Source organism: Anguilla anguilla, chromosome 15 (assembly GCF_013347855.1).
Source record: "Anguilla anguilla isolate fAngAng1 chromosome 15, fAngAng1.pri, whole genome shotgun sequence".
Taxonomy (NCBI): domain Eukaryota; kingdom Metazoa; phylum Chordata; class Actinopteri; order Anguilliformes; family Anguillidae; genus Anguilla; species Anguilla anguilla.
Genome location: NC_049215.1, coordinates 15,657,488 through 15,729,576, shown reverse-complemented (window position 1 = coordinate 15,729,576; position 72,089 = coordinate 15,657,488). Strand labels below are relative to the sequence as shown.

The following is a 72,089-nucleotide window of genomic DNA, read 5'->3' as shown; positions in this document are numbered from 1 at the left end:
ACATTGTATAACAGCTCTGTAGGAATAAATGCAGTGTGCCTATTGTGGAACTCCTCATTAACATATCTCACCCACGTCTTTTTCATACATACATACATGCATACATACAATCATACATACATGCATACATACAGACATACATACATGCATACGTACATACACACACGCTGTGAGCTCTATAATGTTTGGGACAAAGACGTATTGTTTCTTAATTTGGCTCTGTACTTGAACATTTCAGATTTGTAATCTAACAATTCACATGTGGTTAAAGTGCATTCTCAGCTTTAATTTAATGGGATTTGTATACACCTTTGTTTCACCTTGTATTAAATAAAATCAGTTTTATTTGTACAGACACATTACAAAGTAGCAGTAAAATGGATGTTACAGAAATATAATAAGGGATCAATCACTGCAAATAAAATGGGTTGATCAGGCTACAGTTGAGGTAATAAACTAACTGGAGTAATAGAAGACCAAATTGCATAGTTCAGCATAGTGGTGTTTGGACGGGCAGGGTGATACATTTGGAGCTCCAGGCTACGTCAAAGAGCCTTGTAGAAATGACAGCGCTTTTTACACATAGCCCCCCATTTCAGGGTAACATAATATTTGAGACAGATGTTATACAAATGACGGTAATCATGTTTAGTACTTTGTTGCACATCCTTTGCATGCAATGACTGTTTGAGGTATGTGACCCATAGACATTACCAGCTGCTGTGTATCTTCTCTGGTGATGCTCTGCCAGGCCTGTACTACAGTTCCTGATTTTTGGGGCTAGCTGGTTTCTCTTCAGCATATGAAACGCAAGTTCAATTGGATTCAGATCGGGTAACTGATTTGGCCAGTCAATTTTCCAGTTTTTGGCTTTGAAAAACTGCTTTGTTACTTAGCAGCATGTTTGGGATCATTGTTTTGCTACAGGATGAAACACTGTCCAATGATGTTGGCAGCCATACATGCCAAAACCATAACACCCGACCACCATGTTTCACAGAAGAGTGTTTCTGATCTGTCGGACAGATGTTTGGAGTTTTTTCTTCTATGGTGAGAGTTTCTTTGTCCTTACCTGTAGAGGCCTTCTTTGGCCTACCAGGCCCTTTACGATTACTGAGCTCACCAGCACTCTCTTTCTTCTTAATGATGTCCCAAACTGTTGATTTTGGTAACCCAAAGGTTTGGCCTATATCTCTGACTGTTTTTTTTTCTTTCTTATTTCTCAGCCTCATAATGGCTTCCTTGACATTTACTGGCACAAGTGGAAAGCCTAGAATCACTACTAGATACAAAAAGCTCTCTTATACATACACTAAGGAAGTATTGGAATCAGAAACACCAATGAACCATTTGTCTCAAACATTATTGTGCCCTGAAATCGGGGGAGGGGGGCTATGTATAAAAAGTTTTGTCATTTTAACTTGGTGAAACCAAAATGTAAAAATACCAATGCAAATGTAAAAATACACTTTAATAATAGCTGAGAATCTGCACTTGCAAATTGTTTCATCACAAATCAAAAATTGTGGAGTACAAAGCCAAATACAGAAAAAAATATGTATGTGTCCCAAATGTTATGAAGCAAACTGTACCTACATACAGAAACACACATACACACACACACATACATACATACACACACACACACACACACTCACAAGGATGGCAAGACTTTCTGTACAAAGCTGGTATTTGTCTCCAGTATGTACGTCTGGGAACATACAGGAATCAGACACTAGGCGTAGAATGAACGGGCATACATACTAGTGGGAAAACAGGATCCCGGACAGAGTTCTTTCCTTTAATAAATTTTAATGAGAAACTTTGCATTCCAAAGCAAAAACAGTCCAACTGTGTCTCGAAGACTGAGCTGCAGTTGTTCTGCTTCACAGTGTTTACCCCAGGAAATAAGGCACTTAAACTGATATTGAGAATGTTTATTTAATCAATAAACACACTTAGTTGATTATTATTGAATATGACTCAGTGCTTAGAACACTGGTTGGAGTTATTAACAAGCTAAATTTGAAAGATTATATGTATGTCTGAAATTCATATAAATATATATGTATATAGATGGGTGACTAAGAAAAAAAACCTAAATAAATGAGTGGGGAAACATAACAAATGCAGATGCTTCTATACAGGTGTATTGCAGGATGCAATTAAGCAATTAACATCCTATCATGCTCTGTGGCATGAATGAAAATTTTGGCCCAGTTGACCTCGATTTTGGCAGGAGCTTCAGTCACATTACATTACATTACATTACAGGCATTTGGCAGACGCTCTTATCCAGAGCGACGTACAACAAAGTGTATAACCATAACCAGGAACAAGTATGACGAAACCCCTAGAGAGAAGTACCGGTCCAAGTACAGGGAACAACCGCATAGTTCAACTTGGACCCTGGTGGTTAAACTGATTAACACTAACAACGAGAACGGCAACAACGCAATCTATGGAAAAATAAAAATAAATAAAAATACAAGTAGTCGTTAAGACTGGCGCATCAACTAAGTCACCTATTAAACAGCTGCCTAGTTACACCCCTAAGTTTAGTCATTTACAGGGGGGGAAGGGAGGGATGGGGAGAGATGCAGCCTGAAGAGGTGGGTCTTCAGTCGTCGTTTGAAAGTCACGGAGACTACTCAACTAGCCAGTGTTTCAATGTCTGTCAATGGAGATTGGATGACTGTATGCTTGATCTAATGCACCTGTCAGCAATGGGTGTGGCTGAAATAACCGAAACCACTAATTAGAAGAGGAGCCCACATACTTTTAGTATATTTGATTTACATGACAGTGTCAGCAAGGTGAAGATTAATTGAAATATGTTTCATTTTCCCAGCCAAGCAGTTTTAACTATTAACACTTTCATTTGACGTTTGGCAATCTGAATACCAAATACAAGTGCATCAACAGTTAAAACACCTTGCTTATCCAACATATAAATATATTTATTGGATTTAATTTGGTAAATATTATAAAAGATATCAATTATCAATTAAATCACCAAATGTGTTGATAGGCAGAACAAACTGTTGGATCAGCCTTCATCAAAATGTACAACAACCAGATGAAAATTTAGAAATTTATTAAGTTACGACTGAGGTTCAACTACCTTAAAACAGTTTAAAAAGATTACAGACATGAACAGTCACACGATAAATGAATGAAAGCAGATAACAAACCACAGCTTTTTTGTCCTAAAGTAATCCAAAATTTGAAAAACAAAAAATAGCAGAATATTCCAGCAGAACATAGATGAAATGTAGAACGCCAAACCTAGATGCAGGACTCAGATAACTACATCCAGCTAATGGTTACAAACTTCTTCTCAGGTTGCCCAAAACTAACTGCCTAACTAAAAGAAAGCCGCATATTTTAAAAATAACGATAAACACCAAAATCTTTTATTTTTAAATACAGATTATCATTAGTGTTCCAATGAACTCTGGTATGCATTTTGTATGTCGCTTTGGATAAAGGAGTCTGCGAAATAAATGTAATGTAATGTGCAAAGTGGGCTAATATTAAGGTTAGGCCTACTGACATTTACCCAGAATGTTAGTGCTAACAGAGTCCTGGTGAGAGGTGTTAAACATACAGGTTTAGGTTATTACCATGTGAGCCAGTGTTTATTGCACAAAACACAAAACAACGTGTTCTGTTGGCTGCCGGTTGTCCCTCCTGATTGCAGCCAACCATTTTCTGCAACGATCAGGGTCTGTGGGAATATAATAAAAATTTCAGTTTTATTTTTACGTTGAATATTTTCACGCCCATCTGCGCTGCACATAGCAAGCATTTAGATTTTCTTGGTCAGGGAGATGGGGCCACTGTTTTACAGTGATGTCACATGACACACATCAATTGCTCGTACTACATTGTATGTGTGCAGCATTTTTTTACAGTGATGCTACTGTAATACAATCATGCTTTACTGAAAAAAAAAAAACTCAAAGCAGTGGTGAGAAACTCCCAGGTGGGAAGAAATATTGAGAGGAACTCTGCTATAGAGAGAAAGTCCATCACTGGCCAGCCCAGTCTCAAAAGTTAAATACAGGCTAAATGGTAAAAGGGAGTTACTGCAAATCTATCAGAGCCAATAATCATGTGGTCCGGCAGATTATAGCTTGATATATTCAACTACCTCATAAAATATACAATCCAAGCATAGAAGTGTATATTAATATCCAGTTCAGATGAGCTAGGCATCATCATTGAACCTGGAGAGTGTTGAGCTGGAGTTTCCAGTTACTACTATTACCACTACCACTACTACTACTACTACTACTACCACTAATGATAATAATTATTATAATTATAATAAAAATAATTATAAAAAATAATACATTGGATATGTTGGTTATTTTGGAATTCAGTTTGGTTGAGTTTTGGTGGAAAGTTCCTCCAGCTAGAAAAATGCACTGTATGTGGAAATTTACAGAAGCTTAATTAGAGAGCATATCTTTTCTTCTGTGGTCTCTGCACCCTCCAAGTGAGCTTCTCAAGCGCACAACATGTTTTTCCCAGCGGGTCTCCCCATGTGCAGAGGAACTGAAAACTGGCTGCGTTAAATAAATGATCCCACTGTGGATCAAGGTCCAACTAAGCAAATAAAAGTCAACGGTATATGCAGACAGAGACAAATTGATGTATTTTCAAATGTACATCCTTTAAAGTACACATTTATTTCATAATGAAAAAATATGTCCTGGGCGACATAGCTCAGGAGGTAAGAGTGGTTGTCTGGCAGTCGGAGGGTTGCCGGTTCGATCCCCTCCCTGGGCGTGTCGAAGTGTCCCTGAGCAAGACACCTAACCCCTAACTGCTCTGGTGAATGAGAGGCATCAAGTGTAAAGCGCTTTGGATAAAAGCGCTATCTAAATGCAGTCCATTTACCATTTATATTAAGCATGTACAGTACATAAACATTTATCATCCTCAACAGTGAAATCTGTGTTTTCAATGAAATAATAATAAAACAGTACGCACACACACACATATGTATGTATATGTATATGTACAACCCAATTAATAAAAAAAATAAAATAAATGAAAGCATGGCTTTGATACTGATTGAAAATGTTTTTTTATTCATCACTGGAGCTCTATTGACAGTGTAAGGGAATGTGGGTGTTCATTAGCTGAGGCTCTAAATGCATTCCTCATGGTGAGGCTCACTCTCTCTTCCAGCCTGGGCCGCAAAGCGGAAGACAAACAGCTGTTGCTTGTATGGAGCAGGAAGCAGGGCTGAAATATGGCTCTGGGGGTATTTTTGTTTGGAGGGGCCCAGTGTCAGAGAGGGGGGACCAGGCACAAGCCAGCGAAGCCTGCCTGTGTGCTGTGTGTGTGTGTATGTGTGTGCGTGTGTGTGTGTGTATGTGCATATGTGTGCATGGGTGTGTGTGTCTGTGTGTGTGTTTGTATGGTTTAATATTTTACAGGATAGCAGTGCATTCATGGCAGCATCAATACTGAGTTTTTTTGTACAAATGACACAAAATAAAAATAGTTTTAAAAAAATGTTAATAGCAATAGTTGAACTAAGAGAAAAGCTAATATAGAAATCAGATATATAAATAGTACGGTGGTATACACAGTTTAAAAAACTGTGAAAAGACTTGAAACTTTGATTGAAAATAAATTCAAACCATATTTAAAACCCACACCAGTAAGAAAACACACTTAACAACAAATTAAGATTAAAGTGTATGCATGTGTGTGTGTCCATGCATGTTTGTGTGAATGGTGTTTGCAACTGTGCACATGAGAATGTTGTGTATGCCGTGTTAGTGCTTGTGCATATGTGCATGTGTGTGTCTGTATATGCTCCGTGCTTGTGAGCATGTGTGTTTTAATGCATGCTTGTGTGTGTGTGTCTGTCTGTGTGTGTGTGTGTGTACACATGCATCAATGTTTGTCTTGCGGGGGCTTGTCTGTTTCCTGAAAAGTGCTTCTGCATCTGTTATCTCTTACAGCGAACACTGACGTTGCGTGACCAGAGTATCTAAACTCCTCAAGCTTTAGGAGTGTCCTGCAAAGAATCAGTTAAGTTTTTTTTTGGGCTCCATGTTGTATAACAAAACAAAAGAAACGGAACTGTGACAGCGAACCTTTCCACATGGGTCACATTAGTGTCCTGGACTGGAAATCCAGACTGTAAAGGGGTCAACAATGTGAACCCAGAGCAAGTTCCGCTTCCTCTTCTCCAATTTCATACAGTTAAAGGTTAGGGCATCTGTACATGCCATCTGTATTAGCACAAAATAATTATCTTATGTTAGTTTCATGCATTTCAGCATTTGTCATATCAACATATCACCAAAATAAAAATGTAATACTATATATATATATATGAGATATTTAGTAATTTGGAGATGAGTTTACTAGTACATACTCTTTTAAGAAGTAGCATTCCGTGCTGAGGAAGCCTGTTTTATTTACATGGAACAGAAGAGCTTTTCATTCATAACCCTGCACGGGGGAGTAGGGCACTAATGGCTACTCTGCAGAGCAGCAGGCAAGGAGGTGGCATTTACCTGAGTAGTCCAGGGTCGCTAATAGTCTGTGTGTGGGATGAGGGACAGCCAGAACTGTGGGAAGATTTTTTTTTTCTTCATAGCTATTTTATAGAGTGATGGAGAGAAGGAGACCACATAAGAGAGAAAGAAGGAGTGTGTGTGTGTGTGTGTGTGTGTGTGCTTCCATGTTTCATCTGCCATGCTTTCACATTACAAATGTAATGCTGCCATGCCAATGAAGCAGACTTTATTGAATTTGGAACTGAGTGAAAGAGAGGTAGGGAGGGGGAGAGACAGCAAAGAAACTGACTGAGAGGAAGCTGTCTTCTTTGTGTGATATTTCTCAGAATAATGGTAAAAAATACTGAGGAATACACTCAAAGCATTGCCATCTGTGCATTATCATTGTGTCTAGGGCCACTAGTTTGTCTCCTCCATGTGACCTGCAGGGATTTAAACTTGTATTTCAATGGTTATCCTCCAGGGGTCCCCATAGGCACTCCAATCGCACTGTTAAGTGACTAATTGTACAATTGAGTTTCTGAGGTTTATAAAAACAACTTTGTTCTAATATAATATATTTTGTTTTAATATATATAATATAGGGACAGTCAGAAAGGAAAGTGAACAAGGATGGAAGTTTAAATGCTACAAAAAGCATGTCTTCGAGCCAGTGGTATTCACTCTTGGCCACAGTGTGTGCAGGCCTTCGTTGTTACTCAGAACTAGAGTAGCACAGCAATTGATCAATTAAAGCAGTTGACTACACAGTTAACTCAGGTCACCTGGTGCTAGGGTCTGAATTGTTGTCTGATCTTAGGGGGGGGGGGAAACAGTAGACTTTGTGATTCTCCTGGACCAGGGTTGTTAAGTTAATTGTTATATAACCACTCTCATTGTTATTTTTAACAAAACATATCATGCCACTGTACAACATTTAAAAACACTGTGCAGTAGTAAGTAATCTAACTGGCTTTAACACATGAATGTTGATTGTAAACATTGCTGTCAATCAACACGTGTGCTTAATTAGTGGAAATTACTTTATAAACATAGATTATTGAGGTGGCGCAGATGGGATAATTCAGATGCGGCTTCACAAAGAGGCTATCACAACCTCTAGCAGGCGAAGGACTGAAGTAGAGTACAATGTGAGAAAACAAGGGCCGACAATCTGTTGGCTCTTATGTCAGAATTGATATGAGCTGATATAGGAGTTGTCCTCTGCCAACATAGTGCATGTAAATAAGAGCGCAAAAACTGTTTTGTATTTTGTCACCTGCGTATGATGCGTTTCAGGTGTTCCAATGCCACAGGATCGCACCAAAAAACGATACCAAGTTTGAGTAACTGAAGCTGAGATGAGGAAAATTACTCACCGATGTAGAAATTACATTACATTACATTATAGGCATTTAGCTGACGCTCTTATCCAGAGCGACTTACAACAGTGTAACCAAACTCAGGATCAAGTCCACTTAAGTCCATTGAATAAAATGTAGATAAAAAGCCTTTACTATAGTAGCATACAGTAAGGAGAAACGAGAGTCTGAACCAAAAAATTTTTTTTTTTTTTTTTTTTTTTTTAATAGTTATGGGAGAGGGTTTAGGGAAGAGGAGAGAGGTATACAGAGAAGAGGTGCGTCTTGAGTTTCCGTTTGAAGGTGCTCAGACACTCTGCTGTTCTGACCTCCACTGGAAGATCGTTCCACCATCGTGGGGCCAGAACTGCAAAGAGTCGAGACCTTGTTGCTGCTCGTGTAGGGGGAGGAATCAGCCGCCCTGTAGTAGCCAAACTGACAAACTGACAAACTGAATTTGAAAGAGTTAATTATGCTACCCCACACTCTTACTCCCTTTTCAGCTTTTATCTGTAACAAAATCATTGAACCACTGATGAGGTACAACTATCTGGGGAAATCTTTACTAAGTATATAATCGTCCATCAAGTGTAATCTGTTCAACCTATTTCAACAGTAATTGAAACTATGTTACTATGATCCAATCAATATGTGGTGTTGCATGTTGCTTGTGATGTGTGAATATTCTCAAATACTCCTTAGAGCTATGAGCATGGGATTATGGGTGCATTAATTGTGTTATACATCTCCAAATAAATCTAGAAAGTGCACCATTAAAAACCATGTGTGACCAATGTCCTAATTGTAATATTTCTACATAAAGAAATAAAGAACCATAGTTGACATTTTTTAATGTATTGAAAGCAGAGGTTATACTGCCCATTATAGGGGGATATGGAATTGGTTATTTGGAGACCATATTTAATGTTTAATCTAATATGACATTTTACATTTATACCAATCAGTAGTGAAACCATCTATTGAGCTGCCGATCTGAGGCTAAATTCTGAAGTGAATATCCACTTCAGAACAGACATTCTGCAGGATCTAGTGTTTAGAAATCACATACTTTGCATCAAAAGGAAACTATTAGTTTCCCATTCATAAATCAGATAAACCTAAACATACATCTTAATCTTGTGTCTTAATTCATACTTTAAGTACATGAAAACAGTGATTGCACAGGGTCTTTACCAAAAATTAACATAATGCGATAGCCTCACGAGGTACAGTAGGACATGGACGGACTTGGTATGAGTAAAAACAATGACATGCACAAATTATTTCTGCCCTTTCTTTCTGCTTCTGAACACTTTTCTGTGATTAACAAAAATCTAAATCTTGAGACAATCAAAGTAGGCATAGTCTTCAGGACCAAAATGACATGACTTAATTGACAAAATGTGATGAATCCAGTTGCTGTAAAGCCCCGTTTGTCTGTACAGTGTGTGGGGTTATGTAGTGATATTTTGCTTCATGTGTCTCACTCCTGGATAGTGAATGGAGCATGAAACTGTCCCTTCACAGTCTTCTCCTAAAAGAGCAACCGATTCAAACTGGTTTCCAGTGCCATTATAATAGACTGAGGATAGAGAGTAAGTCTTGTAATGCATACCTGTCATTTGTCCTTCTCTAGCTGGAGAAGGGAGAAAGACAGGCTTTGATGGCTGTATAATGAAGCGAAATGTTACTGTCTCAGGGAAAAGGGGAAACAATGGATTTATCACATGAAAACTAATTGTATTTCAATCTGTTTTTTCTCCTGATGCTTGCAATGACAATCAATCACTTATAAACATGCTTAATCGCTGTTCAGAAGAACTACTTTTCAAAACAGCTATAATACAATACTCTGGTCAGGTACATTATTTGCAGTACGTAAACCAGCCTTTGCTATTTCCAGCCTTGGCACAGATAGCAAGGAATATGAGTCTCCCGGAGCCAATAAGATGTGACCGGATACGATATATCCTCTTAGACAACAACATGTTTCCATTCACTTCCACATGACGCCATTTACTGCATGAACCCCTGCTCCCCCGGAAAGAAGGAAAATAAGACCAGAAACTCTGGGAAGCGCTTGAGTTTGTGAAGCAACAAAACACACGCTAACTTCAGCAGCGTTTTATGAAAAGTATCCAGCTGACACAAGTATGGTTCTGCAGTCTTCAAACTGCCAGCAATACCGAGGGGAATTTTAATGGAGATTTACAATCGAGTTTCGGTTAATTATGAGCGGTTTTATCTTACTTTTTTGCATAAAGTAGCCAAGCAGCTAGTTGATTCGAAAAGGACTTTAGGATAGCATACTTAGTTGGATTTGTTGTTAAACTGGAACCAATTATTCACCATTCTGCGGTATTCTGGATGAGTAGACTACTGAAGGTTTTCATGAATAAAGTTTCCGAACAGGATTTCCTACTGACGAAAAGCAACAACGAGGGTGACAGTGGTGCGAACCAGGTGAGGTTTTCGCTGTGGAAATCTGCGGTAAATATTTTCGAGAAAAACGCATAAAAGGTGCCACTTCCTTAATTAACTATCGGTTTTGGGGAAACTGCACAGTTTTATGCGTCCAGTCCCAGAGCTCGAATTTATCTGTGGCCTATATATCTTTTATTATCGTGCAATCTGAGCTATTTGTTTATAACGTTCCCCTATTGTTAAGAGTGGCTTGTTTCTGTACGTAAAGTCTGGCTTGTTTCTGTAGTCTTCCACGTTGTTATTATTATTGTTGTTGTTATCATTAGTATTATTGATGATTATAATATATTAAATATTTGCCAATCTGTTGCAAAGACTATGGACATTCCCATTGTATTGTGTTTATTATTTTTTTAATTTTGTCATAACGCAAGTACTTTTTTTTTTTTTTTGCTTGTCATTTGGTTAACGTGAGGTGAGGATTAGTTAGTATACTTGCAAGTGCAAACGTGTAAGTGGCAGTAATGGCCCATGTTATGACAATGGTCTTCATACGATGACAGTGGGCTTCATTTCCAAATTGCGTTATCTGTTAGTTTTGTTTAGTTTTAGCGATATATGATATATGCTAAGTTTTTGTGGTAGTATCAAAAACCGCACCCTAATGACAACTCAAATGTGTACTCGCTGTTCGGTAGCGTTGGTAGCTACGCATTGACCAATGCGTGCATGGTGAAGCCAGGGGTGAAAGTCTCTCTCTCTCTCCATCTGTCTCCCTCAGTATGTTTGTCTCTGTCTCTGTATGTGTGTGTATTTATAGTGTGTATGTATATAAAATACATGTGTGTATATATAAAATATGCATACATACACACACGTGTGGTCTTGGGAAGCAAAGCTAATCTTATTGCACTCCATGTTTATAATTTCCAACATAAACCAGCCAGATGAACACACAGCTGTGTTCTCAACACTTTTAGTTGGTCAACCAGCTGTTCACTAGCTGACCCAGCCTACATAGTCATCTAGTCCACCAGTCGACGTTGACAGCCAGCTACCGCTTAACCAGCTTTGACCAGCTTTCTCCAGTTAGAGAAGAGCTTTCACCAGCCACAGACCTCTTATGACCAGTTAGAAGTGTCAAAACACATCTTAACCAGCTTAGAATCTCTGCTGGTCTTGGGTAGAATTTTTAGTAGGGCTGCCACCTTGTCCGTGTGACATTTGTCCTAACGTTGCACCCATTTTAATATCAACAACCATGTTTTATAGAGGTCAAGAATTACCCATGGACAAAGGTATCAGGCAAATTTGGTCATAAGTTTGTATGTGTTTCTGGAATTAAAAAACACAATTTTATGGTTGTTAAAATCAGTGTCCTCAGATCCTCTTGGAGAATCCCCCATAAATCCTCAGCTTACATATTAGCATGGAAGAAATTTACAAAAAGGAAATGCAAATGCATCATTGCCTACTTGTCCTGGGAAATCTTGCTTTCCAGAAATATCCTGTTTTTATTCCTGGAAGCATAGTGTATACTTCCACTTACATGAAATGGAAGTATATACTGTACACACAATTTATTAACTTAATACACCACCATGACTTCATATTCAGATCAGCTGTTAAAGAGCTAACAGGCCAGAGAGACAGGTGAAAAGGATCTGCATTGTATTAAGCTTTTCTGTTTAGTAAATCATTTGGCTAGATTGCCATTACCACTGGCTACATGCAGAGAACTGTAAGCTACAATGCTACACTACAAATGGCATATAATCACAAGCACTATGCAACCCCTGGCAGACCACTGCTGCACCTATTAACAGAAAGCCAGTTCGGCCAATTGAAGCCCCTGTGGAATGAATTCAGCTGAAGCCATAATTGCATCGTTTAGCTTTTCACTGGTAAATTGGCACTTGAAATAATTTGGCTTGTTTCTTAAAGAGCTCTCCCAAGCTCAAACCCCCAGTTTGCACAGATGCACTGTAGAAATGAATCACATTTCAGCACAAAGTTTTGTCTAACAAATTCAAAAAGGATAATCATAAACTATGATTAACAGAAAACATAATTTTTCTGTTTTGTATTTTTTTAATTCTGTGTGCATGTGGCATTATAACCTCTAATTGTGTTGTTTACTTAACACACAAAGTAGTGTATTTTATCATTTACAGTGTGAGTTAATGATCTTCAATGAACACACACTTAATCCTTTCCAGCCCTTTTTTACACAAATGCAAACTTTAATGGCTATGCTTTGCTTATGTTTTGTAAGGCAGCAAAACAAAATATGGAACAGCTGTGACATTGCTCTTTACAAAAGCATTGCAAACCACTCGTTTCATTGAACAGAGTTTGGAAATGCTTAAGTTGACAAAATATAAGAAAACAATTTAAACTGATATTTTGTAGATTTACATTAATTTTAAAGCACCATCTTTCAGAGTGGCAATGCATGCTGAGTTGGTAAAATGTCTAATTTTAAGCAAGTTCTGGGTGGCTCATCCTGTTAAAACTGGTTTCCTGTGTATGGTTGGTCTTCAATGGTATTAAATCTTTTGTTTGAGGCTGGCAGCCTTGAAAGGCTGTAGTATTACCCTGGTGGGATCATCCTGATGAATGGTAGATTTGTCATGAATTGCTCTCAATTTTTCAATATCACAGCGGCAATGGGCTTTTTTAATTTAGCCATTTCCCTCAAGGCTGACTAATTAGCTTATGTCTTGCAGGACTTCAGATGAGTTCAATACCTGCAAGAGGGGTCCATCTTCAGTGCAAAGATGGAGGTGGGAACTCAGAGCAGCAGTGGGTCTCTGGCTGTGCCTGACAGTAGGGGGCAGCATGCTGGGGAGCCTGGTGCCAGAGAGCCAGGGTGCCAGCAGGTACTCGTGCTGTCCCTGGACCAGATCCACGCTGTGGGGAGCGCCAATGAGTACACCGAGGGGCCTACGGTGGCATCGGCCAGGCCTGGGAGTCACCAGGCCGTTCTACAGCCACCTCCGCCTCTGCAGAAGCCTGAGCCGGAGCGAGACTTAGCGCCTGAGCTGCACCAGCAGAGGTCTGCCACTAGGGAGCAGCACCAACATCGCCGCCTGTCCTCACCGTCGGCCGTTCCCACACAGTCGCCAATCGGCGGGTCCCACGGTAGCGCCTCAGTTGAGCGGAGGGTCCCGGGCGACCCCGCTTCTGGCCAGGTTGCTACGGCATCCCCCAAACCGTCAAAACCAAAGCAGGGGGAGCAGAAGCTCTTCGAGGAAGAAGAACAGGGCGAAACAGGGAGCGGCACTCCGGGCAGTGGACACGCCCCCCTGTGCGAGGTCTGCGGCCTGTGTACGTGCGAGGAGTGCGCGTTTCCGCGGGCGCTGCCCTCCTGCTGGGCCTGCCAGCACCGCTGCGTCTGCTCGGCCCAGAACCTTCTGGAATACGCCACCTGCGTCTGCTGTGTGAAGGGCCTGTTCTACCACTGCTCCACCGACGACGAGGACGTGTGCGCCGACAGGCCCTTCTCGTGCGGCCCGTCGCGCCGGGGCCTGCGCTGGGCCGCCGTCGCCGTGGCGGCCCTCTTCCTGCCCTGCCTTCTCTGCTACCCGCCCGCCAAGGGCTGCCTGCGAATGGTGCAGGGCTGCTACCGCCGTCTCAAAGGCCCGGGGGGCTGCAGGTGCGGACGCTCAAACGCCGTACGCAGAAGCAATGCCGCCAGACAGTCCACGTAGAATTGACAGCTTCTGTTTGTATTGGTATGTCATCTTGATTGTCATCATCAGTGGAAATGACACGTTTAGCTGCTCCCACACTGAATCCATACTTAGAATACTTTGCGATCCATAGTTTTCTGGATTCCATCAAAATTATTTTATTAATCCAAAATGGATCATCTGTGTTCCGCTCTGCAGCTGTCTGAGGAAGGAATAGTTTTGGTAACCCAGTAACCTCTTCAATTGGGAAATGTTTCTCAGCTCCAGCCAATAGGAAGCAACCAAGTGTGCAGCTGTGTGATTGGAAGGGATGGAGCAAGTCATCATGTGAGTCTAGAAAAGGTGCTGTCCTGTTGGAAGAGGAGGGAACTTTTAAAATGTATTTTCCATGGGAAAATTTGCACTTACAATGCACAGAATTATACAAAAAACGAAGCATGTTCTTGAAGTACACAAGGTCTTCCAATCCTACATCATTGGGTTGGGATTATGAAAATGTTTTTTTTTTTTTTTTAAGGTGCAATGTTTCAAATAAGGGACCTTTGAAGATAAGACACATTTATGTTAATGTTGAAACTGAAGTCATTTATGTAACTCCTGATAACATGTAGTATGTCAGATAAGCTTTCACCTATAAATTTACATGACCAATTTTCTGTGAAATGGATTTTGAAAATACACAAAGTAGTTTTCTACCGTTTTTTTGTATGTCAATTGTATAATTCAAATTATGTAAAGTAATGAAAAGATATTATGAAAGTAAAACGTGTATCTTGCATATATGATTATTCCCCTCCTTATAAATGTAATTTTTTAATTGGCCTTTAATCTTTTTTCTAATGTTTCAATATATTGTTTAGTGTAAAGAATATTTATTTTTGAGTATATTTTATAAAAAAATATATTTATTTTTTGGGGCATTTTAATACCTTTGCTCTATTTTCAAGAATAACTTGTATACTTTGAGTGTTGCGGGGATTGACGCATGTGTTCAGTAAAAAATATAAAATATATTAACATTGACATTAAAATGAATTGTTGGTGTCATTTTCTGAGTGATGGGTTTTAAAGCTTTTATTACAAGTTGTGACTCTGATACAATACAGTGGTACTAAAATTATTTCACTTGGAATTTGGGACACTCATTATTTGAAAGTGTGTTGGTATAATCCATAACAATTGTATAAATCAGACATAAGCAATGAAATGAAACCACAGAGCATTTTATTTCTTTTAATGTATGAATGTCCTTAGATCACAATGCACTTGAGCGAGAGGTAGGATTTAATGTTTATTTCAACATGGGTGCACATCAGTTGGCTTATGGCTCAGGCTTTGCTGCCAGAAGGAATCATTGAACAAGTGTAGGCTGCTCATGGGTCCTTTGAGTCATTTGCAAACAAAAGGCTTGCCAGAATTTCAAGTGAATGAATCTGTGTACAAATCTTCATTGTGAACTGAATCCAACTACTTGTCTCACTAGACGTAATTCATACGCCCACCACTACTGTGAACTAGTCATACAACTCTTATACAAAAAGATTCTGATAATTTATGGTCACCTCTGCATCTCTACCTTAGAACCAAAATGTCCGGTGTTCATTGGGGGATTGCTGTCCTGTTTTTGGACCATAACCACAACACGTTCCTCACAGACTTGGCAGATTTAGCAAATGTAGGTAAAAAATTCCCATTCACAGTGATGTGCAATATGAATCCTTCATAAACACTTTTTGTGTGTAGGTCTCAGCACCCTTTTAACAAGCTTGTGTTGAAATGTATTTTTTAAATATGTGGAAATCGAGGGAGACAATTTTGAAATAAGAAAATCATGAATTCTATTAGTATCTTTACAGAGAGGAAGAGAGGAACATGACTTGGCAGTCTGCCCCACTCAGTACTCTCAATGGCCCAAATCTAAACCATGTTCTGTCCAAGTGTGCATCTGGAAGTTATTAAGAAGCTGAATGACTTTGCAGGCATCTTTCTTTTTTCTTTTTTTTAGGGGGGGTGGACTAACTTCACAAAAAACTCTCCCTGCCTAAGCTCTCAGACCTGACCAAAACGTATGTGTACCACATGTGTAGTCATACGTTTAGTATGGCTGCTATGGAATTGTCCATAGTTTTGAGTGACACATTTTATTTGGATCGGGGGGGGGGGCGGGGGTTGGAGGAGCAGAACACAGGTGCTGTTCCCTTAAATTATGAGTGTAAATTGGCAGGACCAAGGCTTTTTTTATACTGCATTTCAAGCATACAGCATCTTCTTTTTGCCAAGAATGATGGCGATAGATCAGTCTGTAAAAAGTAAATGGGTTTCATTTATTCCAGACATCTAAATCTTGGGTGATATGCATAGCTTACATGTTTGTGCATTGTGCATTTTCTGCTGTTGGATACTTTGATTGAAACAAGTCAGTTGTGAATTAAAGATTGTGATTTGGATATAGCTTGTTTAGAGAATACTACTAGGCAGATTATAAATATATTTTTCCCCTCGTCCCATCCATTCATGTCTGCCATCCAGTGAAACCGACCAGAGGCCTTGCTCACAGATTTTACATTAACATCTTTTTCTTTTTTAGTATGTGAGAATTCCATATTGTTTCGAAGAATATATGCAAAAAGCATATATTTTGATGAATGACAGTCATTTTGTGTCAGAGCACTTTCCAGTGCATTAGCAGAGGTAGAAAGAGGTATTTATCCTGTGAATATTGAGAGCAATTACTGGCCATATTGATAATTTGGCCAGCATGACTTGGAACACCCTTCCCCCTTTTCAATAACTGCCATGAGATATTTGACATTTCATGCAGAAAAAAAAGAATTGGGACTCCTGCAACACAGTGTCCCCATCACTGCTCTGCAGATACCACTGCACCACTCCAAGCAGAGACTAGCTTTTCCAAGGACTCCTATCCAAGCAATAACCAAGCCTTTTCCTCCTCCACTTAGTAAGGCAAAAGGCCGATCATTATCCATTTCTGTATTTATGTTTCAAAGGTATGTGAGCTGAATTATTATTTTTTTTTATTTTATTTGATTTAGCTCTGCAAATCTGCATGCATATTCATTGGTGTATCATGGACTGTAGAGTTGATGCAGATACAGTGCGCAGTGGCTTGGCAGAGTGGCTGCTGGACAAGCCGCAGAACGGCGCTCTCTGTTGAATTGTTTTGCTGGCGCTGCAGCGGCGGCAGAGCTCCATTGAGCGTGTTCACCAGGCAGAACACTCAACAGGAAGGGAGGAAGCAACGGTTCTTTATGGCCCTATTGTCTGGCCGCCAGAGCTTAAGCAACCAAACAGCGGTTCTGATGGCACCGGGGTACGAGCCCGTGCGCACGCGCACTCATGCACTCACACTGTCCTCAGAGGGGGGGGGGGGGTAGAGGCTGTGGGGCAACGGGACAGCCGGGATGTTGGGCGAGGTTGCTGCAGGGGCTCGGCGGGACAGCTGTCTGCTACAGAACATGCCCGAGGATTTCTACACACACACACACACACACAGACACACACACACGCAGGCCTGTCCACGCACACATACACGCACGTGCACACACACACATCAAGCCCCACAAGGGTGCATAACGATCAAAAGGGGTGTGTGAGACTCTTTAGATTACATTAAATTGAATAATTTGTATTGAATCCTTGTGTCATAAAAAGAATAAATGAATAAATAAATAAATAAATAAATAAATAAATAAATAAAAACGATTAAATCAGGGGTTGCCAGCCCTGGTCCTGAACAGCCATAGGGTGTGCTGTCTTTCATTGTTACAGAGCAGTAAATCAATTAATTCAAGTGGATGAATCAGTTGCAGGTTTTAAGGTGACAAAGGAAAAAAACACAGTTCATTTAGATAGGAGCTGAGAATAAATAATTATTATTTAAATCCCTGGTCTGAGCTTCTGGCATTAACAAACACTAAAATATGCTGGGTATAGTGGATGAATTTTGAAGTCAACCGGCATTAGTCGCCCCTTTTCAGCCAGAGTGCATTAAACGGCGAGTGCAAGCTGGACTCCTCGCTAACGCACGGTGTGAGTGATAAAAAGATGACTGCAGCCTTGAAACAGCCAGCTCCCAGTCATGCACAAAGGGAACTGCCAAAGTAAGACTAATAATAGGATTTAAAATAAATCCAACAAAGGAAGGGAACAGTTGCTGTGGCGAATAATTTAACGAGTGTGCATTTTTATGGCAACATTGGCTCTCTCGATTTGCTTTATGGCCCTAAGTCCGTTATTACTCTGAAAGCCACAGTCATCTCATTCCCCATGCCTAGGACACAAAAACTATAAAAAGGAAGTCAGTTTAGCTTTGTGGGGTTTTATTCACAAACAACTGCTGGCTGTCCTTCAGCATGATTCTTGAAGTCCTCTTTGACTTTTAATAGCTGTTTGGTAAAACACCATGAAGAAGGCATTCATTCATTTGTTTTGTGACAATAACATAAGAAAAAATATTTAACCAGGCATTTTTTAGAGGAGGATATGCAGTTTTTTTCTTTGTACTGTGTACATGTTTATGAGTCTGCAGTTGTGTATGAGTTTGGATAAAGGGCAAAATGCCTTAAAACCAAAACATCCATGTGCGCACACTCACGCGTGCACAAACACACACACGTGCACATGTTTCGCGCGCACGCACGCACACGCACACACATAAGTTAATTCAAAGGACAAGCAACCTTAGCAGTTAGATTGAATTAATCATTCAGCTTGTACCATTGAGTTAACTCCCAGTCTGTAACCCCTGCATGCATGACCTTCAGGTGGAGATCTTCCTCAAGACTTAATAGGAGTTCATTGGAGTATCAAATCAATATTTACTGCCAATTTATTCTTTTTATCAGAGAGCATAACCAATATTTGTTATTATAATGAAGATAATGCCATGACATTTATTTAAAGTGCCATGAACTAATGATGTGTCTTGGGAAATATGTACTCGACTTAAGAATAAATGATCATCTTGTCTATTCCTCTCCCAGTGAGTCAATCATTCACTCCACACAGTAATGCATCAGGCATTAGCAAGCCCTTCTCTCGAATAATTGTAAATTGAACATACCTGCAGAGATCAAATGCATTATGGTTTGAACGGCTCAGTTTGTGACATTGTTGTGACACATTTGTGGTAAAGTGTAGTGCAGTGATTACTACACTGTATGTCAGTTTGAGGATTGCCCCATTTATGCCTTGTGGAAGGAACATGCATCACCTCTGTAAAAATATGTTGTTAAAAGATGTATTATTGGGTGAAAGCAGGGGTCCCCAACCGTGGTCCTGGAGATCTGTAGGGTCTGCCGGTTTCCACTGTTTCTCAGCAATTCATTGATCAATCAAAAGCCATTGATTACACAGTTAACACAGCTCACCTGGCTTCCCAAGTCTGAATCGTTTGTTGATTTAAAGTGAAAATGAAAACTAGCAGAGCTGTTGGCTTTCCAGGACATACAGGGCTAAAGTAATATATCAGATGTAAAACCTTAAGGTCATAAGTAAGCACTTTGGCTTGCAAATACATCAGATGAAAAAGGCCAGGAGTGAAGAGTGGCCAAAAATCTGTCTCTTCAAGGTGGGTTCTGTAAAGCTGATTTTAGTGGTTTGTATCTTAATGCAAAGCAACTGCCCATGTTAGGAACTGTAAGCGTGAAATGTAAAATTTCCATTTCGCTGTTAGGAGAGGTGTAATGAGGCAAGGCGTAATTAAACCTGAGGGCTTCCAAAGCTCAATGTGATATTTCATCTGTGAGCTCTGATTATACGCATTAGACCAGAGGTAGGCAATCCGGCCTGTGGAGTGTCAGAGGTGTTCCTGCCCATTGCTACAACCCAACTACTGCCTACATAATTGGAATCGTTAGGCTTAATGAATGCAGGTGACCATGGGCCAGAGGTGCTCTTAAAAATCGACTGAAGTGTGCAATTCTGATGACACAATAACCAGAAGCATCTCCTCTACTTCAGCTCCGCGGTTGCCTACCCTTTCATCGAACGATTTAATAACTGTGTATGGTTCTTTTATACATCAGGTTAATACAACAATTTTCATACACTCCGTGCTTTCCGTACAACAAAACCATTTAACAATATCTTAACATAACAATAACATTTTCAAAAGCCAATTGAATATTTGTATTTCTCACACATCACCAAATATTATTTATTGGAATGGAAGTGTATACAGACAGTTAAAAATGTCCATTTCTGGTCAATGCACAACATTTGGAGCGCATTTAATTTCTCAAATGGTATTCAAAAACGATTTTCAGTTCTTGACCCCATTAAAGTGAATTTCATACCTGGCAAACATACGGACTACTATAATAACAAAGCTGCTATTTATTTCTTTATTTGGGGAGGGGTGGGGGATTCTACATATTTTACAGGGGAATATTGCAGTGAAAAACAGCACATTAATTTTATTTGCGAAGGAAACGTACTGGACCTGTGCAAAATTGAAAGCAATGCTCAGCTTTTGCTTTGGGCAATAAAACAAGCCAGCTTTATCAGCTGCATAGGCCTACGGGTATGTGACCTCTATGAATCCACAACCTGGAAAACTCTAATCCGTCAAGCCTCCTTTCAGCTTTTCTCAGTCAGGCGGTTTGTCTTGCCTATTTTCTCTCAGTTTGTGGTCACCAAGAAGCCATTACCAAATTTTATTCTCGGTATCTATTTTTATTCTTCGTCCGTCTTTTTGCAATCTCCACAAAAGAAGGTCGTTTCGTACAGTTTGTGGTGATGAGATTTATGATAATGCCTAGAGGCTATCTTACAAGAAACCAAAACGCTAATGAGCTGTCTTAGTTCTCTGATAGAATGTATGAGAGGAAAAATGCGGAGTCATTGAGTACTCATTCGTTCTTGAGTATTTCTATAAGACAACGCTTTATCTTTCAGCCATAGCAATTAAATCATAAGTAAATCAATTTTCTTTAAAAATATCAAAACAAGTGGTGTTAATGTATGGACTTGGACTTGCCTGTCTGTCCCGGTCTAGTTACTAAAAGGCTGAATGCTACTTTCCACGCTAGGCTAAGCCTTTGTTCCCTTAGACAAGGTATTAAATCTGAATCAATTCAGCAAATATGCCATTCTCAAAGGCATCTAAGAAACTCTGGATGAAACTGAATAAATATCACAGTGGTAGTGCAATCATAACAATAGGCTATATAGCAGTGGTAAAAAAAAAAAAAAAACCCATTCCTGGAGATCTACCATACTCCAGGTTTTCATTTCAACCCAAATTTTGCACACCTGACTCCACTGATTAGCAGCTCAGCAAGATCTTTAGCTGTTGAATGAAGTGTGCTTTGCTTTGTTAGGGTTGGAATGAAAATCGACAGGATGGTAGATATCCAGAAACAGGGTTTGTTACCACTTATATCTAGGAACCACCCAAAATGTAGCCCAGACCTGACTTTTTCAGAAATCAATACACATTTTTTATTTTTAATCCATAAAAGTGTATGTGTGACTAATGCATTTACAAACAGTGCTAATCTAAGTAAAAGTAAAGTTAGATTATCAATTACTGAATGCATGGAGACTGCAGCGACTGTATTTTCTGTACTGACATCTCTTTAAGGCAAGGATCTCAAACTCAGATCCTGGAGGCCTGCTGTGTCTGCTGGTTTTTGATGTGTTCCTGGACATAAGTGCTTAATTTAAATAATCTATTATCTGAATAGCCTGCAAACCTTGTTTCTAAGGCCAAAATTGGCTGCTGGTTGAAAGGAAATTACAAGGACCAGCTGATATTGCAGCCCTTCAGGACAGGAGTCTGACACCGCTGCTTTAAGGCAGCGTCAGGCACTTTTTAAACGTCTATAGGTGCCCTTGGCCCTGGGGGGATTTGCGTATTCTGTGTAAGAATCAGGCCTTCGTATCTCACGCAAAGGGAAATCGATCTCTCGAGTCTGCCACACAAATATGAGGAAACGAGCGGCGTGGTGTTGCGTTACGATGTGCAGGTGCAAGCATCTGACAGGATGTTGACGGTGAGCAAGGTGAGGTCTCCTTCACTTAAAGCACAAGATAGAATTTTTTTCCTGGGGCATGAAAGATGTGTGACATGTTTGGGATTCTTGGGGCTTCAAAATACCTAACGAAAAAAAGGAAAAATGAATTCTGCCAAGGGTATCAAACACGTTACCACAGGTGCAATATTTTAGCACACTAAAACACTCTTTTGTAAACAATGCTAATAAATTCCATATAGGACAATGGAGGATTTAGACTGTGGTCTGACGTGCATTTTCAACATTGTATTGGCTACTCTGATGCTCAAACCTGGGTTATAAGTACGACCAAGCAAAACTATTCCCTTCTCTGTGTGCTCCAGGCCGATTAATAATAAAGCAGAAATTAATAAAACTAAATGTTTTTTTCTTTATGTCTGATAAACAAACACTTTTCAGCTTAAACTAAAATTTTGACCACAATATAGTATTTGCCTAACTTTTATTGAAATGGCATTGTAATACTGTCCAAATTTTGTAAAATTTGGACAGTAAAAAAAAAAGTGTAATATAAAAATGTCATGCTTTTGAAATACAAAAAAATGATAATAACGATGGCAGCCCTCAGTGGGCTCAGTGGTCACTGAAGACTGTATTGATGGGGTATTATGCAATCAAATTAATTTTGCAAAAGTGAATTGAAGCAAAGTGCTGTAATGGTTAGGCTGAATTCCCTGCTGCCCACCCACTGTCAAGGACCTTGGAGTGTTGGCATGGCAATGTCTGCATGGCAACAGTTGAAGCAGGAAGTTAAGACGGTTGATAAACAGACTGGAAATGCCCCTTTCTGACTAACACAGATCACCTGAGGCTCATGTCTTAGAGGAAAGTGTTTTCTATACAGTATTTTGGCTGAAAATAGACATGATTTTTCTGTGAAAACACTAGTAACACTACAAGAGACTGCTGGTATTTGCCAGACAGGAATGCATAAGAAATGAGTGAGAAATCAACCAGTACTGTCACTAGACAGGAATGCATAAACAGTGTCCATTTAAAAAAGGCATATATAAAGACGATTCTTTTATTGGCTGAAAGACAATATCAGTACAGCCACATAGCTATCTCATCATTAGTGCCAGGGCTGTTGTGATGTTAAAATGTAATAGCATAAAAATTAGCTGTAGATCGATATGGATATCTGAAGCAGACAATCCTCGATTAAGCCTGCGTTTCCCTATCTCAATGGAGATTTTTCATTACATTATTTAACAGCCTTGCAGACTGCCTTATCTCAAAGCACCACCAAATGGTCACTGTGAAATGCATGCATGCTGAAATGTAGGACTAAAATAGCCTATACAATGCAAATATGTATTTATTTCATGTAATGTTTTAAATGTATTAATGTAATGTTATCATTTCAGCATGTATGATTTATTTCCAGTATAGGGTATATGTAGCATTTATAATATTTATTCAAAGTTATTTACTTGTATTTGTGCAAGGAAACATTTTTATTTTACAATGTTAATTTATTTATGCAGTGCTGGCCATAGTCAAGTTCCATATGAATGCAGGATTAATTACAAATGACATTTGAAAATATATATTATCCATCCCTGTAGCAATTGAAAGTAAATTGAAGGTAAATCTGAAATGCTTTGTAAATGTTTATACTTGCAACCCTTTAGGATCTGCTGGCATTTGTTCTCACCATAAAATCAGAAACAAATTCAGGTCCAGGAAGCAACTGTGTAATCAACTTCTTCAATTTATCAATGAAGTGCTGAGGAGCAACAGAGACCCTGTGGCTTTCTGAGGAACCAGAGGAAATATCACAGATTTTCTATTCCTTATACGTATCCCCTAAATTACACTGAAGCCCACTTGTGCTGTTCTGAAACTGGAATGAATCATAAATACGCATTTGAGGTGTGATATGATTTACTCTTCATCATGGTCAAGGCACTCTGCAATATTGTTGTATTTTGGAACTGGCAGTTATAATTACATTTTACCATCTATACCCATACCAGAAGCCCTGCAGCTGAAATGCAGGCATTTCCCTGATGAATATTCCAGCCAAAAAAAATAGGGACCACATAGTACTACAGGAGAGAGCTGTGTGTGGGTGTGTTTGTGAGCGTGGGTGTGTGTGGGAGTGTGCTTCCTGTGTGTGTGTGTGTGTCACTGAGTAATAGGTAAATTCTTCAACTGGTGAAAAAGCCTTTCAGCATTTCCCTGGTTTGGCAGCAGAAATATTTCTCTCCTCATAGTTAGCATGGCTCTAGGTTCTGTTCCTCTCTCCCCATTTCTCTATCCTCACACCACCCCTCACTGCTACCATCTACAATGAACTTCCAGGCTACTCTTAAAGACAAAACGTAAGTTAACATGAATGATGGCATCCTTTTACTTATCCTTCAGACTATATATCATCAAAGCCATGTGACTGACCTTAAGAGGCTTGGCTCACTGCCCATGAAAGCATCCCGATGAATATGCCACCCCCTCTAGCGTGGAACACTTCAGCTCGTTCCGAGCAACAAGAGATAATGATGGTCATCATTCAGTCTCACAAATTCATAGTTATAGTCATAACTTACCATCTATTTTGACCTCACTCAGACTGTCATCACGGTCTTAACTTGGATGACTAGTTCTGAAAACAGAATGGTGGTGGTGGACCCTAAGGTTGCTAGGAGTACCGCACTGACCCTGTAAGATGTGGGAAAGGTACAAGGATGAAACGCATCCACTCTTGAGACAATGCATCTAAAGCTAAGGGTCCTCCTTGACCATTCAGGGAGAACCACATCCTGCAAATGGGTTGTCTCTGCTGATGTGAATAGGTTAGCCTGAGCCATGGTGAACAAGCCCGGAAGAGAGCTCCCACTTCTGGATGTAGTCTTCATGCTCAGGGAGAGGACCGGTCCTGGAAAGAAGGTTCGCTGCCTGAATCGCAACCCGAAACATAAATTGCCCTGAGAGAGGTCAGTTGCACAAAAGCCCAAAACAGCAGTTTCTGTGCTACCTGGGGGCAACACAGGCACCCTGGTGATACACAGTGGTGCAGCTGTTTGACTGCAAAGATTTGAGTTCTGAGTCAGCAGTGCCACCCGAGTGCTCGCTGCCCTCAGAAAGGGAATTGTGAGCATAAAGAGAAATTATGGTCCACTTTCGTTGCCTGAAAAGAAGGTAACTCATCAAGGGAGGGCCCATCTGAGCTTCCTGGTTCCTGTGTTGTAGCAGAACATTGGGCCTCAACTTTACCCAGTTTCTCTGATAGATTGTGTGTGGCAGCTAAAATTTGCCGTTGAGTGTTATCCTAGTGCCCCTGGTCTCCTGGAACATGCAGTGGCCCATATGTAAGCTGGGGATCATGTCCTTGGCCCCACCCCTTGTTATGATCAGGGGTGGCCCACAGGGAGACAAACAGAACCCCATCCACTGCGAACAGGGACTAAGGGCAATACAATCAGTATTTAACAAAAAATAAATAAAAGACAGCTCACCACTGTGTGAAGAAAGAAAAGGTTCACACCCTACTATTTTATATTAAGGGAAGAAGAGAGTAAAACAGTCCCCCCTGCTGCGCACAGAGGTAATGGGAAGTCGGCAAGTAAATCAACTCATGCTTAAATCCTGAATTGAATATAAAGGAATAATTTAACAAATCTAAACTCCCCGACTCATTGCGCACAACGCACGGGGGCGGGGGGGGGGGGGGGGGGGGATCTTGTAATCAAGATCCCCATCCTCTGCGAACCGTAGGTTAATGGGGAGGGACAATGATTACGTGGAATTGCAAGCTATAGTAAAGCGCTTAGCCCCAGGTGAGACAAATAAAGATGCCTGAAACGAAAATAAGAGGTTAAGGCAAACAACATAACTCTCGCTATAAAATGAAAGTGAAACCCACAAAACGATCACTGACAAGCTGCAATCAAACAAAAGAAAGGAAAAACCACTTACAGTCCTCAGGGACACAAGACACCCGCAGCAATGTGATAGATTGTTGATAGTGGAGTTTCAAAGAAACGCTTTCTGACCAACAGGTCTCAGATGAGTCGAGCAAGGCAAAGAGAAGGAGGTGTGTTCACCCTCATGCTTTTATGGGTGGTGAGCCAGTCCGCCTAAGGTCAGGCACATGACTGATATATGGTCTCGAGGATAGGTACAAGGATGGCATCATTCAAGTTAAGACCATGGGGGTGGTCTGAGTGAGGTTGGAATAAATCGATAAATACACAGTAAGTAACTAAGGGCTCCGCTTTTTAAAGTTCTCACATTTGTGCAGCACAATAGCATTTACCAGCAGTATCCCTAAGAAAGAGTAACTTTTCAACAAAACTGGGATATATTATAGCAGCAAATGGAATTACTATTGGTTTTCCATTTTCCACTGGTTCTCCATGGAATCTCAATGATGAGTCCCCCAAATGCCGTTATGTATGTATTTGTGTGTGTGTGTGTGTGTAGCCATTTCGTAAATATAAATGAATATATAAAAATATATCTGTCAATATCAACTCTTTCATACATTGTTAGGAATCAAATAATGCGCTGGTGAGCTGAGTAAGACCAAACAACTTGATAGACTATGGAAGACCTCTGTAGTGGATGACTGAAAAATAAACCCCATTTACAAATGTTGAATAGATCAGGAACACTCTCCAGGATATTGGCATAAATGTGTCAAGGACTACCATAAAGAGAAGACTACACCAGCATAACTTTCAGAGGGTTCACCACAAACCACTCTAGCCTCGCGGAGGTTGTAGTTTGCTAACAAAAAAGTTCTAGAAAGAGAGAAGTGTAGAGAAAGAAAGGAACTGCTCATGAACTAAAGCCCCCCCCCCCCCAATCTGTGAAATAATATGATGGAGGCAGTGTTATGACTTAGGGATGTATGGCTGCCACTGGGACTGGCTCACTTGTCTTCATTGATGATGTGACTGCTGACGGCAGTGGCAGGATGAATTCTGAACACTGAATTTATCCGCTTAGATCAAACGAAATTTCTCAAAACTCATCGGACAGCGCTTCACCTTGCAGAAGGACAATGACCCCAAACATACTGCTAAAGCAACCAAAGAGTTATTCAGGGGCAAAAAGTAGAATGTTCTTCACTGGTCGAGTCATTCACCCATCCCAAATCCAATGAAACATGCATTTCACTTGCTGAAGACACGGCTGCAGGCAAAACACCTCAGAAACAAACAGGAACTGAAAACGGTTGCATCACCAGGAAGATAACCAGCTTTGTGTCGGTGATGTGTATGGGTTGTTAAATTTGGGCAGTCATCCAATGCAAAGGATTTGCAACAAAGTACTAAATATGTTGACTTTATTTCAGATTGTGTTAATTTGTCCAATTTTCTTTTCTCCCATAAATTAGGGGGAGCGGGGGCTATGTGTAAAAAGCGCTGTAGTTTCCACATGGATCACCCGGTATGGATGTAGATACCCTCAAATTACAGCTGACAGTCTGCACTTTAACCTCATACCCATTGTTTAATTTCAAATCCAGTATGATGTAGTACAGAGCCAAAAAAACAAACAATGTATCACTGTCCAAATACTTACAGATTGCACTGTATAATGGCATAAGACATGCATCCTCAGCACATGTCAGGTTTACACATTTCAAAAGTGTCAGAGTGGCTAGATCCTGCAGACAGAGGTGTGATAACTGGCCTTCTGTGGACTCTCTGTCCTAAAATAAGTGTTGACTGAAAAGTTCTGGCTGAGTGACGCGCTGGGTCGGGATCTGAGCAAAAAACCAATAAACATCGCACGAGATCCAGAACCATTTCACAATATTTTATTAAATTAGTCGCAAGAGACTGCACAGAAGGCACGTTTCAGCTTTAGGAAGTTACTTATTAAAGATCAACAGCAGTGCTGCCAAGCTAAGCTTGGCTTTTGGCCTTTGGCTCCCGGTATTTGTCTCTTGGCTCTCCACTTGCAGCTGAGTATTCAGGGCCTGCTTTTTTTTTTTTTTTTTTACTCTTTCTCACCCTTATGCTGAAGGAAATACATGGCTGGAATGCCAGGGAGCTTTTTTTCTGCAGAGGAGTGGGAGGGGAAGGTTCCTGCAACAGAGTCAATGCTGATCCCATTAATGAATCAGAGAGGATTCTGGGTACAGATGAGTTCTAGTTGGGCCATTGACAAAGCGGCCTCTGTTCTCCGAATCTGATGGCCTTTTTTTCCTGTTTTGGGTTTTTTTTTTTTTTTGGAAGGGGATGTGGTGAAGGGAGAGAGAAAAGAGCCAAGCTCTGTCGAATGGTCACTAATGCGGGGGCCAGACCCCAATTTCTTACCACTGATGTGTGAAAAATGCCCCTTGGCTGAAGTGGGGGAGAGGGGAGGTGGAGGTCAGGCTGGAGAGCTGTAGCAAAAGCGAGGCTGATGTACAGAATTCTGCTCACAATTGTGATCAGGCGAGACCGAACAAGCAAGACCAAATCTGCCTAGCTTTACTAACCAAGGCATCTTTGTCACTGATGCCCACTGGTTTTTTCACTAATCTTACCTTGCGGGACTTTACCACCTTGACTTAGTGCCAGTAAGTCCACAGGTATCACGGTGGTGAGCACCACAAGGTGACTGAGCTGTGCACCTGTCCGTGCAGACTAATGCAGCCCTGACCCAGGAGGAGGTAAACCCAGCAGGGAATGCTGTTTGGTTCTAGAGGGAAACAGGCCCTGTTGAATGCTGCAGATGTAGCATGGGGAGAGAACATCAACATTACATCCGCTGGTTAATTCGCAAGGCTCCTAAACCCACTGTGAACAGTGCTGTTTGTAGCTGCAAAACACTTTCAGAACAAAAAATAAAAGACACTAACAGGATCTCAAAAAAAAAATCAACACACATCTGCTGAGCTGGAGAGAGACAGGGCAAGAGGAGGCGTGAGAATGAGGAAGGGGGAGAGGGAGAGAGAGGGAAGAAAAGTGAGAGATTGGTTTTATTAAGCTTCAGATATCAGGCAGGAGGAAGCTACAGAGCAGTATGGCAAACAACCAAGCGGGGGAAATTTACTAAAGATGCTGCAAATTACCAGGAGTGCTGAGAAAGAAAGGCGCAATCTGTCACATTTCCTGTACACAAAAGTGCAGGTGTGCCAATATGTACAGGCAGGGACTATGTCACAAGTGATTGCGTTTTCAGTGTATTTTACCTCCAACAAATTCAGTCCCCGAGCTGGTTACATAACTCCAATTCAAGAAGTTGTATCAATGCCTCGGTCGTCGCGCAAAACTTTCTTACGATCTTTCTTGCAGTCAAATCTGCAGTTTTACGTGTTGAAAACATGTACGAAATATCACTTTGATGCCTGGGAGCTATGGCCTCACAGCGCTTTATGACTTGATCCAGCGCTCTTCCGCTTGCAGCTGATGAGGCCATGGATCTAAAGCAGCTCTAATCCCCTGCTCTAAGTATGAGGGAGGAAGTGGAAATTAATCAGCAGTCAATCATCTTTATCCATGTGTAGCTTTGTAATCACCAAAAGAAACACCGCAGTGTGCAGATATGCTGCATATTAGTGAATAGATGAGCAGTGAATAGCTTTGAAAATGGTAAATAGAGTCTTCTGCAATAATTCCCTCTGTCAATAACCCCCCCCCCCCCCCCACAACATACACTCACACAAGCATACACACTTCTTACCACTTACCTGCAAGACCAGCCATTGTATTACATCATGGGTATCTTATCAGGTTCCTGTATGACCTGATCAAGACTATCCATTTTGGCACAAATAACAAACACTTTTCCCTTAGAAGATCTTGTATTATTTGTGTTGTTGTATATGCTGACAAGTAGTGTGTGTGAAAATTCAAAGATGTACAGTCACTGAAGTAGTGGTCGCATACAATAACTTCATAAAAATAATAAAAATGTTCACAAAAATGAAAACAGCAGCATTAGAAGTTTACACTATGAAATAAACTCCTGTCTGTTTAGTCACTAGCTCAATTTCAATACTATACAAAAACAGGTATGCTTCAATCTTCAGATGAGATGAAGTGAAGATGAAGATTCAGATGACCCCCAAACATTGTGCTTCTGTGAAGTAATATTCAGCTTCCATCTCCTGTCTAGTTTTATTTGCTACTGCCAAACAGATAATTGCAAACATGTGTCTACTTTGCATTTGCAATCAACAGAAGGAAAACAAAGATCCTGCAGTGTGTACAGACATTAAATTCACGGACACATCAGTGTTCTTCTGACAGTCACTCGGTCTGATATCTGCTTATGAGATTACGCTGTGTGTGTGCACGTGTGTGTGCATGTGCATACATATGTGCATGTGCTTGTGCACGCGTATGCGCGTGCATGTGTGTGTGTGTGTTCCTGCAGTAAGAGTTGACAGCTGGCCAGCACCTGCCAGAACCTTTCAAGTGTGAGCTGTGGGACGTCTGCTCCAGTGGTTAAATGGCAGCTAATGAGACGCAGCAGCTGGGAGGGAGGAAGCTGCTCTGAATCTGCTCACCCCTGGAAATGCTCCCTGCCAAGGTCACACAGTCATAAAGCTCAAACTCACTGGCTACTGACAGCTACGTCACCTGTAAAGCCACAGACCTGCTGTCTCCCTTTCATCTGCAGCATCTTTACTATATGAAAATAATACTTCCAAGACTACTATACTAATACTAATATGACTATAACTACTATGACTCCTATTAATAATATAACAGTATTTAATACATAGAATCTGTCTTAAATAGAACTATTAGGTTTACAATGTATTCATACATTTAAAAATTTACACACTAATGAAAATCAAGTCAAGCTATAATCATTATTTCTACAATACTGTACTAGAAAAAGAAGACAATGTTGGGCATATTTAAAATGGGGAAATTTTTATTTTTTAGGATTATGATAATGAAGATACAATCAACAATTCCTTTGTTGAAAGTTTCACTATGGAAGGGGGTACACATATACATACAATTACACCCAACACCCACAAATTTGGAGTATATTACGATGAGACTCAGGCAGCTCCTGGAAAAAGTACTATAAATTAGGTCCAGTAATTCAGTAGACTCCAATATGTATGCCAAAGTTATTTCAATAACTGTGAAATTTTAGATAGAACTGCTAACAAGCATTTTTTTTTTGCAATCACATTAACTTTATAAATACCTGAAGGCAGGACATAAATTTACTTGTGTCACCTTTAACGTTCGCTGCACAGAATTTAATGCAAGCAGAGACTGTCTCCTCCTTGGCCGACACCGTTCTCACCTAATTAAAATCACCACCCTTTCAAACGATGCTCTGAACAGATTTTTAATGGCCCCATTTTGGTCTTTTTTAACACAATCAACCCTGAGCACCTGGGTGTTTATTGATTTTATTTTTATTAAGTTGTGCAACTTATGACCAGTATGTTTTATGCCAGCTGAGAAATACTGGATCTGGAGTGTCAGAGGTGATTCTTGTTTTTCACTCCATTCAATCCCATAAGAATATCGCTGCACTACTGATTAGGTTAAGTGTGCACAGGTGATTGTGCACTGGAGGCACTCACTGTTTCACCATTCAGATCTTAAATATTCAGACTCGGGCTCTAAATAATGATCAAATCAAAATCTCTAGTACAGGACAGATCACTAGTACAGGATCAAGGTTACCTAACAAATCTATAATCTAGTCATTGATTTACATGACTCAGTGCACAGGTGCAACACAGAAATCCTGGAGGGGCAAAATGTCAGCAGGTATTTGTCATTTCCAATCAGCAGCCAGAAACCAAGGCCTGGAGGTGTGTGGATTCTTCAGCCAATCAATGCATTGATCGACTCACTGATGCTGAAACATACCAAAGGCTAGCAGACACTCCAGGACTTCAGTCTGACGCCTTTGACTCAGGGTACAGTGGTGTTGCTGGTTGAATTCTTTTTGAAATAACTTTCGCTTCTGGAATCTTGGCAGTGAGCCAGTGTGTGTTGAATTTTTGGAAGTGTTGGGATCTAAATGACCTCCAGCTACCGCTTCCCCCATGACAGGCATATTGGCTGCAGTGTTCAGAGTACTTGTGGAATTTCTTTAAACGTAAGTGGAAAATTAAGAGGAACTACAGCTTAAGTGTGTTTATAAGTGGGTCACATCAAATTTGGCTAATCATACCTGAACTTAAAGAAAGAGGAAAAAAAGCTTTTAAATTATACTTTTTAAACCTGTTTATTCTGTAAATACTCTTCCCCGGCTCGGTAACTTGCAGTTTATGCAACAAAACGCACAAGAGTTAAAAGGAGGGATGTTCTCTACTCCATTGGCTGCTCGGGAAGCAAGGACCTGGTTGAAATATTTCCTGCCAAGTTACACTGCCAAGCTCTGCGCGGCTCGGACGGAATATTAAACACTCGGGTGCCTGTTTGCCAGCGATTGCTCAGTGCTAACATGCACAAGGAAGCGCTCTCATTTTCTGCTGAAAGGACTCTGATCCTCTGCATTTCGGAATGACCTTGATGTCCGCGTTGATTATGTTACAGTATTTATTGGCGTAGGAGATGCCAGAAAAAATACACTGTGCATAGCTTAGTCAACTTTTCTTGCGCGTGGATCATCCTTCATGAACGCCTGGATGCATTTACCGAGTAAATTTGAGTGATATATAGCACTCATCAATAGGGATGCCACAAATGTATCCCAGCCAGAGTAAATGCAGCTGCCAAAGCTTTTATGAATTTATATTGACATCCCACCGGTGCTACAGAAAGGGCAAGACCTTCACCAGGCATTTGTCAGAGCGCTATGGTTACAGTCTCCTGCCACCGGTGATGATGCCAGATTAGGCCTATACTCTTAAAAGAGCGTAGAAAATAAATGAAAATTTTTGATTTAAACCTATTTTCTGTGATTCATTTCTGTGAGTTCTTCCTGTCAAATCCTATTAAGATATGTATTTATTTAAAACATGTTTTTATTTTATTTCATCATATACTGCACATCTATTTGCCTGCTTCAGCTATTTCATAGCTAACCATCAATGACAGTCAACTTTTGCACCACATTGGCATTAAGCCATGACAATTTCAAAAAAAAAAAACTTTTAATAAACTATAGAAACAAAAGTATCTTCAAACAGTGTTTGATTACAGATACACACATTGCGGGCATTTGTTTTGGAGAACAAATCACTCTTAAAACAATATTTCAACATACAGTGTATGTGAAATTGATCTCGGTTCTTCAAATAAATAAATAAATCAGCAAATAAAATGAATATAAGATGACGCAGCTTTTTAGAATTAGATATTTAGCCAGTCGATGCTTCTTTTCCACACCAGAGTGTAAAACAGAGCCTTATATCTGTGCGCAGTTTGATGTACACATTTTCCAGTCTAACCAGCAGGTAGCAGTAATGAGTTTGCGTGTATCTGAGTTTTCATCCCCCAGCACTATGTCATCACTGTGAAATAGGTAGCAGGTGCTTCTTATTAAATAAATAAATAAATAAATAAAAGTACTCCACTTTGGCCTGCTGTGAATACAAACTACTTCACTGAAATGAACAGCAGAAAAAGATATACATGGTAAAATATCCTGCTCAACCATTCATTCCATTTTAATTCAGTCATTGCAGGCAATGAGGTTAAATTTAATTTATGATGCTCATAATATGTTGGGATTTTTCTGAATTGATGGAATTGACCCCAGTTGACAATGCCTCCCCACCCCACCCACAAAAACTGAAATATAAAGCAGGAGTTAAAAGACAGAAACAGGGTTTAACATTGTCTCAGTGTAAATACAGGCTTTATTACTGTACCTCGTACCTCTGTAGTTACAGTGCCAGTACACATTATAGTGGTTTAATGTAATATGTGACCTGTGGCACTATGTAGGAAAAACATGCCACCTTATTTTATGTTAATAATATGTGTATTAAATATTAAAGGAGTACCATGGTGATTTTCACACTTTCTCGGTTTTATGTGCTATTTGCACAAGAGGCATTGAAGAAACACAATGAGCAAAGTATTAAATATGTCCGTTCTGTATTTTTGGAGAAATATGCGTTTTAAATTCATCGTCCCATTTTCAACCGGTTGAGAAAGTTGTCATTTTTCTACGTCACGAATACAGTAACCACTCCTATTTCCACGCCCCGTAAAGAAATCTGACAGGACACACCGTCCTGCTGTTCAGACAATGCAAATATTTGACTAACGTTAGGTTCACTTAAATTAGAGTTCCTTTAGATTATTTCTGGTTATATTCATTTAGCTAGCTAGCTAACGTTAGCTTGCTAGGAGGTTTGCTTTCATAAGGCAATGTTATCGATAACGTTAGCTTGCTAGTTCGCTTTTATGGGGACGTTATAGTTGTGCTTTTATCTTAACTTGGCTAGCTAGATAGCAAAAATTGTAACTGGATACAAGTCAACGTCCTTACCTTAGCTATCTATCGATACTTGATATACTACTAAGCTAGCTAGCTTGTGAAAATTCAGTCTCCCAAAGAGAGCGCGTATCATGGGGGTAGCTATGGTAACGGGGAACGGTCTGTCAATCATAGCTAACTGACAGTTCTCATTACAACGCCCAGACGGTTCGGGTGAATTTTTATAGTGGGAAATTTAGGCTTAGAAAAATACGTTTTAAAGTACATTGAAATGACTGAAGAATAAAAAAATTATGCACATTTGTTTTGTTGTTGCCTGAAGACAACTGGGAAGTGTCACGTTCAACCACCATGGTACTCCTTTAAGTATATAAATGGGGTCTGTTTTGCAGAGCTGCACTCTGGTGCATAATGACAGGGGATTGACAGAGGCGATACATGTTTAATACACAAGTCATGTGTTAATTCGTGCAGATTTGGAATTATTCTTCCCTTCTCCATGGCCTGGATAATACAACGGTTACCATGTTAACACTGTAGCAGAGCTACTGTGCTGTACACACTGAAGAAAAACTACCCTTCAGGGATTCCTCATTGCCTCGGTTGAACCGTATTGGTTATTAAACAATTCATTTTTTCTTTTTTTTGTAAGAAATTTTTGCTTGCTTTCAGTTTCAGGCTGAATCATTAAATCGGCCTCATCATAAAACTCTCTGATTCACAAGAGACACCATTAAATGCAGCAACTGGGAGCTACATCGTGATTAACTGCCGCCTTGAGGTACTCTCACGTCCAGGTATAGAAACTAGAAGGTTTTTGGTTCAAATCCACTTTGTAGTGCTGAGGTGGGGGGAGGGGGTCATGGAGCAGGGCTTTTCATTAAAAAGTCTGAAATAAATCTGTGTACACGTGGCAAATGTAAAAATAGATCATTCCCCCCCAAAGAGATGTGACGCAAGGAACAGGGAGAGGTAGCCTAAAGCAGAGGTTCTCAAACTCGGTCCCCCTGCTCAAACTGGTTTTCGTTCCAACCACAATTCCAATCCCAGAATGAACAAGCTGTTAATTCTTTCTTAATTAGGTGCTTTTCATGTTTTAGAGGTACTGTTTACCCCCTTCAGCCATATTATGTCAGAAATAGCCATGCGTGCCATGAATAAGAAAATTCTCGTGTTCATACTGTGCTATATTGCAAACAACTGCATACAAAAGAGGTTAATTATTTTTAACTGATCAAATTAAGAATGAAATTAAGGTCAATCAATAGGCTCCTAATTGGTGAAAGTGCAGACATCTAACCACTAAAACTAACCATGTGGATGATAGTGAAGAATTTGAAGACCTAGTAAATGATAACGCACCAAACCTGCACTGTGTTAGTAGGAAATGTAATGGAAATGGAAATGTAATGCAATGTAAGAAATGAGATACGTGTTCAACATCCTAACAGGTTCAGGAACCTATTAACCTCAGGCTTTCTTGTGATAAAAAAAAAATATCCAGCTTTTATGTAATTGTTCAATATAGCTCAATATAGCACAGTATGAACATGGGAATTGTATTCTTCATGGCATGCATCGCTATTTCCAGCATTATTTGACTGAAGAGGGTAAACAATATCTCTAAAACATGAAAAGTACCTGATCAAGAAAAATTAACAGTCTGTTAATTCTGCAATTTCAGTTGTGGTTGGAAAGAAAAACCAGCAACCAGGACTGAATTTGAAAGCAACTGGCCTAAAGTAATAACTGTGCTCCCTCTGTTGGCCAGACCTGGGATTAGCCTTCACACATACCTACAGTATGCTGTCAAAAAGATAGGAAATTGTATAGAGCATGGATGTGATGATACCAGATTACATTTTCAGAATACACATTAGCATATATGATATAAACATACATGCATATTAAAGAATCACACATACGCACATGCATACATGCAGTTGCATATTTACTGAAGGAATTCAGAGCATTTGCTCAAGGCTATGATTGTCCCCACCTGGGAATGGCCCCTGAAGTCTTTTGGCAAGCAGCTCTGATCATCGTGATCTAAACACTCTACACATCCGCTGTGCAGGACACGCCCGGATCTGTGAGGGACGTTGCACAAGGGAAAACACCATTCCTCTGGCTATAAATATAACAAGTGTGACATGATGATCATATTAACAATGTAAATTTCACGTAATGCCTCATAGGCTCTGTGAACCTGTCCCAAAACTTTTGTCCCAGGCCCGATAATTTTATCCAGCTGCCCTGCCCACCTGAGTGTAGGACAGCAGCATTCTGTGCGAGGACACTGGCTTATGACAAGGAGTTTATCTAATCAAACATGGAGGATGGTTAGACAGCTAGGTTAGGGCAGGACAGTGGGGAACCCCCTGCCCTTTGCAATGAGCATCATGGGGTCTTTAATCACCCTGGTGGATGAAGATTGTGGTTCAAATTCTTACCCAAAATATTAAAAAAGGGGGGGGGGGATCCTTTACACTGGTAGATATAATCAGCCAGAGCTCAGTTCATTTCAGACTGAAAAGGGCTGAAATGACGCTAGGACAAAACCAGCTAGCAGCCAAGCCTGCTTCAGGAACAAACCACAATGCTCCTAGTTTACTGCCAGCAGATGCTGACCTCCATAATGCCTCCGACAGCCCATGTCAGCATTATCGGCCATTTTATTGTGCATGGCACCGAGTTTGCTTAGCGCATTGTGTCCTCCACAGCTCAGCCTAGGTTCTAATGGCAGCTGTGAGCTACGGCCCGTTATAAAACTCCCGTAGCGCTAGAAACTCACCGACTGGAAAGGAGTGATAAAATAGGTCAGCGGTTAAGAATTTATAAAGATGGGATTTGGGACAGGCGCAGAGACGATACAGCAGTTTTCAGTGACACACACGGTGTGAATGAGGGCTGAACAGTCACAGGAGCTACTTCTCACTGTCCAGCTTGGTTTGGCTATTGCAGTTTTTTTTTTTGTGATACATATTTATATTCAAAATAATAATTTAACTCTGCAAAAAATGTGGCATAATTCGCCTTCTCAATATTTTTTCTTTAGTTGAGAAAGATGAGCCAAGATTTAACATACTCCTCCCAAATCCTTAGTATTTATTTTAACTTTTCACTGTTGAAGAGGAAAGCATGAAAAATAAACCTGAATTTTATGGGCTAAAACTTGTTTATGAAATCCCAATATACAAAAACAAAAAGTTTAAAAACAACAAAAGAAAATCTATCCTCTAAAGTCCTTCTACAATACCATTTATTTCTCATTTAAATAAAACATTTCTTTTGAATTCAACAGGATGCATGTTAATCTTTATTGACATTTGGCAAGATACAGTAGAATTCAATGAAGCATACTCAATCACCTTAAATTGAGAAATGACAAAATTATTAAAAACAAAAAAAAAACAAAAAAAAAATGCTTGTTTACAAACGTACATTAGAGAATATATTGTTGCATTGATTTAAAGCAGCATAGTAAACCATGCATTTGCTGTAGCTGCTGGAATGGCTTTTATAGAAAGAAAAAAAAAACTGAAGCATTAAGGAAACTTTACAATCAAGACAAAAAAAAACATCACAGTTTAAACTAATTACAGTAATTTCAAAATGGAAAAGCTAAGTCTGATATCGGGATAACTATGGATTCCAGTTGAAAAGATATTGACAAAGCGGTGTTATTTTATGCCAGTCACAACCTAAATGTAAATGTATATTCACGTATTGTGCACACAATATTTTTAAAAAATATAAATTAAAAAAGAAAAAAAAAAAACTGGCCCAAGCTTATGACAGTTCCAGTTTAATATGAAATCAAGGAAACTCCCTACCAAAGCAAATACTGTACCAGGAATACCAATAAATATTTGCAATTACCAAGGAAATACTTACAAAATTGTGTAAATGCTGAAATATAATCATTCCTACAGATTTTTAATTTTTGTTTGTTTTAAGCTATGGTTTTGAAAATACTTTGAGAAGAGGATTATTGCATAGAGCTCCTTGGTTGCATATTATTAGGCATCTTTTGCTGAATGTTAATGCGATATAAATGAACAGCAGAAATATTCCCATTAGAGTGCGATATGAAAGTGGATGAGCAATTAGTGTTGTTCCAATGACAGAGTTCCCTTAAAATGTGCGTGTGTGTGTGGGGGGGAGGGGGGGGGGGCGGCTGGGAGATGTAAAATTTGTTCGCTATGTCCAAGTGTGTATGACCTTGGTCGTACATACTCATTTACCAAAGGGTGAAGGTACATTTGTTCGTTTCATCAGGTTTCAGAGCACCAGTGTGGGGTCATTTTTCCCCTTCCTGTGGTCACGTGATCGGTTTGCAGGGCTTGCAGAGTTCAAATCCACAAGAAATCTGATGTTAGGCGGAATTTCTACCACAAACCTGGAGATTTGCTTTAAAAAATAAAAAATAAAAAAGATCAGAAGAAGACGGGGAATCTTGAAACAGTTTCTTCAACATAACCGCTTTAAAAATGACAAGTGAGCACAAAATGCTGGACACTACCTCTAGTACAGGAAGAAGAAGCGCGTTCTATGAGATGCAGCCAAGTTTTCTGACACGTTCCGCACTTTCAGGTAGTTCACGAACCCTCGGAAAAAGAGCAGGAGGCCTTGGAGGGAGAGAGAGGGAGAGAATGAAAAGAATCAGTAACGTCGCCGTCACCTCATTGCCTCTGCCCTGCTGTATGTGTGCCACATTAAGGTCTCTATTTCAACAGTCACACCTGCAGCTCAGGTACTGCCCCAAAAGAGCAACAGAGTTTAATGAAATCTGCCCAACTACAAACCCACTCTGCGTCGAACTAAAAGCACACTACTACAACGCAGACAAACTCCAGAATACTGCGCAATGTCGACTGCTGGCCACTTGGTGGAAGCAAAGTTCAATGTTTCAGGAGCGATTCACGCCATAGCCAAGTAAAACAAATTAAATTAATATGTTTAAACACCTACAATGTCCAAAAATTCGCTAAACAAACAACCATGTATATGATCTGCTTCAAACACATTTTCTCAATAAAGTATTTTTGGGTAACTCACCAAGAACAAGGAATATCCACCAGAGCCAGTACTGGCCATTGAAGTATCCAGTAAAATAATCAGAAAACTGAAATACAAAAAAAACAAAAAAACAATATAGAATTAGTGAGTATCAACTAGGAAATACTGTTATTCAAGCGTATGCTGCCAGTGTTAACACACTGCAGCTAAACTGTTTTTATGCTGTACGCTTATGCACAGACTACTGCAATCGACTCTGACACTAAAGACTTGGCATCAGCTCTACTTGTTTCCTTTATGTTCGCACTTATGTAAGACAATGGTGTCTTTCAGATGCCTAATTGTAAATGTCAATGTAAATTGAGACTAGAGACATTCTGAGAAATCCAGTCAACGGAGAATTAACTGTGTAAGTGTAGTCTTTTTTCAGTCTCTCTAAACGTCAGCACTACTAATGAACCGCAAATTGATGTTTTCACAAAATGTTTCCTCAGCGATTCTTCATACTGACAGGAGTAGTAGGTTTCATAAAATCAAAAATGGGTGGAGAAATATCTTCTATCGGTCACTGATTTGATCCAATCGATGCATTTTGCAGTGGATTTTGACCGGTTAAAACAAGCCAGTGACTGACAGCTCATTTTAGCTCCATCTATTATAAAACTTCACCCTTCTGAACATAATCAGTGATGCGTTGGCGAGACGAGAAACAGCGCCCCCTTCGGGCCGGGCTGTGTACCCTGACGATGAGGATCCACTTGATGAGGGACAGTCCGAACCCGCAGATGGCTCCGTATCGGCCTGCGATGGTGTTGGTCAGCAGGCAGAAAGAGAGGCAGAAGCCGATCCAGTTGAACAGGAAGGCCACTGTTCGGAGACAGGAAACGGGCCAAAATCTGGATTTACCGCATTAAAACTAAACAGAAGCGCGCCACAAAAGACAGAGCAATAAACCACGGTCGGCAGATCCATCATAAGGGAAGTATTCAGGATTTGCCCCAGAAAGGCAGAGCCAGCCCTTTCACTGCGGTGGACGAAACGCCTCAGGGCTCGAATTACACGGCGGCCGCGATCGCGGCCACTGGCGTGCAAGCTTGGCATTTCGGCCTTAGTGCACTTTTAAAAGTAAATGATTCTCAAGTCTTTCCCCCCCACCCACTGCTCATCAGAGTAATGAGGTTCTGCAGGGTTTTTCCATTGCGTTTCCATCGCCCCCAATGCCAGCCCAGTGGTAGCTTGGTAGCTATAAGTAGCTTGTGGTCTTGGTAGCTTGGTTTTAAGGCTATAGTGATTACTGTGACATGCTGCTACACCAGGCCGTTTCTCTGAAAGCTAATGTTTAACCTCCCGCTCGACTTTGGCACGGCACACAGATACCATTTAAAAGATATCAGCCGCAGATACTGGCCTTTTTTTCCATCGTCCAAAGGATGTAGAAATATTGCGATACAATTTTCATTCATACGACCCTGCTAGCATCAGCGCTAATGCAGCAGTGACTTGGCTAGCGAGGACTTACTGAAGAAGGCCAGCAGGAATATTCCATCATTCCCCACCCTCAGCTGATCGGCATCACTGAAATCACCGCGGGCGGGAAAATCCTCCTCCAGCTGCAGGAGATCCAGAGAAATCATTAGGAAAAATCACTGGTAAATTCAGTCAAGAAGGGGAAATGATAAAGGACCTTGAATCAATGAGAAAAATCTAACTGTTGACGAATAAATAGGCTACATAAAATCAATCGGGGGTGGAAAATCCATGTTCAGAAAATACTCCCCAGTAGTTTGTTCCAATCTCCTGAATTTGCCAATTAGCACCATTCTTCAGCCAGGAGGTAGAACTAATTAGTGAAATCAGCAGTTCATGTTTGGAAAAAACACATGGCAGAACATTCACTTTCTGACCCCTGGACTTTCCACCTCTGCAATCAATTTGACTGCTACTGCTACCACCACTTCTACCATTACTAACAGTGCCACTACAGTGAAGAAGTACAAAAAAATGAAGGAAGGAGATATAAAAGAAAAAATAATATTTGATAAGAGAAGAAAAACATGGAGGAGAAGTGATGAGGAAGGATATACCCTGGGCACCACGTCCACAGCAGCGGCGGCGATGGCAGCCGCTTTGGCTGTCTCCGCTTCGTCGTAGGTGGGCAGCGAGGTGGCCACGCTGTACGGAGGGGGCACGGGCAGGTCACCCTGGAAACAGCACTCTGCGGGACGCCACGGCGGAAAAACACAGGACTGAAGGACGCGAAAGGGCACAGCATTTACTGGGAACGATTACTCCCCGGAAAAGCTACGCGAAAGAGCCGCGAGAAGCACGCGTGGGCGCTAGCCCTTAAGCCTGTGTGAGGTCATGCAGCCTAAACCGCTCCAGAGACAATCCAGGTTCAGAAAGTAAAAGTCCTCCCCAGTATTTTCTTCTGATCACCTGGATTTGTTCATTAGCATAATTCCTCAGCCAGGAGGTAGAACTAATGAGTGGTTAGAAGAAACACATGGCAGGACTTTCACTTTCTGACCCTCGATTTTCCACCTCTGATCGGTTCGAACAAAGTAAATACCTAAACTGCAGATGGCAGACCTATTCTCTTTTAATGTAACTTAATGAGCATGATTTACATGTCTTTTTCTGTACAGGTATCAGTATATAGTGACTTTTGAAGACAACAGTCTCTAAAAGTAACCTGGGAGCTCTGTAATGTTGAAAGACTTAAATTTTTGCTAAAATGGTGCCACACCTGGAGCCGCAGTCGCTCCCAAAGCGATACTGGCGTATGAAGGGGGTGGGGCCTCTGCTTCCGCTGCCGCTGATTGGGCGGGAGGGGGCTCCGCTGCCGGGACAGAAGTAGAGGCCTCTGTGCTGTTGGCCACTTCAGAGGGATCATCCTCATTGTGCAACTGATTGCAAACCAAAAACAAAATGTTATGAGAACAATTTATCACTAAATATAAAATCCCACACCCACACCAGCCCTTCTCAGATAAGATTAGACACCACTGATCAACACGGTCTCCGCCTAATCAAGGGATACTCTTATTCGGTGCAGCTGTACAGCCGTTTTTCTTTTCTACCTGATAGATGATTGATTCCACTCACCTGGGGTCACAGATGAAAATGTCAGTGGCACTGCTACACTCAAGGTTCAGATTTTAGTACTCTGCTCTGTTCTGCTACTTCCAAACACCCTTGCTATTTGCACTTGGCACCGCTTGTCCTAGTCAGTTACTCTGGGCAAAAGCATGTGCCATATGACAAAGTGTAAATGTGAGGACTACACAGAATGATAAAACAACCTACAAAGAGCTGTGCCTTCAATCGAATACATTCCTTTCAGAAAATGTAGCTTTTGTGGGACAATTGGCAGCATGACTTCATGCATTTTAAGACTTACTGAAATGTAGGCTACATCTTAAAAGAGGAATTTAAAAATATGAATATAATGACGACATTATGTGAACAACTTATGAACACAACAGTGAATTTGTTTTTTTTCTCCCCCAATCAGGTTACAGTATTTTATTTCCTTCAGCACAGTTGAAACTAAAGCACAAGCTGAAAATGGCATCTGGCTGGCTTTGCACAAGCAGTCTTGATTGGTAAAATGTTCATTTATTATGCATGGATTGGCGCAATTTGTCTGCACACAGATGCGCCAAGCTAAACAGCCAGATTACAAACGACCAGAGAGGAAAGCAGTTGCTCTGGCATTCTTGAATTGAATGACCCCATTCCCTGCACCATCTCCTCTCCTCATATTTTCTACCTCGAGAGTTATCACACAGACCCTTGTACGAATTGTACAAACAGCCCTATGGGAGGAAAGAAGATAAAGAACAATACGGTATACATTTAGGCCTATATTTCCTTTTTCCTGTTGTTTTTGAGAATATTGCAGTAGGCTTTTAAAATGTTGGATGGATTAAAGATTTCACCATAAATAGGCACATATAAACTTTCCCCAAGCCCATTAAGTGTTTCATGTAGAGTCCTGGGAAAAGTAGCTTGAGCTAGCAGCATGTTCTTCCTAGGAGAGCGTGTGCTTGTACAATATTTGGGTCATTAGCATTACTCCAGAAACCATACGTATGGAGTATCAGCTTTGAACACACCATCTTAGGCCAAATTTCTATCCACACCATCTTCAACAGTCATACCAAACTCATTTTAAAAACCCAAAATGGTTGTGAAACAGCGATCCAATGATTTATTTACAAACTCAAACCGCTTCATACTATGTGGTCTTCATCCAGTAAATCACTGTAAATGAATCCCCGGGGGCATTTAAACAGTGTGCTAGAACATTCTCTCCTTACCGCCTCTACACAGAGCTGGATGTGTGGACGTGTGAGTTTTCTTTCTGCAATGTTATTTTAGCCCAAAGAAATAAAATAAACCGCAAGGTGAATGATAAGGAGGCTTCTGTCATCTGTAGCCTAGAAACACTGCCAGAAAGTTCTTTTCCGGCTTAAAAGCCCAAAAAAGGCTGTCAGAATCGGTTACGCTCTGCGAGACCCGGCTTACTCAGCATAGCCTCAGGCACGCGCTCTCTGATGCCGAGCAGAAAATAAACGCGCTGCCGGTGTGGTATGTGGCAGCCAGCGACAGGCTATCTGATCCGAAGAACCGCACAACCGTACAATATATAACTTCTGCAACCAATCTTTGTTTACGGGAGTGAAGATCAAGGTCCATCAGATTGGTAAGGGATTACTCCAGTCCTTATCGCAGACTGCAGGGTTGCCCAACAGACAAGTTGCACAAGGGCAAAATTAGCCATTTACCATACATCTAGAGGATTCAAGCAACAAAACATGTAGGCCCATGTCCATACCCATCATCATGCCATTATACTGACTGATTATATAGGACTGCTCAACCATTGAAATTGTAGCCCACTTCATAGATGCCAACATTTCATAAACGTAGATACATAGACAATGTTTTGTCAGGTTACCGATTAAACCCTGACAAGCAGTTTTGTATGTTCTCTGAAATGAAATGCACAAAACTGCTTCTTGTTAGTTGCATTGGACTAAAGAATAATTTCCCAATAAATAAATGTGAACCATATGTGCAATGTAACAGATTGTGCAATATGACACTGGTAAAACACATCAACGATACAAAACCAAAACATCAGCTTGTGGCAGAAACTTGATGCAACTCAAAGATATCTTTAGCTTCAACCATTGAACCTGAACTCATCGTTTTCTGTGGGAGAACCAGCATTAATTGTAAAAACAATGTTGACTTTATTAGGTTGTGCATATCAAACTTTGATTGTTGTTAAACTTGGTGTAAATTCAAAAGATCTGTTTATAAAAGAGAGCATTTTATACACAACTACAGACATCTGCATTGTCATTGTAAAGAAACATCATATTTTATTTTTATTTTACAAAACATCTGAAATGGCCATGATTCAAATTTCTATTTTACTTCTAAAGTTCAATAAATAGGAAACACTGAGTAAACGGTTGTTTTCCCTTTATTCAATTTCTTTTTTTTTTTCTTCTTTTAGCTTTACATACATATCATATAGTTGGAAAATCATATTGCAAACACTATATCAAAATAGGAATCAAATTGGGGGCAGAACATATCTTATCATGCCTAGGGATCATCATCAGATGTCACATGAAACAGATGTGAACTGGTTCATCATGAACTTCTCAAACTGGCCAAACAGATTATAGAGACAAGTCCCTGTAACATGTCACCCTGACAGTCAAGTTCTTAAATTCTTAAGTTCTGCTTTCTGGTCTTCTGTATATTCACCATACCAAAAATGCACCTTTATTTAAAATTAAAAAAAAAAAAAATCATGAATCATGTTCTATCCTGTTGTCAGCTGATTTGGAGTTTCACTGCCCAGAGGTACGAGTGATACCAAACAAGAAGTTATACAGCTCATATCTTGGGTGCTGCTTAACCAAGCTGATTGACACAAATACAAAAAAAAACATAATAGAGGATACTATGACGGTTTCCTTTTTTGGTTCAAAATACAACCCTGTTTAACCTAAAAAGAATAAACAGCCACAAAGGGTCATAATACAACTGGGACAAACTTTAGTAGTTGTTACATAGCGACTGTCTTCAGACAAAAATGAAGCAGACTGTAACATGATGCACATGCAGGAAACACAGTCGTGAAAGTGAAAAATAAAATGCCAGCGTGTCTCTCAGAGGATATGATTATGAAGACAAATGGTGAGTGGCAAACATCACACTTAGCTGAACTGAACTTCTCATTCCTGGTCTCAGCTTTCAGTAAGTTATTTGAAAATGTTTCCTTGCAAACTCCAGTTGTTATTAGACATAATACACTGAAATATCTTAATACAGGAACTTTGATCCAATGCTTTATTTTCATTACCACTTGTTAATTTAGTTACCGTGCACACAATATTCTAATACTACCACGTGTTTATTTTCCAGTGAACACGTGATAAGTGAACCACGACCACAACATTGGTTAAATATCAACCGAGCCTGTTCCATGCACAAGTAGCACAGGCCTGCGCCCTACTTTTGTGCTGTGACCAATGGACATTTCAGTGGCTGTGACCGAATTATTAAAGCGGCTGCTATTTTTACGCTAGCCGCAGGTTCGGTTAACCAATTAACGTTTAAGGGTGTTAGGTACCTAGCCATAGATAACTAAACCATTCCACGGTCGGGAAACGATCACTGTCTAACGTTAGTTAATTCACCTCAATATTTGTATAGCTTTTTATACAGATACAGAGGCGCTTTAGCGACAAAACGGGAAATTGTTAAAGGATGGAAAGACCAAACAACAGCTCCCAATTTTTAAAAAAGTGACGAGAAAAAAAAATCCCCAAGTGGGAAGAGATTTCGGGAGGACCCCTGCTAACGAGGGGGGGGGGGGTGCATCGTCGTTAACATTCGCCAATTAATAAGTTAAAACAATAAATATTATATTCTTATTTACATTTCTCAAAAATGTGCACACTTCCTGTGACATTCGATTAGAGTACAGCTGCTGAGCTAGCTTGTTAGCTGCCACCTCTGCTCGTGCTAAACAGCTATGACGTTTCACATGGACTGCATTAACCACTAGAATCCTCAAACCGAAATATGTTATTAAACAAAGTTTATGTTAGCTTAGTAGTATTAATTGTGTGTGTTGTATGTTAAGCCAGATGCCAATGGCTAAAAAATGTCCGTTTTCGAATTCAGGCTGCTGATTTTATCGTCAGGGTGAGTGCAACTATATCACACATTCATCTGCGCGTAGCAATCCAGTTTTCTTGAAGACTCGTGGATTTCACAACTAGTCTAGTACTCGTCTAACCATTTTTGGTTAACCCTCGCTTTTGTCTGAAGTTTGGCAGTTAGCAAGTTATCTGACAATCTGATGTGTTTTAACTGCAAACATTAGTGCTATACAGCCAACAAATTAGCTAGCTTGAATGCGGAAGTGTGTCTATTTTACTATTTTACTGACCACACCAGTTGATAAACCATCAAACCATGTAATCTCTGAGATTCTATTGCATCTTGTCATTTGTGTTGCTAGCAATCAACGAGTGAAAGCAAAAGCTAAGAAATGTTCTTACCACTTGATATCGACTTGCTGCCTGATGATGTTCCATCTTATCAGTTAGCTAGCCTTGCTAGCTTTTTAGCTAGCAGCGGTCTGGAATAAAAGCAAAACAAAAAACTCAGTACGCTGTTCTGTCCCACTCCGATCGCTTGCTAGCCAGCAATGCAACTACGTTTGCTTCCGACAATGTATTCAAAAAATATGTCAACTCAGTCAACTAGCTGGATAGATTACTTAAAAATGAAATAGGTATCTCATTCCTCTGCATAAACATTCATTCTGAACAATTCTCCTCGCCAGAGGTTCTGTCGAGAAAAAAGAAAACAATTAGCCAGCTGGCTGTGAATTGACGTCGGGAGTACGCATGTGCTTCGTGGTCTCATATAAATGCAGCTGATTCAATTCCAGTTGTTTACGGACAGCCATTCAAAGCAGAATCTGCGCAGACTCACTGATATTGGCATGACGGAGATGGACTAAGAGTCTAACAACGATCCGATTTGTGAATCCATTTTTTTAGTAAGCTTAGTGGACGTTGTAAACGGCTGATCTGTGTACCGTGCGGCGTTGCACCATTGATAAAGACGATACAAAAGCTGTAAAATATTGTAACATATGTAATGAGAGATATGGGTAAATTATTTATTTCATACTGATATAGGCCTACGGAGAAAGTTCCTCTGAGCAACTTTATTTATTTATTTAAGACTACTGCTGATTTACAGAATTGCACCTCAGGTTGGAATTACATTTTCTGGCCACCTATGACAGAGAAAATTTAGCTTTTTGGCCACACACACCAATTGTGAGTTTGGTGTTGAATTTCACCTACAGTGAAATGACAGTGATTGATTTTAGATATCATGGGGTTATTGTGCATCTATGGGCCCTGGGGCCATTGTTAAGGTTAATTTAAGCATGATCTCTAGAAACCATACCATTTTTGCCTGAAAGGTTGACCTCAGATGAATCTTTGAACGACCCCAAGAGTATCTCAAAGTCAACCAAGAAATGGTTAACTGACCATACAATTACTAGTTTACAATGGCTATCTCAGTCTCCAGAGCTGAATCCCATCGAAAATGAGTGAAGTACTGACTGAAGGATTTTCAAATATTCTGTTTGGAAGAATGAAGATCCCCTACATTATATCCACTAATTTCTTAAAATAAATAAATCAATTAATTAAGCCATGAACTCAAAGTCACAAATATATGCATATTAAAAATAAAATAAAAAAAACATAAAGATGCATATTCCTAATGAGGTGCTTAGTCAGCCTAGCAGGTATGAACTTAGTGATTTTTTCTAGTTACAATTTGCTGGACTTTATAATGCCACCTTGTGTTTTAATCGGGCCAATTCTTTCGAGTTGATCTCAGGATTGAGTTGTCAATGCATACACCGAGTGTCATTACTTTATGTCTAACTATTTGGGATTGATTTGCTTTTTCATAAAAGCCATGCCTGCATGCAAAATTCATTGGCTTACTTTATGCACATTTTTTTGAAGCGTAGCAGCTTTTTATGCTTGTTTTCAAGATCCACGAGTACATGCTACAAGCTGAGTTTTATGCAAATAAGTTAAACTGTCTGTGAGATAGATTTTAAGTGTTTTTATTTTATTTTATTTTATTTATTCAATATGGTGGTAAATCCACAATGGTAGACTAATGTGTCCTTCAAGCAAATGTATAATGTGTGAGAGGGGGTATCTTCTGACATTAGTTTTGTGTCAGAAGTCAAACAGAGCAAGACTTATCATTGTCTAATTCTGGGAATTCAGTTGACAGCTATTGTGCCACAGTGTGGGCAATCAGCCCAGAATTTTACCAGTCATAGTTGAGAGGCTACCCTTTATCAGGCTGCTTATTTGCATGCGAATCAACCAGGTGAAAGTAGAAAAACTGCTATATGAACAAAATACAAAATGGCTACCAATTAAAGATGACAGAAACCAAAACATAAATGTGCATATTTATAATGAAGGGTTTAGTCCCTGTAGCAAGTTTCAAATGTCTACACAGTAACAGTGATTTTCAGTTATTTTTTTCCATTTTTAAGAATTGTTGAGCTCCCTGAGATGGGCAAGTGCAACTGAGATGGGCAAGTGCATTTAAAAAAAAATAAATGTTGAGCTCCCTGAGATGGGCAAGTGCTACTAGGGCTGATGATTTATTTGTATTATACATATGCATTTTATATAGCAGGCAAATTTCCCTCTGGACAATAAAGTCTATCTTATTCTGTCTTATCTAATCAGGCCAATTCTATGCAGTTGATCTCAGGGTGGGGCGATCAGTATTTACTTCAAATTTCATCACTTTTTGTCAAACCGTTTGGGATTTATTAGGTTTTTGGTCAAAACCCATCCCCACATGCAAATTCATTGGCTTACTGCAGGCACATTTTAAGTAAAGTAACATTCTGTACACTAGGATGTTAGACATTCACGACTTAATGCTATATTTAAAGTTTCATGCAAACCAGTCAAAGCACATAGGAGGATATAGATTGTTCATGGTTTAAAAAAAAAAATCAAAATTGCAGAAAATCTTGCCAGATGCACTTTTTTTAGGAAGGGGTGAATGTTTTCTTTGGGAAGAGATGAATCTAACAAAAATAATTTGGATTCTATGTCAAAGGAGTCAGGAGTTACGGCAGGTCAACGTTTTTTTTTTATTATTTTCAAATGTTTACTGTAGTGCCACCAAGTGGCTAATCAAGGCCAAAATTGCTCACACGTCATTTGCAGTAACCTATTGATGTTGTAAGTTTTGTAAAAAGCAACTAGGCGGTTTGCCTGAACTAAAAAAAAACAAAACAAATTAAAAAACGCTGAAGAAAGCTTAGTAGGCTAATAATAGGCCTACCAAGGAATACAATGGGGTGACTTGCACCTTTGGTGTTTGCCCCGTAAACTAGCAGGCCACTCCGTAGTGTTATCCTTGCAAAGGGAGGGTGTACTTGGTAATGAAAACGGGTTCCAATCATTTTAACACCTATATATTTTTTGGGAAATAAAATGTTGTTTAAAGAGTGATTGTGTTAGTATCAGAATAGCCTACAATTCTGACATTTTTCAGCATACATTGTAACTCTTGTGTAGTCATTATAACTGTGTAATTGTGTTTATATATATATATATATATATATATATATATATATATATATATATATATTAACCATACAGATGCAAACAGATGTGTAGTAAAGGATAAAGACGGCATTTTTTTTATTTTTTACCCTTTATCGTTCTCTTCTGTCTAGCGATTTCAGGTTTATCTCGAATAACCATGGTAAAAGTCGATCTATAGTCTACTTAATTTTAAATTGCATAGCCTCTTTTCTCAAATATAGTCAAAGTGTCTTTAGCGTAGGGTATACCGAAACTGTATTGTGGGCTACACTGGAGTCCCGTCGCCTTATCTTGAACTTTTCCAAATTTAGTCCCCCATGGGACCACAGTTACGTAATTTAAGGTTTTGTACAGTATCTCATTGGAATGAAAAGGCTGCAACACCATCTTCTGATTGGATCGCTGTAAACCGGTTTCGTTCAGTTGCACTGTGGTCGTAGCGCGCTAAAAAAACGTCGCTAGAAATGTGGACGTCGCTTTAGAAGAGGAATTTGGAATATAATCTCGCGATTTCTTGAAACGGGAGTAAATAGTCGCCATTTTTACGGAGAGAGGGTGGAAGAAACCCGCAAAGGAGAGTCTCGTACAGTTATGCTAGTTAGCTTACTAGCTACTTATTTTGAACTGAACCTGAATAAAAATTTATTTATGACCATTTTGCAGTTTTTTTGTTTCGTTTTAAACCACACGATAATCGAAGAAGCTAAACGCCTGATCCGCAGCAAGCACGCCGTCGGGCCTTGGGGAATATAGCTAACCAGGCACATTGCATGTACTTAGCTAGCTAGCCAGGTTGCTGCTGATCGAGTGGGAAACCTCGCCGATTCGCTGATTTTTCCTCCCTGGAAAGCTACAATTTTGAGGATTGGCTACGTTCTAAAATGATCATAGAAAACCTTGATGCCTTGAAGTCGTGGCTTTCAAAGACCCTCGAACCCATGTAAGTAACTAACTGCATCTTATTATTGGATGGAGCTCGTTGTGTTGTTCGTGGTAGTTAGCTAGCCAGTCAGCATGCTACATAAAATAGCTAGCTAAGTTAGTTGTGTTTTTTACGGCACGCATAGTAACGTACAGTAAACCAAAGAGTATTGCTTGCTAGCCAAAGTTGGCTAACTTGATTGGGCACAAAATGGCCAATAGGTGAGGCATGCAGGTAATGGCTACTACGACTAGATTCTAATCTATATTTCTATTTTTGCTGACTGTCTAGATGGAAGTTCGATAGCCAGCCATTCGATTGTAATCCATGTGCTTTTGTCCATCGGTTATATCGTTTGCTATTTAGGTTCAGCATACTGCATCTTGCTATTTATTAAAGTTACTGATATAGCGACTCAGTAGGACGTCCGAACATTAACGTCGTTGAAGTTGGCTTCCGATTCGAAATTGCCGGTCTACCTTGAAATCAGTAGCGTTGTGCGATGTTGCGCTTTCACGGTTTTCCTTGCAGTTTTTCGAAGATCATGATGTGCTTCGAAAACATGTTTAGCTTTATACAAGTTTGTGTTGATTTGCATCTGAAATAATTTGGACAAAAGATTACAGCACCGTTTTGAAATGATCTCACTCAGAACTGTCTATAGTACCCAATACTAGGGCTAATGAAAATATGTCTAATTTGTATTTCAGTTTGTCCCAGATATTAAAAGGTCTCAATTTCGACACGTTTATGACCGATCAGATACTGGTAAACATCTGGCTAGTTGGTGAAGTACAACTGTAGGTTTTTAAAGTAATCCCACTCCAAACTTTCTGTGAATGGTAATATCAGCCTATGGAAAAAGGGACACGTTGGAATGGAATTTCACCCCCCAGAATTCAAATGTCTCAGAATTTTAAAACTTGTTCATAATAGAGGATGTCCTGATTCAATTTGTGTAAAATATTACTGTAGTGTTTTTAAATAATCCCACTCCAAATTTTCTGTTGGGTTGGGTGAAATAGTTGGGTGAAGTATCATTGCAGTTTATCCAAATGATCCAGTCCTTTAGCTACTCGGTGGCTCATTCGGTTAACGCACCATACTCTATTGGGGGTTGCTACAGAGCGATGAAGCGTGGACCCCTAATGGAATGAACCCTCCCATATCCTGGGCGATGCAGTTGTTAATTGCGCATCATCCTTTGAGCTACCGTCCAGTCTACATTGGCAGGGTCCAGATTCTATCTCAGACTGTGATCCTTAACCAAATGAGCCATCCAGCAGATAATGGAGTGGAATTATTTAGAACTTCTCCAGTAATATTTCACCCACCTGAGGTTAAAAGTACATCAGGATGTGGTCTATCATTCAACAGTGTCAAAAGTTTGAGTTATTTCATTTAATTTTTAATAATTTTAATTAATTAAAATTTTGTGGGGGGATTTCAGTCCGTAATGTACGATAGGCCTTTATTACTGTATTTTCTTGCATAGAAAGTTTGGAGTAGGGCTGTGCATTGGCAAGAATTTGGCAATATGATACATATCACAATACAAGTGTCACAATCCAATGTATTGTGATGCAAAAGCAATATATTGCAATTTCAGAAAATGTGAAAGAACACACCTGAATATGCATGAAATCAGAGTGAAATAGTTTACCTCTTTATTTATCAATTCTGAAGAGGAAAATAATAACAGTAAATATTGTTTGCTTCACCAATAAAGGTTCACACTGTATGCCAGCAGTCCATTGAAGTAGTCAAAAGAAAAGAACTCAAAGTCCCTGTAACTGCATCAGCTGTTCTCAATTTATAGTTGATTAGAGTGTTCTAGAACATGGTAGAAATTACCAGGAACATTTGGAATGGTATAGAAGCTTGCATTTCCTCAAAAATTTGCGACAATTTCAAGGGGTATGAATAATTTTGGACATGGCATTTTTTGTAAAAATGTAAAAAAAAAAAAACAGAAATGGGTAACATTTTTCATTAATATCTCTAACACAATGTCTTACTGTCTTTTGTCACCTTCTTATGTCATTTCCAGCCAGAAGAAACCTATTCATCAAACAAAAATTCACTATAACTCAATATTTGGCATGGGTATGAATAATTTTGGGCTTAACTGTAACTTTGATTCTCTATTTGTATTGCCTTTCAGATGTGATGCGGATCCTTCTGCCCTTGCAAAGTATGTGGTTGCCTTAGTGAAAAAGGACAAAACCGAGAAGGAACTGAAAGCACTATGCATTGACCAGTTGGATGTATTTCTTCAGAAAGGTATGTTGGCTTTCCGTCTTGCACGATGCCCTCGAAACATTGATACTTTTTCGGTACTGTAATGTGAAAAAACGGTTTGGTTATAGGATTTCATATTTTTGATTCCTGTCTCAAAAGCGTTTCACGTTGTGTATGAACTGGGGATCTTGTCTGTCTAGTAGTGATTTGCCTATGAAACCACAATGGGTGCAGCAGTAAGCTACTTGCATATGCTGAGAAACTTCTACGGAGTGCAAGCAGCTCGCCTCGTGCTTCACCTAAGTGCGGAGTGTGCTGATAACATGGCCAGGTTTGCAGTAGCGAATATTACGTTACTAGTTAGCTTGTCATACAGTGCTGCGAGAAAGTATTTGACCCCTTCCTGATTTCCTCTATTATTACACTGAATGGTTTTTAGATCTTTCAACAAAATGTAACATTAGACAAAGGGAACCTGACTAAACACTATTAATGAAAAAAAGTTATCATTCATATCACCCATTTGAAAATGCTTCCTATCATCTGATATCTGACTTTCACATTGCTGTGGAGGAATTTAGCTCCCTCTGTGCAGAACTGCTTTAATTCAGTCAAATTGGTAGGTTTCCGAGTATGAACTGCTGATTTCAGGTCCTGCCACAGTATCTCTGTCACCACTGTTCTCTATTTGGAGATATGGCCCTCACTATGGTTCGGTAGAGACCCGAAGCCTTAGAAATGGCTAGGCAACCCTTTCCAGACCAATATAGGCTATTTCATGAGTTTTTTTCTCTCACCTCTTCTGGAATTTCCTTTAATTGTGGCATAGTGTGCTTGTGGAAGCTTGTGGTGACTACTTCATTCTGATGGTAAGGTTCAGTAGTTGTGAGATTTAGATCCAACAGGGCTGGCTGCGATCAAGCCTGGCTGTGTTCAATCAGCTGAAGCTAATTATCAGTTAAATTTGGTTAATTGGTTGATTGAGTAACTAAGTGGGCAAGTACTTTTTCACATGGGTGATCTAAGTGTTTGATAACATTTTTCATTAAATAAATGAAATAATTATTTTAAATATGTTTTTTGTGTTCACTTGGCTTCCCTTTGTCCAGTGTTTCCCATACAACAAATTTATTTGGGCGGCTCACCCAAAATAATTTTTCGTTTTTTTGTTGATTATGTGTGTAAGCAACACACTATACTTTTGTCTTCATTATTTTTTTCTTTTAAATGTCAAAGTGACATAGAGCCGACTCGTGCTGTGTGAGCTGCCCCTCCCTCTCGTATGTAGAGCAGAGCAGGGAGGACAGTACCTGAACGCAAATATTAGGAGGACAGTAATCATTTATTAATAGTGTTTTATTCTGCTGTTCTTTTATACTTTATCCTTAGACAGGAGAGCATGTTGACTTTGCTTTTAAGTATTGGTATTGAGTATTATGATACCAAACCTGGTATCGGCATTAGAGTCAAAATTACGGTATCATGAAAGCTCTAGTGTGCGTATCAAACTCAGCCCCCAGCAGGGCATTCACATGTCTGAAAACTTCCTGTGTGGTGTTAAGGACAAAGTTATGGTAAAAAGAAAGGCCTCCAGCCACCCAAAAGAAGCAGCTGTCAGCTGTCCGTTTAGCTTCCTGTGCTGTCTGACTTTCATTATGAGCCAGTTCACAGCTGGGCTCTGTTGACTGAACGGTCCCTGGTGAGCTAGCCTTTCAGTGAAGAATGGCTTTCATTAGTGTTTTCTGACCAGCTCTGACCACTTAAAAAAATGTTTTCATTTTTTAAAACACATTTTCAGTGCTTTTAACTCTGCAACCTGTCACTCCCACTAGAGGGCATGTGTTAAATGGCCAGACTGCTGTGGCTGTAGCTTCTCTCAGTCCCTAATGGTGCCTTTTTGGGGTTGAGAAGTCTTCTGAAATTTTTATTTGTTGAAATGGCCTTTAATCTTGTGTTAAGATTGACACTACATGGTTTACAGTATTCTTAACTTTATTTCTGAAGGATAAAGCAGCACACATCACGGTTTGGGATCTAAGCCAAAATCTGGAAAATAAAAAGTAGGCTAATAGCTTATATTTGTATTTTTAAAATATTTTTATTGTGGCTTGGTGAAGTTCTGCATACAATGGATTTCAGTAGGCCTATTTCTTGACAATTTCATCTCGTAATTGTGTTAGCGGTTGACATCTCAGTCTCCACAGTCACCGATCCCTCTTACTCTGTGGTATACACTGTGGAAAAACGCAGTGTCAGTCACACGTGCCCCCCCCCCCATGTGATTCCAGAGACGCAGACCTTTGTCGACAGGCTTTTCGACGCTGTGAACTCAAAGAGCTATCTACCTCAGTTCGAGCAGCCCACATCCACTGGAAGGACAGACGTTCACCAGAGGCAGGATAAAGACGACCTGAAAAAAGATGAGGTGGGACCATTTCTGCCTGATTTTGTCAATGTGAGGTGTTACTTCTGCCTTCTAGAAGGTTCAATGTGACAGTTCAGCTTGTAATATTGTAAGTTCCTTAACTGGTAGAGCCTTTTCAATAAGGTGGATGGACGGATATAGATTCCTACAGCTGGTCTTGGTAACTTGGTGACTGTTAATTGTTTTGTTACTGACTGGCACATGAAATTGATGCGTTAATGACATGGCACCCTTAACGCAGGTACTCTGCACTGCTTAAGTGCAGGTGTTGAGTCAGATGTGGAAACACTGTCTCATTGTGAAACGTGAAAAGGAACTCTAGATGCTATTTTTGAGCTGTGAAACATAATGCAATCCCAGCAAATGTAGCCTGCTAAATGTGGACTGATTGAAATGGTGCCAGTACGACTGCGCTACATGTAGCTAGTTTTATGTGTTAGGTACTGTGGTGCTGTTGGTAAGCATCCTGTTTAAATCGTGCACCGGATTATCCTGTGTAGTTTAGCAGCAGTGTAGTACAGTGGTAGCAGTGTAATGCAGCGGTCAGGGAACTGGACTTGTAACCCAAAGGTTGCAGGTTCAGTTCCCAGGTCCAGGATGACCGTTCTTCCATCAAGCGCCTTTGTACTCTTGAGCAAGGTACTTCACCTGATTTGCTTCAGTTAGATGTCTTCATTGGTGTTTTCTGAATTGTCCAGTGTTATCAATTATTACAATAATAAGTACATTGTCATTCTAGCCAGATGAAAATTTTGTTTTACCTGTTTTCCAAGTTGCTAAAAATAGTTTTGATGTGATTTGTGCTATGGGAATTTTTAATTGTAATTTTGCATTAAACTCATATGTAAAATGTTGGGGGTACGTCATGTACATTACAGGCATTTTAGCAGACGCTGTTATCCATAGCGACTTACACAACTTCTTTTTACATAGCATTTACATTGCATCCATTGATACAGCTATACTGAAGCACTGCAGATTAAGTACCTTGCTCAAGGGTACAACGGCAGTTCCCTACCTGGACCAGTTCCCTAACCATCATACTTTGCTACCTTGGGCAACCTGGGCAACTGTAACGCATGAGTAATGATGTTTGTTTAAATATAGACTTACCTTGCAGTGAATTGACGATATGTTTGTATAGCTGGATTTGTATGCAGTGTGGACACTCTCACTGTGATTACCCTCACACCTCTCTGAATATGCTGGGCCGTGCTGTGGGAAAATACATCCTCCAGGGCATTAATATCAGCATTTAAGTGCTCTTCAGGAACGTCACTGTGTCTAGTTTTGGGAATGAGTGGATATGCAGAAGTACTAAAGCTCACTTTGGGGAGATTTCATGTTGAGGTGATTAAATTATTTAGAATCACTGTGCTGAATCTGTAGAGGCGGATAAGAGATTAATTCAGATGTTTTAGTTCTGCGGGCTGTGTTCTGCAGCATGCTCTCAGGCTGTGTTCAGTTGCGTTGAGCTGTGTTCAGAGGCACGCGCTAAGGCTGCTGGTGTTGTGTGTTTCGCAGCCAAACAAAGAGGATGAGAGGGAGAAGAAGTTCTCAAGAAGGGTGAACCACAGCCCCCCCCAGTCCAGCTCACGATACAGAGACAACCGGTGAGAGAGCCATGTTACTACAGACACACACACACACACAGCACTGCTTATGTACAGGCAAAACCCCCTCTCTCTGCAGCCCTAAGCTCAGTATTATACTTCACTGCTTGCTGTAATGCCTTGCATTGTAGGTAATGGATGAGAGCAACTCTGATTTGATTCACGGCATGTCAGTTTTGTCACAAGCTAAAGAGAGGGTTCTTGTTCAGAGTCATTTTTTTTTTCTTTTGTGTTCTTGAAATGGAAGCTTTCATCCATGGACTGTGTTCCAAAATGTGAATACCAGCACCAGTTCCTTCCTGACCTAGACTCTTGACATTTTACAGTAGAACTAGACTAAGACTACAGTTTATCATTTTGAAATGTACTGTTGTTATACTTTATTTCATGTGAAAAGCAATGGCTTTATTTAAATTGTACTGAGTTTAAACAATTTACTGCAGTTTGAGTGGATAAGTTATCTGTTCTTACCATATTAGTATTAAAAATGTTTTTTTTATTTTTTAAATTGTAAGTTAATGAAAGTTGCCCCCTTTTCATGGCCTGAAACAGACGAGGGGATGACCGCAAGAAAGACGACCGCTCCAGAAAGAGGGACTACGACCGGAACCCACCGAGGCGGGACTCGTACCGAGACCGCTACAACCGCAGGCGTGGTCGCAGCCGCAGCTACAGCCGCAGCCGAAGTCGCAGCTGGAGCAAGGACCGCCCGCGTGACCGGGAACGTGACCGGGAGAGAGACCGCGACAGAGACCGCACCAGGAGCCGGTCCAGGAGCCAGAGCAGGACCAGGAGTCGTGGTGAGCCTCTAAGACCTGACACCAGAACTGTGACCTGACCCGGTTTACCGGGACTCATGCCGCAGAGATATTCTTTCTGTGCCCCAGTAAAATAATTACTAAGAGTAAGTGTGGCAAATTTGGTGGTCTGGTGATGATTATATTCTATAGTGTAGAATAGTCCCTCCCAGCACTATCAGAGTCATCACTAATAAAGATACTGCCACTGTTGTACTTGGCATAAGTTTTTACTTGATTTTAACGAATTTTAGTGCTGGGGGCCTGTGCCCTTGTAGACCCTTAAGTCTACAACACCCGCTAACCTAATACTGGTTTATATTTTACTTGCCTGGAGAGGGGAAAATCCTTCCGTCTAGGAATACCTTACATCTACTGCTACTATGAAAATTGTGAAATCCCTCTATCTGTAATGCCCTTTTTAACAGAAAAGTTTTGGTTCAAATGTGTAACGCCATTGTAATTCCTAAAGGGCACTGCCCTGTACTTGCAGAAAAGGACGCTGGGAAGCCCAAGTATGAGCACGAGCGGGCGGAGCGGTGCGAGCCGGTGGAGAGCTACACTCCGGCGCCCCTGGTGGCCGGTGCCGTGTCCAGCCACTTCCCCGTGCCCACGCTCAGCAGCACCATCACCGTCATAGCGCCCACTCACCACGGCAACAGCACCACCGAGAGCTGGTCGCAGTTCCACGAGGACCACCCGCTGGAGCACGGCTCGTACGGGAGGGGACCTCCCCAGCGCAAGCGCTGCCGTGACTACGACGGTAACCCAGGATACTCCTTTACTGTGACCTCAGTGCTGTGTGCATGTCCAATCATGTGTCATTAGGCTGACTTCAGAATAGTGTGCATCAAGGAAATCGATGTAACAGTTTGGGTTTGTTTACTTCGCAGGTCTTGATACCCAGTTCTGATTTTTTTTTGCCTGTGTCCAATTTATTTGACTGTCTGTTTACATGTACTTTTAAATGTGACCCTTATCCAATACCTGTGTTAAGATAGTTTACATTTGAAACAACCCGCATGCATACACAATGGTTTGGTTACCCAAACGAAAGTAAACAACCAGGCAGGCACAGCCATTTCGCCATCTGTAATGGACACAAACAAGTCTGACGATACAGGATATTGCTTTCCAAAGCATCTTTTAGAGGTCTGCTACGAACATCCCCTGTATATTGGCCTGCATTGACTCTGAGCCCCAACAGGATTGAAAGTCACGTGACCTTGATATTAGTCCACTGGCCTAAGGCTTCGTCTACCATTTCACTTATTATAGCATTTAATGTTTCCGACGGAGAGTGGTTCTGCTCGTTACGTTGCACGTTTTTCAAATGCGATAAAGTATAAGAATATCTCATTTTGAATGACGTGCAATTTGCAATGACCAGGAAGTTCCAATCTGTGCTTTTAGATGAGTCACATTGGCAGATATCAGATTCCTGTCAGAACGAGTCTGAAAGTATCTTTATTCCATGCGCTTGTTTCCTGTTTACATGTTCGTAGTACATATCTGATCTGTGGCGTGTGAGCGGAAGATCAGAATTGGGTCACTTTTACCAGGCGGTGTAAACGTAGCCAAAGAAAGGTCCACATGGACTGCTGTGGGCACTCATCCTGTTGTTGATAAACTGAGTGCCAGTGTAGTATTGAGCGCTAGACGCTGCAGGTTCCATTTCCCAGTGGGGCAGTGCAGTTGCACCCTTGAGCTAAATTTGAGTTGCTCCAGTAAGTATCTAGCTCTGTGAATGGATTGCCTGTAACATACAGAATAGTGCGGTATGAAGGCTTTAGCGTTTCAGCCTCCCAGCTGCTGCACTTCCCAGCGGTGTTTTACAGGGTGAGGTGCACACTTTGATAGCGGCTCTTATCTGATTGTCACTTTGCCTATTTCTAGCTGTAGCAGTATCTGCTTATGGTGTTAAATGCACTTCTGCAAGTTGCTTCAGTTTAAAGCCTCTGCAAAATGGCTAAGTTGTAAGGTATGGCAGCTGTGCTCGCACACGATGCGCATCATTAACTACATTAGGCATTGTTTCAAGACATTACTGGTGCTTGGAAGATACCATCTGGAATACAAAAGTGCAGTTTTGCACCTGTGGCAGTGTGCACAGGGTTGCTGATGAAAGTTATTCTTCAGGCATTATTTTGTGTAAACTTTAGGTGGACATATTTACTTTACATTATCGTCTCCTGTCACCACGGTGACGGTGTTCCTAATGTGAGCGGCGTGTCTGTTTCTCTCTCCAGAGAAAGGCTTCTGCATGCGCGGGGACATGTGTCCATTCGACCACGGGAGCGACCCCGTGGTGGTGGAGGACGTCAACCTTCCCAGCATCCTCCCCTTTCAGGCCCAGCCCCATCCCGTGGTGGACGGCCCGCCCCCTCCTGGGCTCCCTCCCCCTCCTCCTCTGATGACGCCCCCGCCCGTCAACCTGCGCCCTCCCGTGCCCCCGCCGGGCACCATGCCCCCCAGCCTCCCGCCCGTCGCAGGTACGTTCGGGGAGAGTCCGTCTCCCGGGAAACCACGTGCACTTACACCCGCCTGTGTCAGTTTTAAGCACGTTCATCACAGGGGTGTCAACCTCTAGTCCTGGATGGCTTTTATTTCTGTAGGTTTTGTGGTTTTTCTTTTGAGTTTTGGCCTTGGGCTCCAGGTGTGTGGTCTCTAGCCTGCAGACTGCTTTAGCTGTTCAGTGATGTAAATGAAGTGCTTAAAGGATAGGTTCATTTTACAGCCCCGGTCCTATTGAATATGAGATTTATAATGGTTTTTGAAGGCCTAACTACTTACCCCACTGAGAAGCTGCTGCTGAGGGGTAAGTTTTGCAGTACTGAAGCTCTCAGTGAGGTGTGCACGATTATAAATGAAGGGAAACATCATTTCAAGAGCCTGGGTTGAATGAAAGTGAACCTGTCCTTGAAGTATCTTTTAAGTGCTGAAACACTGCAGAACACAGCAGATGCTGTGACCTTGCAGGCCTGGAGTTTGAGATCTCCAGCTTATAATGGTCCTTTGCATCTGTTCCAGGCCCGCCTCCGCCCCTCCCGCCCCTGCAGCCCTCTGGAATGGATGCCCCGCCCAACTCCATTACCAGCTCGGTGCCAACCATCGTCACGTCAGGGGTGCACCTGCCCCCTCCCCAAGCCCCGCCTCCTCTCCTCACGTCAGGTGAGCTTCCCCCCGGAAGGAGGTGTATGCTAACACTGTGCCTAGAACTTTCAAAAGGAGTTTAGGGGTTTACAGATTTGATTCCTGCATGGGGGCTAATGTGGTGGCTCTTGCGTACAAATGGAGGGTAATTGCTGTATTTCAGAAGCCCATTTAGTCCTTGAATAGGCTGCAGTTTCATAGCCTTCATGCCGTCTGGTGTAGAATTGTCCATCCCAGGACCGGAGTTGCCTTGTCGCCCTGAAAAATGCTGGGCTTGTTTGGTCCAGTGTTTGTGTTGACTGAGCTATTCTTTTCTGCATTCCACTGTTCTTCTAATGTTGTGCTTGATTGCCTTTTAACAGGTTGGGGCTTGATTCTCCAATCCTCCCCTTTTTAAGAAGTAGTCTGTTTAATAATTTAAGTCATTTGTGAACAGCAGAGTAACTGTTTGTAAGTGGCACTACACAAAAATAAAGATCGATAAGATTGATGTGAAGTGTACCCACTCCACGAAGGTAAGGGTTTCTGAAGAGTGAAGATGACAGCCTGTGTTCCTGTGGCTCTCTCTCGCCCCTCAGACACGTACGAGCACGACGTGTACAACCCCGAAGCGCCGAGCATAACCAGCAGCGCCCGCCCCATGTACCGGCACCGGGTGCACGCCCAGCGGCCCAACCTCATCGGCCTGACCATGGGCGAAGACCTGCCCCCCCGAGGTCTGAGAACCCAGCCTCGCGGCTGTCCTCTTCCCTCCCCCCGCTCCTCTCTTTCTTTCTCCTTCCCTCCCCCCCCCTCTTTATTCCTCTAGAGCAGTGGTAACTAACCCTGCAGGTTTTCCTTTCAACCCTAATTTGGCACACCCGACTCTACCAATTAGTAGCTCAATGAAATCTCTGTCGAAGCTGTTGACTGAGGTGTGCTTTGTTAGGGTTGAAGTGAAAACCTACAGGACAGTAGATCTCCAGGAACATGGTTGGTTACCAGTGCTCTAGAGTATAGGTGATGTTTTTGGTAGTGTACAGAAATGAAATGACTTTAGGAAATGCAGCCAGTCATCACGCTTGCAGAAATGCACATGATTAGCTCTGTGCTACAGACACAGCAGACACAGACATCCTGTATCAGTTAGCACAGATACTTTACAGTGGCCTAGCTGCGCGCGCTCCTGTACTCCTTTAATAAATGGGATGATGTAATGTCTAATAACGCCGTTCCCTGTGCAGCTGCTGCCGGCTCACATTTCGGTAGCGTGGGCTCAGCGCTCTGCGGCCGTGCCTGCCATGCGTCCCTCCTCCCTGTTTCACCCGCGATCCATTCCGTCTCTTTCCAGAAAAGCCCATGAGCAACAACAACATGAGGATAGTGGTGGAGTCGGACCCCCGGAAACGGCCCGGGGGCCACCTCGACGGAGGGGGCCCCCCAAAGAAGCCCTGGTTTGACAAGTACGCGCCACGCCTCTGCTTCACTGTTCACTGTCAGAGAGCCCGGGCTTTCTGCTGAGCGGGCGCTTTCCTTAGGGGTGTTTTAGTCTGTGTCTGTCAGGTCAATATCACAGGGTTTGCTTCTGGATTTAGGAACTATATGTGAGGAACTGTGTCTATGACTACAGATCACCTGTCCCATGGCCCCTGATCACTGTCAGTTGGAATGAACTTGAAAATGAGAAATTGTACCAAATGTCATTCCTTGCCAGTTTGGATTACAGTTGGTGTAGTTACTCCAGTAGCTCTCTTGGGGGCAGTGTTGTGCAACAAACCTGCCTGGTGTCTCAGGCAATCAACATTAGTCTTTAACTTTGACTTTTAAATTGGTTTCAATGCTATCTTTTTCTTTGCAAACAGTTTGTCCGTTAAGCGTTCACTAAATTATTACTTGCATTTATTTGTAAATTCATAGTTTATTAAAATAATTCCTCACGGACAGAGCAGTGTATGCAGTCTTCATGCACATTTAATATTTTTGCTGTGTTTTCTACGAATAATTCAGTCCTCGCCTCTATTTTATGATCATTTGGAATTCTTTCATGTGAAAATGCTCACTCACTTACAGTATATATTTGTATGGTATATGAGGCATAATAATGTAATATTGTGAATATACCCCCATGAAAATGTGATATTCTTGTGCAGTTATGTCAGAGAATAAGCTGCAGTTAGGGTTAGGATGTTGAAGCTGCAGTGTTGAGTTGGATTCCATGTATAGCTGAATGCGCGTTTGTGTTTGCTCTCCATAGGCACGGTTTCAATAAGCCCAACCACCAGGGGTTTCACAAGAAGATGGCGCCTCTGAACGCCAAGCTGGACGTGTGGCAGATCCCCGCCGAGCTGAACAACATCAGCAAGCTCAACGAACACTTCAGCAAGTTTGGAACCATCGTTAACCTGCAGGTGAGTCGTCTTCTCAATCTTGGCCATGTATAGCAAACAGGATGAACTGAGAATGCATTGTTTGGAATTACACCCATCGTGTCTGTTTCTTAAACGAAGTGCCACCGTATCATACGAGTTCATTTTACCATATGGTCTGTCATGCTAGCTGACTTATCTGGGGTATGTTATGTCTCTACTCATGTATCCAGCTGACCAGTTGACTGATGTGCTTGTGGTTTGCTAACTTTAGGGTTCCCAGGGCCTTCCCCGTCTGTCTTCAGTGTTTTCACGTACGCCTGCGTTTGTCTTTATTTTTTTTTAATAGGTGGCGTACCGGAACGACCCCGAGGCGGCGCTCATCCAGTTCTCCACACACGAGGAGGCCAAGCGGGCCATCCTGAGCACCGAGGCCGTGCTCAACAACCGCTTCATCAAGGTGTACTGGCACCGGCAGGACCTACCGCCGCAGGCCCCGCTGCAGACGGTGCGGTTACCCGCCACGCCGCCACCCCTAGTTACCTGTCCCTCAGCTGTCCGTCACCTGCCTGTCACCTGTCTATCAACTGTCTATCACCTGACAGCGGCTCAGTTTGTGGCCAAAGGGAATATCTAGTGCCAGATAGTGGCAGGTTTTATTGTACTCACTAATTTTTATCACGTTCCTTCAGATTTGACCGCAACACTAAGCATCCAAATAACAGTAACAGTTTCCTGCAGTTCAGCATGGAGTCAAATTGTGGAGGCATTTTGCCAGGCCAGTATCGAGCTTGTATATAAGTCCTTAGTGCTCTAAAACACCTACACAAGTATTTAGAAATGTTGGGCTGGATTAAATACTGGTCCCCAACAGAGACCTGCTGTACAGCTTTATAAACCTGCTTCAACCCTGTTTTAAGTCTGTCTGTCTGTCTGTCTGTCTGTCATCTATCAAAATTTAGCTACTTGCAGTTCCACAGTAAAAAGTTCTAGTGATGCTTAGGTGTACCTAAGTACCTAAGTAACAGCGCGGTGGTTTCCATGCTAACGCAGTCCCATAGTAACAGCGCTGTGATGCGTATTTATCCCAGGGCTTGCAGTCGGCCCCGCAGGCCCCCGTGGCCACCCTGAAGCAGTCAGTGAAGGACCGCCTGGGCCCCATTCCCTGCAGCGACCCCGAACCCTCACAGGACCCCAGCGTGACTGCTACGGTGCGTGCGCGTGCCTGCGTGCGCGTGCGTGTGCGTGTGGCGATCAGCCTGCTCGACTGCGTACACTTTTAGTGCAGCACTGTGGGAAAGCGCGTGTCCTTATCACATGCACTGCAATGCTATGAAATGACATGGTGCACTGTAGCTGTAATAAGGAATATTCCTGGTCTTTCCCTTCCCCTGATTGAAACAGTGTAACACGCATAATGTCTGTGCTGCTAAGTGTAGCCAATGTCCTCTCACTGTGAGTTGTTATGGATTTAAGACATTATTGTACAAGGAGGTCGAGCGGAAACCTCCAACCTCCAATTAAGCACGCCTGTCTCCTTGTAAAACAGTTTGTCATTTGATTAATAAAACTGTTAACACAGTTGACCTTTGAAGAAAGCCAAAAAAGAATAATTCCCTCATTTAGGTAATGCTTATAATTCTGTACTGATGTTTTTAAAGGTATTTTATTTATTTAATTTTTTTTTGGAATATTGATTTCATTAATATATTTGCAGAACACGGCAAAAATGTCGGTGAAAGACCGATTGGGACTTCCCCCAAAGCCCTCAGTTCCCGGAGGAAAGGTATTGCACGATTTCTGCCTAAATTTTGGCAAAACCTGGTTTGACTACTTGAAGACATTGGTATTAATATTACAGTGAAATGCAGTTCGTTTTTACAACTTTTATGTTTGTGTGTGTCTGATGGGAGTGTAAATGTTGCTGTTGCTCATGTTTTGTTGTTCTCCTCCCGTGTTTCGCAGGTGTTTTCCACGTCCACGGGTCTGACGAAAACCGTGTACAACCCAGCGGCACTGAAAGCGGCCCAGAAGAGCCTGCCCTTCTCCAACACTGCCTTCACTGAGGAGGCTCTGAAGAAGAAGCAGGTCTGTCACCCTCAAAGTCATGGACACCTTTCCACCTGTACTCTGAGAAAGGTCACAATAAGCAGCAGAATTCTTAGCTTTTGTTATTGAAGTTTTTTGAGTTCTCCAGTAAATGGACTATAGTTATAATTTTGTAAGAGTATTAAAAAAAATAAGCTTAAAGGAGTTAATAGATGAGCTTTTTTGGGTTTGAGCTTCAAAAATCGATACGTCTGACTCGTGCAGGTATAGCACTTACCTGAAGTTCTGTCTCGTATGCTTGTGGCATATTATTTGCCACATATATTATAGTATTAGTGATTGAGTTTTTTAGTGAATCGATTTTCTCTAAAGGTATTATTTTTAATTGTCACTTGGGGACTGAAGAATTTCTGTTTTCCTTCTCACTCGCCTTCAAGTCATTTTTTGAATTTATTCCTCCTCTAAAGCAAATGGATTATTCCTGGTGTCTGACAGGTCCTTTAAACGTTATTGAGGTTTTCACATTCAATATCAATAGCTGTGAAAATTATTTCCATGTGAATTTTATAAAGCACTAATTTTTCCCGATATGAAAAATAGTACCGAATCGCACTGTATCACTCCAGCATTCTTCTTTCTGCCACTAAGCGGCTCTGTAATCATTTTGGCAGGAGGCTCTGAAGCTTCAGCAGGACGTCCGGAAAAAGAAGCAGGAAATTCTGGAAAAACACATCGAGACGCAGAAGGTGAGTTTGTCTCAGGAAATCCTGAGGTGGAGTTTTATTTCATAAATAACACTCAAAAACTACATCATACGTTTTCAGAGAATGTTATTCGGACGTACCTCAAAGCCTGTTTGCAGAAGTGAAGGATGACGTGTTCTGTTTTTGCCATTAGCTGCTGATCTCCAAACTAGAGAAGAACAAATCCATAAAGCCAGAGGACAAAGCTAAAGTGATGGAGACTCTGACCATGCTGACGAAGAACATAATCAAACTGCAGGCCGAAATCAAGGCCGTCTCCAGCGGAAACGCTCAGAAGGTGGTGAAGAGCAAAGCTCAGGTGGGGTTTTAACGATGAAAGGCTTCAGAGCTTTCGACATGCCCCAGGATTACCTGACCAAACGAATGAGTACTTAAAGTGCTGATTATGCACTTTAGCTCTAATGGTTGGATCAGAGTTTAGCCGATAAAGGGCTTGATGGAAGTGTTTTTAACCCAGCAGCAACTTTGAATTGGTGTTAGAATATATATATTTTTTTGGAATTAGTGTGCACGTGTGGGCATGTATGTGTTTGAGTTAGCTTTATAAATGTGTTTTTCTGTGTTTTCTTAATTTGTGTGTGTGTGCGCATGCATCTGTGAGTGTGTGCATGTGTGCGTTTGCGTGCCTGTTTAAGCTAGCTTTGTAAATGTGTGTGTTTTCTGTCTCGCCGCAGGCGCAGAAGGAGCTGCTGGACACAGAGCTGGATCTGTATAAGAAGATGCAGGCTGGAGAGGACATCGCTCAGCTGAGGATTAAATACACTCAGCTGCAGCTGGAGGTGACTTCACTCTGTTATTCTCCTCCTCGCCACGCTGAGCCGGTCCTGCAGCTCCCCGTCCGGCCACACGGGGGCAGTGCTGCGTTTGCGTGCGGACGCCTTCCCGCGCGCCGCTCGGGCGGTTTTACGGCCTCGTCTGCGCCCCGCTCCGCAAGATTTAGAGCGCTGATGTCCCGCCCGTCGCAAACTAATTAAGTTTTAAACGCGAGGGCGCCGCACGGAGCTGGTCTCCTGTGACCTTTCGGGCTCGAGGCTGTCTCTCTGGGCCTGACGCTGTCACAAACAGCTCTCTCTCTCTGAGGAAACGCGCAGTCACTGTCGACCGTGTTGATGGTCTCTTCAGTGTGTAGGGTTTAGTGCGCTGTGCTTAAGTGCAGTGCATGACCAGTAAGAAAATCTCAATAAAAAGGGATCCTTTAGACCAGGGCTGCACAGACCTGTTCCTGAGTATCTGCTGTCCTGTAGGGTTTCACTTCAACCCTTACACAGTACACCTTATTCTACTAATTAGCAGTTCAACAATATCTCTATCTTTTGAATGAGGTCTGCTGTGTTAGGGTTGGAGTGAGTCAGGCAGCCCTGTCCTAGACTATAAGACTGCAGATGGAGATTCTCATGCTTTTAGGTGACAGTAGTAAGTGACGATTTGTAATTGATTGAAGTTGGTATTTATCTTGGATGAGTAACGCTGCCATCTTGTTGTGTTCTGCTCCTGCCAGGCCGCCAAGCGAGGGATTCTGGCCTCGGGACGCGGGCGGGGTGGCCACGCCCGGGGCCGCGGGTCTCTTCGCAGCAGGGGGCGGGGCGGGAGAGGGCGGGGCAGGGGGGCACACACCCACGCCGTCGTCGACCACCGACCGCGGGCGCTGGACATCTCGGGGTTCACGGAGTCGGACAGAGTGGACCTGCTCCCACACTTTGCAGTGAGTAAATAAATTCCACGCGCAAAAGCACTCCAGACCAGCAGGGGGAGCCGCGTCTTGTAAGAAATTAGACCGGGAAGTGTCATTGTTGGGAAAAGAGGCCTATTGATACAGATTTTTTGTGTGTGACAGCCAACACATAAGGTAAATCCACAAAATTAACTACAAAATGCTAATTTTCATAGTAGAAGAGAATGACTGAGTTTGAGGACAGTGTTTAAGTGCCATAGAACACTTGAGGGTATTGTTTTAAAAGTTCTTTAAGTATGTCTGGGATTTTCATCCCAGAGTCATTTCTCAGGAATGAGAAAAGAGCAAAGGAAATGTCAGTTTAATTAAGATGCAGGATCGAAAGACGGGTTTTCAGTCAGCCACAGAAGATGAACAGTGCCTCCTGTGGTGAGCTCCTTGCACCTCTTATATCTGCATAATGTGACATAGTGTGGAAGCTGAAGTATTGTTACAAACTTTTTTTATTTCTGCTGCAGCAATTTGGTGAAATTGAAGATTACCAGATTGAGGAGTCCAGTCAGACCGCGGTCATCACCTTCAGCACCAGGGCGGAGGCGGAGCTGGTGAGTGTGGGCCAATCCCGTTTGGCTTTGCGAGGACACACAGAAAGAGTCTCTGCAGGGCTGGGGGCGGTTCCATTTCAGTCCTTTCAGTTCCGCAAATGAATTTCAGTTCAAGTTCAATTAATTGGAAAACCCCCACAGAACGTTACACGGATTGAATTTCAATTCACTGCCTTAATTGCCGCAATTGAAATGGAATTGAAAAATTGGATTTTTTGATGGTTTGGTGTGTTGCTGCGTATCCCACCTCGTTGCTTAAAAATACGTGTACGTGCGTGTGTACTTATGTTGTATGTGCATACTAATGTGTGTGTACGTGCGTTATGTGCATGTGTGTGCGTGTATGTTGTGTGCGCACACTAATGTGTGTGCATATTTTCTTTGTGCATACGTGCGTTGTATGTGTATACTAATGTGCATGCGTGTGTGCATGCATATGTTGCGTGTGTATACTAATATGTGTTCGTGCATATGTTGTGTGTGCATACTAATGTGTGCATGTTTATACTAATGTGCATGCGTGTGTATGTTGTGTGTGTATACTAATGTGTGTGCGTGCATATGTTGTGTGTGCATACTAACGTGTGTGTGCATATGTTGTGTGTGTATACTAATGGGCATGCCTGTGTGTGTGCATATGTTGTGTGTGTATACTAATGTGCATGCGTGTGTGCGTGCATATGTTGTGTGTGTATACTAATGTGTGTGTGTTTGCAGGCTGCGGTTCATGGGATGAAGCTGAATAATCAGGAGCTCAAGCTGGCCTGGCACAAACCTGCTGTCCCTCTCAGCACTGCGGACCCTGATGAGGCCGAGCCTGAGGAAGAGGAGGTCAGTCTGCATGCACACGCACGCTCACACACACACACACACACACACACACACACACACACACACACACTGAGCCTGAGGAAGAGGAGGTCAGTCTGCATGCACACGCACGCTCACACACACACACACACACACACACACACACACTGAGCCTGAGGAAGAGGAGGTCAGCATGCATGCACACGCGCGCGCACACACACGCACACACACGTGTATGCACTCTGAGTCTGCGGAAAAGGAGGTCAGCATGCATGCATTCACACGTACATGCATGCAGTCACATATGTACACACATGTGCGCATGCGCGCACGCTCCAGTTGATACAGACGGTTACGCTCACTGGCGCATTCTAAATCGCACACAGGCGCATGTGCTCGCTCACGCTCTCCCATCTGCCCTGTGTCTTCCTCAGTTCCCCGAGCAGTCCCTGGTTGATGACGCCCTGCTGCAGGACGACGACGAAGAGGACGACGACAACGAGCCGCGGTCCTGGCGGAGATGAAGAGGACCACCGCTCGCACGATTTACTTTACTTTTCAAAATGGTTGTTTTAACAGCGAGTTTCATTTTGAGTAAACCTTAACATTTAATACTGTTTTGCAAAGCAAGTACTACTAAGAGTACCGAGTGTGAGTTTAAGTGTAAATACTGTAGGAGTATTAGAGCTTTTTACATGATGCTCAGTAGCCTTGAATGGCTGCTCATTCAGTTTTTCAGTTTTTTTTTTCTTTTTTCCTTTTAATTTGGTCTAATACATTTGACCAGATTTATTTTATTGAGACATGGTTCCATACTATGGAATGGATATATGTTGATAACCCTAATGAATGTGTGAAGTTTAGAGACAACCATGAGACTCTTTGAGTAAAGTTGCAAAGTAGGCTTTACTGTGTATAATTAGCCTTTTGGTAGTTGCTTTTGTGTACATATTTTATGTATGAATTTTAATGATTTGTATGATGGCTTTGCTTCGATCCTTTCTGCCTTTATTTTGAAATGTAACAATAAAGAATTGAAATGGTCTGAATATGAACTGCAAACAAAAAAGTAAAAAAAAAAAAAAAAAAGAAATTTGAAAAAAAAAACATTGGAAAAAGACAAGGCAAAAAGAGGGAAAAAAACACTCTTCCCAAAAAAAAAATGCAGAAAAAAATAAAGACCATTTCAAAACCCCCACCCCCCATTCCACAAAAAGAGCAAAAATCCATTTGCCCCCTCCCTTGAAGTGTGTCTGTGTGTGCGTGTGAATGTGTGTGTGTACGCGTGTGTGCATGTCCGCGTATATGTATGTGTGGGTGGGTGTGCATGTGCGTGTGTATGTGTACGCGTATGTGTATGTGTGGGTGGGTGTGCATGTGCGTGTGTGTGTGTGCGCGTATATGTATGTGTGGGTGGGTGTGCGTGCACCAGGAGTGGGGAAAGCTCCCAATGGAACAACGGTAAGGACAGTATGTTTACATTTCTGCTGTGTGAAAAATGGCTTCAGGTCCACATTAGGGCCCTGACCACTGTATGTTATGTAAGGTAAATATGTGGAGTAGTGAGAGAATGTGTGTGTGTATATGTATAATCTAATATTAGGATGGATGTACACCTGTATTTACTAACAATGGAGTGTTTGAAGACGTGTAGGTTGAGTTTGTGATTTCAGGAATTCTATGTTACAGTCATTTTTCCTCTCTACAGATCAGCAGCACGTTTGTGGCCAGGAGAAATCGTCAGGAGTAGGACGTGCTGTCTATGCGTTAAGGTATGTGTACACACCCTTAATATAAAGTGAGCAAACCTTCCATTAAGGACTTCACTGTTGAACACAGTGTACAGTATGTTAGTAGCCAAAATGTTCCATGTCATCACTACTTTTTAGGAATCGGTTATTAGGAAGAACGTTGCATCAAATGTCTCTGTTTTGCTGAAACTTGGAGCATGTGTTAATGTGAGTCCAGAAAGTTGTACTTCATTAGTAATTGATATATTTTAATTGTTTGTTTCCAGGATGTTCCATGTCGGCACCAGCCAAAAGGCACTTCCTGTCTGAACACTGGAGCTCTGTTGAGGAGGATGACCCCAGAAGAGTTGGATGAAAAGAGAGATATCCATCTGTGTGAAGTCAAGAATATTAATACAACATTTTTGTATGTTCCTGCTTGTCGCTATTCATGACACTTGATAAGATTTAAGGCATTGGCCATAATGACATTGCAAAACAAATTGTATTTCAACTATGTTTCAAGTAAAATAACTTCATTGATGTCGATGTGTTTGTGTGCATTTGTCAGTGCTGTACTCTAACCTGTTACCCTTCAGTTAATGAACGCCTAATTGGATTTGATGTAGGTCTCAGTTTAGGAAAGACGCGTATTTTCAGCCTTGTCTAGAGCTCAGTGCTGGGGGGGGGGCTTATCGTTTTCACGAATGTCGCGCCTGTATTTTTGCAGCCTGGTGAATTTCCTGTAGACTTGGGGAATATCAGCATCTCCCATGTGTTTGTGTGGTCTTTGGCCTCCTCTCTGTCACTTAGTCATCACTGTCCACTCCATTTTCCCCCATCGCCCCCCCAC

At 41.3% G+C, this 72,089-nt stretch overlaps 3 protein-coding genes across 5 annotated transcripts; 2 read left to right on the top strand and 1 right to left on the bottom strand.

Annotated features, from left to right (window-relative positions):
• Positions 1–9,879: 9,879 nt before the first annotated feature.
• On the top strand, positions 9,880–15,041 carry LOC118213682 (protein sprouty homolog 2-like). Its single transcript, XM_035392715.1, has 2 exons — positions 9,880–10,354; positions 13,045–15,041. Exon 2 carries the CDS (start codon positions 13,096–13,098, stop codon positions 14,026–14,028), a length of 933 nt encoding a protein of 310 aa, XP_035248606.1. The 5' UTR covers positions 9,880–10,354; positions 13,045–13,095; the 3' UTR covers positions 14,029–15,041.
• A 22,571-nt stretch (positions 15,042–37,612) lies between these two features.
• Positions 37,613–47,430, bottom strand: ndfip2 (Nedd4 family interacting protein 2). Its single transcript, XM_035393433.1, has 8 exons — positions 46,985–47,430; positions 42,136–42,295; positions 41,474–41,604; positions 40,909–40,999; positions 40,129–40,256; positions 39,429–39,495; positions 38,893–38,998; positions 37,613–38,780 (listed from the first exon to the last, which is right to left on the bottom strand). Exons 1-7 carry the CDS (start codon positions 47,018–47,020, stop codon positions 38,895–38,897), a joined length of 717 nt encoding a protein of 238 aa, XP_035249324.1. The 5' UTR covers positions 47,021–47,430; the 3' UTR covers positions 37,613–38,780; positions 38,893–38,894.
• rbm26 (RNA binding motif protein 26) lies at positions 46,395–71,780 on the top strand. 3 transcript variants are annotated; one of them, XM_035393431.1, is made up of 23 exons: positions 46,395–46,625; positions 53,197–53,315; positions 55,562–55,698; positions 57,223–57,311; positions 57,864–58,111; positions 58,581–58,871; positions 60,358–60,600; positions 61,139–61,279; positions 61,840–61,977; positions 62,592–62,703; positions 63,495–63,648; positions 63,956–64,114; positions 64,698–64,817; positions 65,324–65,392; positions 65,572–65,694; positions 66,327–66,401; positions 66,553–66,717; positions 67,094–67,198; positions 67,918–68,121; positions 68,610–68,696; positions 69,414–69,527; positions 69,941–71,278; positions 71,524–71,780. In XM_035393431.1, the coding sequence occupies exons 1-22, from the start codon at positions 46,585–46,587 to the stop codon at positions 70,028–70,030; spliced, it is 3,024 nt and encodes a 1,007-aa protein (XP_035249322.1). In that variant the 5' UTR covers positions 46,395–46,584; the 3' UTR covers positions 70,031–71,278; positions 71,524–71,780. The 3 variants fall into 3 exon arrangements, with proteins under 3 accessions (XP_035249322.1, XP_035249321.1, XP_035249323.1); XM_035393430.1 differs by lacking the exon at positions 46,395–46,625 and adding an exon at positions 50,356–51,050; XM_035393432.1 differs by lacking the exon at positions 46,395–46,625 and adding an exon at positions 50,357–51,050 and having other exon boundaries at positions 58,602–58,871.
• Positions 71,781–72,089: the final 309 nt, after the last annotated feature.

Coding starts and splice junctions, on each gene's coding strand:
- LOC118213682 (XM_035392715.1), top strand. CDS start 13,096: ATGGAGGTGGGAACTCAGAGCAGCAGTGGGTCTCTGGCTGTGCCTGAC.
- ndfip2 (XM_035393433.1), bottom strand. CDS start 47,020: ATGGAACATCATCAGGCAGCAAGTCGATATCAAGTG. Junction 41,000..41,473: donor CTGTGGACGTGGTGCCCAGG/GTATATCCTTCC, acceptor GATCTCCTGCAG/CTGGAGGAGGATTTTCCCGC. Junction 39,496..40,128: donor AGTGGATCCTCATCGTCAGG/GTACACAGCCCG, acceptor TTTGTATTTCAG/TTTTCTGATTATTTTACTGG.
- rbm26 (XM_035393430.1), top strand. CDS start 50,992: ATGATCATAGAAAACCTTGATGCCTTGAAGTCGTGGCTTTCAAAGACC. Junction 65,393..65,571: donor CCTCAGTTCCCGGAGGAAAG/GTATTGCACGAT, acceptor CGTGTTTCGCAG/GTGTTTTCCACGTCCACGGG. Junction 68,697..69,413: donor CCAGGGCGGAGGCGGAGCTG/GTGAGTGTGGGC, acceptor GTGTGTTTGCAG/GCTGCGGTTCATGGGATGAA.